The following is a 71,293-nucleotide window of genomic DNA, read 5'->3' on the forward strand; positions in this document are numbered from 1 at the left end:
CCCAAACCACGCCCATCGGAGGATAGCTTCCAGCTTTCTTCAAGCTGAAAACGAGTAAACCAACCACTAGTATGCTCAATTAGAATACATGTAGAAGCCAACACCACCATTTGTTCGGCGAGTCGTCCGTGAGTTACGAGCAGTGACACTTACATATGTAGACGAACAACCAACGAATGGAGGTACGACACTGTAAGTCACAGGAAGAGCCATTTTCATGGCCTGGACAAGAAACATTGCGGTCTCATTAGAAACTCATCCAGCCGAGTTTGGAGAACCTGGCATTTCGACGATCGTGCTCTTCCTACGCACGACTTTGACCATCACTCGGACGAACAGTGCTCATCGTGGTGATCTCATTTTCCTGACATTTAGAGACACCGATTTGAACGAGTCTGTCGTTCTATCTGACGTCACGATTTGGACGAAAATGGCATGATCTCACCACAAAAATGACATTTATGAGCTCTCCGACGCCGACGAGGGCAAAAAAATTTAGCATGGGGAAATGTCCATACTTTCTCGTGGAGTTGGTCGCGATGTCTCGCTGAAAGTTGTAATTTGCTCAAAAAAGTACCTGAAAACGCTAATTAGACTTGCACAGCTGTATCCAAATAGTACGGAAAAGGCTGATAAACCGAAGATCTTCTTGCCGATTCGGAATTCAATTGGTTCTAGCGAAGGGTTTAGTTGTCTGTATCCCTTACATGCTTGTGTGAAAGATCAGCAAGCACCAAGCGCGAATTCACTTAGTAGTCTGGCAAGGCCGACAGCTTGTTCTTCTTGCCAGCCCAATCCTAATCGGTGGTGAAGTCTTCAGCTTGTATAGCCCGTATACGCTTAAATTGGGCGTGTCGATCGGAATAGTGAGCATGATTGGGAGTGCTTCCTCCTTGTTTAGTAGTATCACTGCGAAGATGTAGTACTGAGCGTTGCTTGTGTTGACCTCTGTGGCAACCGTGGTCGTGGTACACTACCACACTACTGGTGCTCTGGTAGTGTTTCCGTTCGTGAAGATGTTGTGCACATACAGTGCGCACACTGTGGGCATATCGTCGGAGGTTTGTATTGGGTGACCAGCTGCGAGTTTGTATCCGAACGACCAGCTGCAGTATCTTGCTGGTAGCGATCTCGAGCGCCTTTCGTACGGTGACTGCTCCACTACTGGCAATGTCGGCGTTTTGCGGTGTCTAGATAGGTATACCTTGTCTCGGCCTACTGTCCCGTGGTCGCTGCACCAAAGAGCTATGCAGTCGGGCTGGCGGTGGCCAGCGATGCCCCTTGATGACAGGATCTATGTGAGTGTGTGTCCAGCTTGTTGTCGTACAGGTCGGCGTCTTTCAAGGATAGGGTGGCCTGGTTCTGTGAAAGAGCGTCCGCGCTCCTTGTAAAGTCGGGTGACGGCTTGAACAGCCTGTATGATGAACTCGGATGACTGTAGATGTCGGTTCCAGTACGAATAGACTGATACACCCTAGAATCATAATCGCCGAGTCAGGTGCGTGCACGTTCTGTACGATAACGCGGCTGTGACTCCGTGTCGTATTCCTCGGGGTGTACGTGGTGATGACAACGTACATAGTCGTCCTCATCGCGTCCACAGCGACTGTGACAGTCGTCTGGTTGCCGGGTCTCTGAAACAGAGACACTCAAGCAGATGTTGTGCCTCGATGGTGGTTGTTGTCGCTGTTGTGGGCGCTTACGCTGTCACCATCGGTGCTCTGGTTGTTGGTAGCGCTAGGTATGTGTGAACAGGGGGTTAGACCAGGCATCCATTGATGAGAGAAAGGCAGCAAACGAACCTTGAAAACTCTGACGAGTCGCCGATTCTGACTGAAAAGTTGGACAGCGCTTCGCCTCAAAACGAGGTCTGCGCAGTAGCTGCAAGAAATTCGCAAGTGAGAGGCTGGCTGGGAGGTGCAAGGCTCCGAGCGGGCGGAGGTGGGAGAGTCGCGACAAGAAGCTGCTGAGGCTGCTGTGGCGGCTGGCAAGGCACGTTGCATGTAACGGGGTACGTAGCCCTAAGTGTACCCTGGTTACATGAAGTGTGACACTTCACACTTCAGGAGTATGACACGTCATACTCCGGGATATTTGGTACAAGGTACCAAAGTCGTTCAAAGCCAAACATTGGTTAAATGACATTGCATTTCTATAGGTAACTGATAGTTTGTATAAAACCCAAACTTAACCTACCTATAAATATATACTCAGTTTGCAATCTACCTTATTTAGGTCACTTCGCTCTCTTTAATTAAAGAGGGGATCTGTGAACTGCCGTTCACTGAGAGTTTGTATACTCTCGGAAGATAACTTCCTCTAGCGCAAGGTGCTGTGTGACCCCGTCACACTTGGTAGCACTTGTAGTCAATCCACGCCACCGCGGGTAGACTACCTGAACCTCTCCGAAGTTCGTTGCCATGGATAGGAACGACTTCTCCCATATGAACGACTCTCAGTTCGAGTCGGTTCGGAAGATGGCAGGCATCTTCGGGATGGAGGCCCTGCAGAGCCTGGTGGCGTCAACACCGGCTGAGCAGCTCGAGCGCGTCAATGCATTCGACGCGTACGAGCAGGGCCTCATCACGCATGTGCCGGAGAACCTGCAGGCTCCGGCGGCGGAAGCAAATCCGCCTCACCCGAAGCCAATACGGCTGAAGGTTAAGCCGTATGAAGGGAAGGAATGCGAGAACCTTCACTTCTGGGTCCGAGAAGTAGAGCTCGCGATGGACGCGGCTCTGATCTCGACCGAGCAACTGCGTGTTGCTTTTGCACTATCCAACCTTAGCGGTCGTGCTAAGAGTTGGGTGTACACTCGGGAAGCAACATCCCCCGGATGTTTCACATCCTGGGCTCAGCTGTGCGAACAGCTCCGAGCCGCGTTCCTCCCGGCGAACTACGAGTACCGCCAGCGTTCGCGCTTCCTCGCGTGTAAACAAAGAAGGCGCGAGCTGCACGAGTATGTGCAAGAGATACGGGAGCTCATGGCGTCCCTAGTGGGAGACCCACTCAACGAACATATCAAGATGACTGTGTTCATGGACGGCCTTCGAGTGGGCCCCGCACGCACTCAGCTGTTCCGGGTGCAGTCAAGCACCCTTGAAGAGGCGATTCAAGTGGCTCTTCAAGAAGAGTACAGCCATCGCCAGGCGCGTACGCCGGCCTCAGCGTGGCCAGGGAGTTCCTTGTCGGCTCCCAGTCGAACAAGCCCCAACGGACCAGTTCCCATGGAACTCGGGTCCGCCGAACAGCGTGACATCCGCTGCTTCGGCTGTGGGAAGATAGGCCACTTCAAGCGTGACTGCCCCGCGGAAAGACTCCGCAGACGGTCCTTCCCCAAGCCCGTCCTCAAGGGTCGCTGGCAAAAGCCAGGATCCCGGGAACAGGGGAACGCAGGGAACCAGTAGGAGCGGGGCGCCCTACTGGGGAAGAACTAAGTCTTCGTGATGGGTGCGCGGGTGGCGCGTACCACGGGGATTTAGCCCCTGAGAGTCTTCGCACTCTCGAATCGGCGAAGAGCAGCGGCGGGTTGCTCGTAGTACACGGATATGTACGGGGATACGATCATCCCTTCAGAATCTTGATTGACTCTGGGGCGTCGAAGAATTTCGCACGCCGCCAGACGGTTGCTCGTAACAGCAACAAGTTGTCCGATGCTTGAGAGAAAGCAAGGGCAACGGGACGGTGTCAGTGCGACTGGCCGACGGGAAGGTCGTCACTGTCCCCAACGTCCAAGTGGATCTGGCTGTCAAGTTTGAAGTCTTTGACAGCCTCGAACAGTTCACTGTTCTCTATATGGATTCAATTTAATATGATCCTGGGCATGCCCTGACTTGAGAAGCACGAGCCCTGGATCGACTGACGAGGCAGGCTATCGGTGGCAGCCGCCCTGCGCAGTCCGACAGAGCATTGGTGAGTCATGTTCCCACCTCTGTCAGGACCCGGGGCGCCCGCGAGGGCTGCCAGGGTACTAAAGCATCCAGCAGATGCTTGGGAGGCGTCGACGTATATGATGACTCCGAGGATGTTTTGATGGTGGCCGCGCCCAGATAAGGCGCCGGCCAAGTGGGTAACTTAGGTCCACAGGCGGGTAACTTAGTTCCGCAGACAGCTGCAGCTGTCATGAACACTGAGAACAGCGTGTTCAGAGTGGGTAACAGAGTTCCACTCACGGTCGCCCAGACCATAACGGAAGAGGAAGACGTCGGATACGCCTCCTGTGTGGGTAACACAGTGCCACACGCGGTCGCCAGACCTTAACTGAAGAGGAAGGCGTTGAACACGCTTCCTGTGTGGGTAACACAGTGCCACACGCGGTCGCCCAGACCTTAACTGAAGAGGAAGGCGTTGAACACGCTTCCTGTGTGGGTACAACAGTACCACACGAGACCACGAGTGCCTCGGATGTCGTAGCGACGACATCCCTAGACGTGGGCAGCAAAGCTCCCCGTCACAGACGCCGTCGACAAAGACGCCGCCGCCGCCTCAAGTCGGATCCGAACTTCGTTCCGATCGACGTCGCTTCAAGCGACTCGGAGTCCAGGGCCCGGGCTCCTCCGACAAGGCCGGTGGAAGAGTGTTATCACATCTTCGATGGCGAGACAGGTTTACCCGTCAAGGCATCTGGTGTCCACCTGGAACCGTTTCCAGAGGTTGCAGAGATACTGCACCTCGAGGAAATGACGGAAGGATGGCGAGGTGGCTGTCCTTCTTCGCGGAACACAACTTACGCGTCGAATACAAACCGGGCAAGCTCAACGTGCTTGCGGACGCCCTCTCTCGGCGTCCCGACTATGAGTTGGCCCACATCACGCGGGTGACAACGGATCTATATGATCGGATACGCATGGCGTATCGGGACGATGAGGCTGTCGCGTCTATCGTCAAGTTCCTTAAGACCGGAACGAGCGCGAAGTTCGACTTGCTCTCGTCGCGACAGCGCTCACGGCTCCACCGATATGAGTTGAAGGAGGGCCTCCTCTATTATCGGGTGGAGCCCACTGATCCTCCACGGGTGGTCGTACCCAACGACGAGGATCTAAAGTTCGACATCCTCGCGGAGGCGCATGACGCGCCCTCCAGCGGCCACTTGGGCCGCGAGAAGACCTTTCTGTCGGTCTCGCAGTCCTTCTGGTGGACCCACATATACAAGTGGGTCGCCCGGTACGTCAAGACATGTGAAACATGTCAGCGGGTCAAACCCGCAGGGCACTCTTCGGCTCCACTACAGAGCCTGCCCGTACCGGCTGATTGTTGAGAGTCGATGAGTCTTGACTTCATCTTTGGGCTTCCCGCCGACGGACGCGGCAACACCGTAATTTTGATGTTCGTGTGTCGGCTGATCAAGATGGTACATCTTGCTCCAGTTCCCGTCACTGTAACGGGCGAACAAACCGCAAGGTTGTTCGTCGATGGCGTGTTCCGCTATCACGGTCTCCCGGAGACGATTGTCTCGGACCGAGACCCGCGGTTCACTGCCGCGTTTTGGAAAACGCTGTTCCCTTTAGTGGGAACTCGTCTGCAGATGTCTACTGCGGACCATCCGCAGACCGACGGCCAAACAGAGCGCGTCAACCGAGTGCTCGAGGACACTCTGCGCAGTGTGTGCGCGGTAGCTCCACGTACGTGATCAACGCAGCTCCCAGTTGTTGAGTTTGCGCTCAACAACGCGGTGCACGCGTCCACGGGGTTCACGCCGTTCTACTTGAACGGCTTCCGCCACCCCAGAGTGCCTCTCACTCTTCGAGGAGACACTGACTCCTCTTCTAAGTGGGGGAGAGGCTCGGAAAGCCCTTTCCTCCCAGGCCTCGGACGTGAGACCAGTTTTGCTGCGGAAACAGGTGGAATCCTTTCTGGATACCAAGCTGAACATTGGCAGCAGGGACCGCGATGCCATGGCAGCGGCCCAAGATAAACAAAAGGAGTACTCAGACAAACAAGGAAGAGGAAACTTAAGTATATTTGAGGTTGGTGACTTAGTGTCGCTAGACACGAGGAACCTACCTCTAGACACTGTTAGCTCTGTCGGCAGCAACAAACTGAAGCACCGCTTCATCGGACCTTTTGCAGTCCTGGCCAGACATGGTGCGTCGTACACCATCGACCTTCCAAAGTCAATGACGACGCACCCGACGTTCTATGTCGGACGTCTTAAGCGGTACTTTGACCCGCAGGGGGTTGCTGACTCGCAGCCCCCCCTTGACCCAGCTCCTCGAAGCAAGGGCCGGTCACAGTCGTCGACGAGGGCGTCGGAGCAGGCACCCAAGCCTCGGTCGGGACGGCAAGGCTGCGGTCAAGGCCGTACGCCGGAAAAGGGGCTCCATACGAACGGACCCCGGAACCATACGCCGAGTACGCTGAGTACGCCGGGTACGCACCATACGCGTACGTCTAAGAGTGTGCCGCAGGCGGCTCCGGACGTGGCAACAAAGCCTCGATCCGTCGGATCATTCGAAAGGCCTCGTCCAGATCGGACGAAGAGGCCCGGCGACCCACCCGCAGGTGCAGGCTCGCGACCTCTCGCTCCACCAGGTCCAGGCGACCCGCAAGACGAGCGAGCTCGCCCTGATTCCCGGCCTGGGCGGCAGCATTACCGCCAGTCCCAAGGCCAAGTGCAATCTCAAGCACGAGGACACGTTGACGGAGGCGGTCAACCTCAGGGTCCCGTGTCGGACCCGCAGTCGGAGCACTCGGACGAGAGTGGCTCTCGGGAGGCGCCGAGTACTCGTACTCGTACGAGGGCACCTCCGCCCCTGCTTGACCGGAATGGAGAAGTCCACTTCCACGTGGAGCGGATCCTCCAGGAGCAGCGGTGTCGCGGTAAGCGACAGCTCCTCGTGAAGTGAGGGGTTATGCCCACTCCGAGAACTCGTGGAGCCTCTTAAACGGCTCCTGATTGACTGCCCGAAGGCTGTCGCAATCTGGGAACAGAAGCGGCAGCTTCATAAGTAGTCCGGGGCTTCTTTCCCGAACGGGGTACGGATGATGAATACATACCGTACCCGCGCTCATCGTGAGCGCTAGAAGCCGCGCGCTTCAGGATGTCCCTTGGCAGCATACGCTTGCTGATCAAGTGGGCAAACCTCACACGAAGATCACGCTGGTCCAGGATGTGGGACAGCTGCTGATCTTCATGGAGTTCCCATAACTCCGTGGGCGAGTACTTGAGAGTCTCCACCCACGCCCAGAACATGTCCTCACAAGAACTCCACGTGGGACAGTTCTCGGGCATAACCCAGGGGTATCCCCAAACAGGATAGAGACCACCCCGGGTCTCAGGCTTCTTACGACAAGTCGTGAAGTCCTTAAGGGGAATGCGGTGTGGCGCGAGAAGCACACACCGAGCAGCCTCCAAGTTGTCGACGAACAGATGTTCTTTCTGAGCAAGGGCTCGTTCATAGATGCCCCTAGAAGTGTGGCCGCCCACAAGGCCACGAGGAGCGACGAGAACCTCCAAGAAGAGGTCAGCCCCAGAGCTCTCCTCGGGAGGCCAATACCCTCTTGAGTTGATGGCAGCTCCCTGGCTGAAGGGTGCCGCCACCGAACCCCACGCACACGCTGGGCAGCTTGGAAATCCTCCTGCTGCTGGTCGAGGTCATTCGAGACCTCCCGGGGCTCAACGATAGCACCCTCCTCTTCCTCCTCTTCCTCTTCTTCCTCCTTCTCCTCCTCTTCATCCGAGGAGCCGAAGAGACTTTGATAGGAGCGTCGAGTCTCCTTCTCCTCGCGGAGTGGAGACTTAGAGGCTGTACGCTTCTTTGAGAGCTCGGCGCCTTCGGCCTTTGAGGCCTTAGCCCGCGCAAGACCCTCGGCAAGCGAGAGACGTTTGCGAGGATTCTCTTCCTCATCGCCACCGGCTTTATGAGCGCCCTTAGCCTTAACGGCCGGACTCTCAGAGCGCACAGAGGTCCTGGGAATGTGATCACCGTGATCACTAGCGGGCGATTGCACGCTGTCATCTTTGTGCTCACTGGGCACTGGGCTGTGCCCTCCCACAGAGCCCGCAGGAGCATCATGAGTGCTCTCGGACTCGGCTTCGTCTTCACTGCCCGAGTTGAACTCACGTTCTACGAACTGAGGGTTCGGACGATTGTCTGAAGACGAGGGCGACGGACTGCGGCGCCTGCTTGCGCGCTTGTCCACAGCCGCGTCACCCGAGGATCCGATCGCCTCGGAGGCCACCTGAGTAGCCTCCTTGAGAGCAGAGCCTTTGCCGTGAGGCTTAGTGCTCTTGGCTTGCGCCTTACCGGCAGCAGCCTTGGAGCGTGTCTTAGCACCGCTCTTTGCAGTGCCACGAGGCATGATAACGGTCGAAGTGGGGACCTAGACGAAGAGCGCACAGGTTGCTGTTCGAGGATCTAACTGTGAAGACTTGGCCGCGCGAGCGCGGCCAAGTCGATGGTTTTCGACTTTGAGAATGAGAGTTTGTGACGAACACCTCTTCATTCCGATTGGTCGGTAAACCGAACCTAAGTGGGGGAGGATGTAACGGGGTACGCAACCCTAAGTGTACCCTGGTTACCTGAAGTGTGAAGTGTCACACTTCAGGAGTATGACACGTCATACTCCGGGATATTTGGTACAAGGTACCAAAGTCGTTCAAAGCCAACCATTGGTTAAATGACATTGCATTTCTATAGGTAACTTATAGTTTGTATAAAACCCAAACTTAACCTACCTATAAATATACTCAGTTAGGTCACTTCGCTCTCTTTAATTAAAGAGGGGACCTGTGAACTGCCGTTCACTGAGAGTTTGTATAATCTCGGAAGATAACTTCCTCTAGCGCAAGGTGCTGTGTGACCCCGTCACATTGCAATTCCAACGCTGCTTTCGATGGAGATCTTACTTAGAATAAAAAAAATTAATAAAGGCTGTCACCCGTCAAAATATAAAAATATAGAGGCTTACCATGGTGTGCAAGTGCAGCTATAAACATCGTTGTTGGAATAAATCGCTTGCTCTTCCAGGCACGTGCAGGAAGTACTTCGCCATCGAAAATGAGTTGTTGCGATCTACATAAATCCACTCCTCCCACTGGTGCGACATTATGTAGTATCCGTGCGAAATCGGTGTGATTCGTACTTGACCGACTTAAATCTTATCTCACTAGATATCGCCACTGATCGCGGCGTGACGCTAAGCCGCGCCCGCTTTGCTACACTAGAGCGGTCCCTTGCCATCGACCTCCGCTTCGATGCGGTGGCTTCGGTATCTTCGCTTCTGTGGGTCTCCGCTCACTGAGCAAAATGGACTGATTTAGCCAGAAACAGACGGGCCGAATTTTCGGACCGTTCATTCGCTAGTACCGGCTTGGTTAGTGTTGTTCGCCGCAATGCCATCCCTTCTTTCACTGCATGTCTTTTTATCGGATGTCTGGAGATATTATAGACCGCCTTCACACGTATTTTTATTGCTCTATCCTTGATATAAGACTCTTCAGTTTGTCACGGACTTCGCCATAATTCTTCCGCTTTCTGCCACTGATCTTCTTAATCCGGCTGACTCACCCCCACTACGACACCGGCCGCCACAGCAGATCCGTACCGCTTCTAAATTAACCTCACGATGTCCGGATGTCGGCTCATATAGACACAAGCCTTAACAAATGGTCCACGGGCTAGTTTCCCGTTGTTGCTGATCTTTAGAAGCTCGTCAATGACGGCTTTGCGCTCGTTGCCAGTAAGTGTTTGCAGTGATCAAAGTCAATTGGCCAAGGAAGGATCGTCGCCGAATCATATTCGTACAGCAATACATTGCGAAATCGCACTTAGCTCCATCTGACCTGGACGTAGTGAAGGCCGACACTGAGGGAGGATGGAACATCAAGCTACTTGTCAGCCCCCTAAACTCACCCGATCTCAACTGTTTGGACCTGAGTGTTTTCACCTCTATGCGATGTATTCAGTATCGAATACCAAGAAAGCCATTGACATTATCATAGCGGTGGTGGACGCGTTTCAACACTAGCACAGTAGATGATACTTTCATGACCTTACAGGCGTATATGTTGAAAGTTTTGCGAGTAGAAGGATGCAACTTGTACAAGCTACCGCACTCGTGGAAGGCAAAGTTCCGGAGAGCGGAACAGCTTTCAGTTAGTTCGTTATGCAGCAGAGAGCTGTATTTGTCTGCTGTCGCGCTTTTCACGTCTTCAAACCGTGGCAGTGCACTGCTATTCAATTCAACATCATCATAAGCCAGCTAATGTGATCTACAAATTTATATAAATCGTAAAATTAGTTTGTAGCGGATTACAGCACTATTGATCCATCATACTAACTTCGCGTGATCATCTCCGACCAGAGACTTCATTTTCATTTTGCAGTGAGGTACATTTAAAGTCATTTAATCCTAACTTAACAAATTACCATGTCCTTCCGGTAGACGTTTGAGCCACGTGAGATACCTGCGTCATGGCCTGGTGGGATTTATCCACCCCCAAGTGCAGTTGCACCGTACTGTAACCATTTCTTATGAGCAGAGCTTACATTGTTTTGTGAGTCGAACAGGGCTATACACCACCGCTAAACACAGTTAAAGTATCGGGATACAAAGTGATATCAACTTCTTAAGCACATTCAGTGTGGACAGCTTACTCCCGCCAATTCTAGTACGTATAAGGACAATGACTGATGCTTGAGACGGAGTAATAAGCTGTACAAGACTTACTCGCACCAATAACCTGCATTATAATTAATCCCAGGGTAAGCCCAGTTATAAAAACTAAGCAGAGCTTTTCGTTTACCAATCGTAAATTTAGATTAAACTCAGATTCTGCGATGTCGCGTAAACGATGTGCACGCTTAACCTGCATACACATTGTCATGTGTATGTAGCAAAAAGAATAGAGGACAACCTGCAAGACTCATTGAGCTCGTAAAAAGCAGAAAATGTAGTAAGATAAACAGCCAATTGGGGGCATTTTGTTTTGGAATTGTTATGTTTTTGATTTACCGTTAGCTAAAAATAACGATGACTTTGTGCACGACATGCATTGGCTCGCTGACTCCGAACACTGCAGCATCGTTGCTTGTAGTGATAAGAGGCTATTTCATTTTGAGAAAAAGTAGATTTGAAATGGAAAAAGATAATCTAACCTAACCCTTCATGGAAAATACTAAGATGTCATAGGCTTAGAAGTCATAATCCTTATTCTGACTTTCATAGTTAGGATAGCTTTAATCCTGGGAATAACTTGCACAAGCAGATACCTATCGGTCCATGATTGGGGGCGCGCGCTGGGCAGGTATCGCTCCAATTAATGAGCGAGTCAACATTTGGTGTAGATAGATATGCACGTGCTGCTTCAACAGCACACAAACGAAGCAAACACCACCTAAATTTCTTTGGTGGCGATGAACCCCAGGGTCTTGAGCTTATGCCGCCTTGTCCGCCGGCATTTTTGCAGACGGTAACTCCTCTACAAGCTCTTTATCAATATACATCCGTCGGAAAGCGACGGATGCAGTGTGGTAGGCCCAGATCCAATTACCAATTCTGCGAGTTGACGCTATACACGACTTGACCACATCAGTAGGACACTAAACTGGACAATAATTAATCAGGATTAATATAATAACACTTTTCCTTTTGCTCCCTACAAGTTCAAGCCCTCTCGCTTACCTCTTACCAACGATGAGCACCAGGTAGCGCAGCAGGTATGGCGCAGAGTTTTGGTTGAAGCGGTGTTAGTGATATATTTATTCTGCTAGGAAGCCGGCCAAGAAAGCAAAAGTGACGGTTGGCGTTATAACATGTTTCTTAAAATGAGGCACTACTAGTATAATAAAACGCGCACTAAATTGATCTTTTGTTCGTAAACTGGCTCCCCACTGTTGGTCTGGTCGTTTTTAGATCATTTCAATTTGTTTTTTACGCTCATACATAGTCCTTTTCCAATCCAGGCCGTCCTTTTTATTAATAATGGACTGGTCGGATTCGCATTCAGCGGCCAGAACAGACCATCTACGGTTCGACCCTCGGTGGCGGTTTAGAGGAGCTCGTGGAAGCCTCCGTGACTCTTTGAAGGTACGTTCACCGTCTGGGACAGGGCGCGAGCAGTTAAAGATGCTCATGCGACGGTGCAGACGACGCTTGGCGTGCAAGAAGATCCATAACGGATCATAGTTCACTTGAAATTTGTAAACATGATTAGGACTTCTTATTAGAAATAGGCCTGAAAAGGACAAACATAATTACAGAACAGAACTTAAACACACAGAGTGACGTCCGGCTTCAAAGTAAGCGTGTGGTAAAGCTTGTTTGAGTGTGTTATGCCTGTCGGTGAGCATGAAGCTCTGTAGCGAGCGTTCATCCGGCAAGGCCAAGAGACTGTGTGTGTATTGGCCGATTACTATCGGAAGGTTTTACGTGACGGCTCATTGTAGTCTATTTGCACGACTGGGAGTGCTTGTGTTGCATCCCTTTTATTCTTCCAACCGAGTGTTGAACACTTGGTGCCCTCATAAAAGGCTTACCCGTGCCTGGTACCCTTCCGCTGTTTGGACCACGAGGATTCATAACACCTATTAGCTTTGCTCGTGCTAGTAGCGTGTTCTTATTTTTACTGGCTGGTTTATATAAGTAGTTTGCAAGGTCCAGTCTGTCCCGGTGCAAGGGCAGAACCGGGGTCTTCAGGTCCGCCCGAACGATCGTTTGCTATCCTAGCAGACGTATTGTTGTGAGAGCTTCCTAGCTACATTTGTAGCTAGCGTTCACGTGCGAATTCCAACGCCACACATTGGCCCAGCACGCCGCCTCAAGCTTGCAAGTAAGCCGAGTCGTTAAGCCGCACCTCGTTGGTGCACTTCATCTTCAACGCTTCAAACCTGGGCAATGGCAAGGCCTTAGTGAGGGAGTCAGCAGGCATTCTGTCTGTTTGGAGGAGCTCTAACTTGATCTCTTACTTCAACCACGCGTCGCGAATGTCGTGATACTTGATGTCGATGGTTTTTGCGATCCTGGGATCTTTGCCGTTGATGATGCGGCGGATTGTCGGCTGGTTGCCTCTGTACGTTGTCACTTTAGGAAGTTCCTCCACAGGCAGCACCCCTCGTAGCAGCTCAATCATCCACAAGGCGTCTTCAATCGCTTGGTCAGCCGCGATATACTTCGCAGCAGTGCTTGACTTAGCGACAGCCGTCTGCTTCTTACTGGACCAAATAATTGGTGAGCCGTACAGCTTGACGAGCCTTCCAGATATCCTCTTCCTGTCGGAGTCGTCGTTTGCCCAATCATCATCTGAGTATACTTCGTATTCGCTTGAGTTTGCTGTGATCAGGATGTCAAAGCCAGGGGTGCCGCGTAGATATTGAAGTATACGACGGAGTTGTTTCCAGCCTAGGGTCTGATGTGTGCTGAGCCGCTTGATTCACTGCGAAAGCAATTTCAGGTCGCGTCGGGCGTGACAAGTAAAGTAGAGCGCGCCGACGGCTTGTCGGTAGGGGATGTTCGCCATATCTCTTGTCTCCACCGGTGATGGTGATCCTACTGCCTTTTTCGAACCTACCATCGGCGTGCGGGACGATCACCCATTCTCCATACCAAATCACACGATGATTTCGCTGACCTGTTGATCTTGAGTGAGCTTGATACCGTCGTCCGTGATCTTGAGACGTATCCCCTTTTGTCGGTCTACCGAGGTTCTTTGTCTAGTATTTTTCTTCAAGGACGGAAAGTAGTCTTTGAACGACCCTAGTGTCCTCGTACGCGAATGGAATGTCATCCACGTAAAGGGGCACTAAATAAACGTTTCGCCGACGTGAAGTATAGACATCTGTCAGCTCGCGTTGGGCGCAGGTCTAGTGACTGCAGCGTGGCGTCGATTTCTCGGTGCCACTCCGCGCCAGCTTGTCGGAGACCATAAAGCACCTTGCGCAGTAGGTACACGTGCTGTTCCTTGCTCGGACACTTGAAACCCTTCACCTGCCGAATGTAAATTTTCTCGCGCAGTCCTGCCTTCACGTACTCCGATTGCACGTCCGCTTGAAGCAGTTGTAGTCTCCATCTGACAGTAAATACTAGGAAAATTCTCACTGCTGGGAGGCTTGCGACGCGGACATGGACGTCGAAGAAGGCGTAGTGGATCGGTTGCGTGTCGCCGCGTGCGCATACACGGGCTTTGCATATCACGTCTGCGAGCTCGCTCTGCTTTACGCGGAACTGGACTGCGTTCTCTATCGCACGCTCATCAGCTGGGAGCTTTACGAGTTCTCGTGTGTGGCTTGCTTTACGTGACTCGATCTCCTTGAACATAGCTTGCTCCCATTTAGGCGAATTCTTGCTTCGTCGTGCTTCTCCGATGTAAGGTGGTCCACGAAGCACATCGCAGACGGCTAGGAAGCCGTAGTCAGCGTCCGCGCGGAGATTCGCTCTGACCGCCGCTGACGCGTCATTTCATCCTTTCTGTTTAGCGAGATAGCAACATCCGCGCTCAGACCATCACTCAGGTTGCCCTGACCAGTCGATGTACCCATACCTCCCGAGCTTGCCTCCTGTAGAGCGGGTTCGTCGTTATTTGAGTCGGTTGCCGGCTCGTCCCTGTCCGCGTTATTGGTAAGTTCGTCCAGTAGTTCAGCAGGATTGGCGAGATCATCCGCGGACTTTTTGCGCGCCATTTTCTTGAAAGGTTTAGTACTGGCGTGGCCCAGTCTGCGATGCCAACCCATTAGGGTGTTCCCGCGAGCCATGCGTAGGCAGGAGGCCCCCACGTCATTTTGCGGACCGAATATCGTGTACACCCCGCTCCTCTCTCTCTCGCAACAAAGACGATTTTGCAAGTGGTCTTGGACCTTGCGGTGCACACGCCGTTTCTGATAGTAAGTGCCACACCACCGACCTGGCGGAAATTAATGTTAGCGGAAAATCCGGCACGTATTACACATCTTGCAGAACGATTGTGCTCAGAGCACTACCATCTTCGGACTTACTCTTGAACACGGAAACTTTGAGGATACCCATCTGTGTGGCGCGTACGGCATTAGCGTCCGCCATAGTCACCTCCAACGGCTCGCACTCGAGCGTTGAGTAGCAAACCCAGCTGGCCAGTCAGGTGGTGGGAAGCTCCTGAGTCAACGAGTGAAATGAAGTATTTGCGTTGTCTCTCGTCCGTCGGGACCTCCGTACGTACGCTCGCGCGTGCCATTGCAGCATGTACAGTGCCGGAGGCTGCGCCACCGTTCTGCTTCGGGGATCTCTCGGTCACTTGTGCCCCTGTGTTGAACAGCTCGGGTGCCTCAAGTGATACATGGCATTGTGACCTTTGCCAGACAGGCCGAATTCGCTACAAATCGAACAGGAAAAGTGCGCGTACCGGCCCGGGTCATATTAGAAGGGCTTCCCTTTTTCTGCCAATCACCTTTGCAACATTTGCGTTTTTGCGTCCGGTTCGCGCACATTTGTGCTAATCAGTCGCCTTTACCGGTGCAGTTTGCTTCCGACCTTGGTTTCTGGCTGTGTCCTTATGATGCAACATGCAATCATTTTTTGCCATCTCTGTCAGGCGTCGGACAGCCCGCTTGCAGTTCTCTTATCGGATCTTCCGTCTCCATGTTCAGGCTATTTTCTAGTATTTCCTGCTTCGCAGGGTACGCTCTTTCACAGAATGTCTCGAAGACTATTCGTGCGTTTTTGAGGTCACGTGTACCTCCTCGCAGAGATTCGGCCATCCGCGTCAAGCGGTGGGAAAACTGCTGGTAGGTTTCGTGTGCTCGTTTTCTCGTTTTGCAGATTGACGTCATGACTTGCTTCATAGTGAATGCAGTGCAGAATCGCGTCACGAAGAGGACTCCCACTTTATCAAAAGACAAGTCTATGAGTTCATCGCGGGAGTTCCCGAACCACGTGCTGGCCAGTCCGGCCGAAAACCTCGCCAACAATTTCTATCTTGATCTGGTCATTCCACTCCAGCGAATCGTTGTAGATAGCCGACTTTGCGAGCTGGCGTTTCATTTTTGCCCACCACCGCGCTCCTCCCGAGCTTACGTCACCTTCGACGACGTCACCAGAAAACATCTCGATAGTGATGTGCTTCTTATTGACGACCAGCTTCTTGCCCTCTCGGCGATGCAGTCCTTGCTGAGAGTTTCCATGCTGGGGAGAGGGGGGGGGCGTCGCGTTGAGCTAACTATTGCGTCATCGTCACTTGAGCTTGATGGATCGCTGAAGTCATCGCTGCCTTCCCCGCCTCGTCCAGTGAAGGATCCATCGCCTGCAGATTAATATTCCAACCGGATTGAGGCACCGCCTCGTTCAGTGCTCATCTGACTGCGTGGTAGTTTGCTCAGTGACTAGGCGGGTCGACCCGGGTGTTATAGCAGTGACTTCCTAGGTCGATCCAGCTAGATCTCTTTGCGTAACGATTCTTAGGCTCTTGCTCTTGTTCTTCTTCCAGATCATTTGCTTCTCTAAGCGACTATGGAGCGAAAAAGGTCGGCTGCAAGGTTGCAGCCACCGTGTTTGCCATACCAAGACTCTTAATCTGCTGCGCCATCTCGTGCTCAGCGTTGGTAAGATGTAAGCGAGAAGGCTTGAGCTTGTAGGGAGCAAATGGAAAAATGTTATTATATGTATCTTGAATAATTCGTGTCCAGTTCAGTGTCCTACTGGTGTGGTCATGTCGTGTATAGCGTCAACTCGCAGGATTGGTAATTGGATTTGGGCATCAGCCCAGCAATACCCCCTCCCCTCTTTTTTCAATTTGAATCATGATATTCACGTAATTCAGTCTTGTGGAAGAAGCGGTAATATATCGTGAAACATTCGATTAGTAGAGCGTGGTGGTGACGTCGGAGTAAGGGATTACAACTTCTTAAAGTGCAATGCCTAATTCGCCAGGTGTGTTCTCTATCCTCCCCTATGCCAAAGCTCGGTACCCTCATTCTTCACGTCCTAGCCACTGCTCCAAACCCCCTTTCATACTCTCCGCTACCCCCTTAAATAGTGCATGTCCGTGTGCTGCCTACGTCTCAGTGAGGACCAAACTCTTTCGCTCATGCATTGCGTAGCTCGCCGCACAGTATGCCACATTGCTCCAGATCCTGAAGTGGTGAGTCCAGCTAGCCACTCTGCATTAACCAGCCAGCCTCCTAACAAGTATGTACCAGTGCTGGGGTCTTGGCGCCTTCGGCGGCACCTTGCGCTGCATGATGCGTAGCACCATGGCGCTGTCTCCCACAATGTCGATCCCCGTCCATCCACATGCTGCTGCCCTGTGGAAGAGACGCTGTAATCGGATGACCTCGGTCACATTGTTAGTCGTGGGATTGTTGAAGAGGGATCTTGCCGCTATTCACAGCGGCCGGCACTGATCCGCGCCACGTTCATATTCCACAACCACCGATTTGCTTCCTCTTGAGCTGGGGTTCCCTCTAGCTCCCCCATCGAAAAAGTCTATCAGAATTTTGTTATTGCCAGGTGGTTTCGAACAACAGGCCACTCATACTTTCATCCTCCAGGTAATGAATTCGATATCTTGTTCGTTTGTCTCCGTGAGCGGTAATAATCCGTTAGTATATCGGGCCATCGTGTCCTTTTAAGAGAGCTGAAGTTGTAGTGTCTTGGCTACCTGGGTTTTGTTATGCACTCGATCCGCGTTCCACCGTCAGATGCGCGTCAACGTGTCGGCACAGCATTAGATCCACGTTTCCTGCACCACCTTGTTCAGTCTGTCCCAATCGAACGCAGGTTTATCTACTGCCCATTCTGACAGTCACTCCGGTGTTATGTTCATTCTCATTGCGAAACGACTGTGCAGTCTGTCGTCTATTCCTCTAGTGTCGCTCGTGCGGAAACCCCAGAGTTGCAACAACGTACCCCAGTGGCGCTGGGCATCCGGCAATGCCACACCAGGTGAGCCACCCCTCCATACCTGATATTGCCGCAGTGTTCCCCACCACAGTTACAGCTTTAATTTGAGCCTCCATAAATTGTGTAATTGGTAGCCGGACACTCCTTCTAATATTCCCATCCTTTTCCACCTAGGTTTAGCTAGCGCTGTGTTTAGTTTGGCGTGTTGCTAGGCCCATTTGTTGTTGATGGCAGCGAGCTGCTTGCGTGTCCTACTTCGCCTTCCTGTCAAGATTGCGCTACAAAAACTCGTTGAGATGTCTTCCACCTGTGGCTGACCACTATAGAGCAGCAAAGGTCGGCATATACCTGGGTGAAGTACTATCCATATGGGTTTAAGATCTGCTAAAAGTGGCTGCTATAGATCTTTTCATAGAATTCGATGATATCTCCCATTGTACTTCCCGAGTGGTATATACCCAGGTGTGAGCGATGGTGGCCCCGCCCGCAACTCGTATAGTAAATTCGTGGCTTTTGTCCTCTAGATCGCGATGCCCTTCCAGTAGCTCTGGATAATTATCTTTAAAAGCCAAATCGGGAAATTGCGCCATCATTGACAAACTGAGATTCGTGAAGACTTTCGCAGCGCGGCAGCTTAACGGTATATGTCGTCCCTTCGGGACCAAAGTGAGGATTCCTCGTCCGTGTACCCGCCCTTCCATTAGATTGTGTAAAGGTGCTGTTCTGCCCACTACTAGCTCCGCTTGGATATTTGACCATCATACTTGTTCTCCTTGAGAGTCACGGGCGACTATCGACGCTATTGGCAAATTCCCAACGGCAGTGAGCGAAAAGTTTTCACGCTCAGCCTTGTTTTATCGTCTCATTTTGAGCCAACTTGTTGCTGATGAGGCAAATATCAATCTGTTGGTACTGTAAGTCGATGCGGTTCACTATGTTGAGCATCGTATGATTACCAAACTGGCCCTTGAAGGTCATATCGTACTTATCCGATATGGGTGCAAATTAGTCAATCTACAGACGACCATGGAAAAATATACACGATCCAAAAACACGCCATGCGACAAGTCCCTGGATCTGGTCTGATACTAAAAAATAGCAATTTGTTCAATAGAGGTGTGTTTGTGAGAGAGAAGTTTTTTTCAAATTAGGTATGTTTACTTATGCGAATGGCACCAAACTTTTCCACGATATATAAAACTGTGGAAAAGTTTTATATACACTTCTAGCCCGACAAACGCGATAATATGGTGTTACCGTGACACACAAGTTATCATACAGCCGCAACTACTTTTATGTTGCAAAGGAGGCTCTTACGAGGATTTATGAGGTGTAAATGCAGATACGATAGAGACTATCATAGACTGGTGAAGCCATCAAATCACAAAATGATACTAATATCTTAGGGCGGAATTTGACGGTGTTACAGCCGCACTTTTGTAATATTTGTTGCGTAAAGCTGCCTTAGCCCACAGCACAAAGTACTGTACATGCATATTTTAAGTAAGTATAGTTTCAAGATGATCTTTCTGATGTGTCTGGGTTTTGTACCGTTTTAGCAATCATTGTAGTCTTTTTGTGTTAAAATACGTTCCTTCTTTGAAATTTGCAAATCTCTCGTGGTCAATATATCCAATCAAAACTTTGGCGTTTTTTTCCGTACACTATGGAGGATCAGGGTTGGCAGAAGGGTTTAGACCTTTCGGCCAATAAACTCCAGTACGTGGTTTCGGCACTGGGTTTCGGCCGTTCGGCAATGGCCGGGACGGCCGGGGCCAAAACTAGTGACCCCTGCCGGCCCGGCCAGTTTTAAACTACAGAACCACGTTTCAGTTGCGTATCCGATCCCTGTCTAGAGGATGCCCGGTGGGCGTCCAGAGTGCCCAGAAGCCGTGCACTTCGTGCCATTAGACGACTTGGACAAAGCAAAAGGAGGCTACAAGTATACAGAGTGCAAGTATTGCAGAGCCGCCTACTCTAATGGCGACGCAGCCACGCTGCCTGCTCCAATAGTAGGCAGGCCGCGTAACTACCGCAGCCATCTCTCCAGATGTGTGAGCTACCAGTCTGCACAGCTTCGCTCGGTATCACCACTCTCCGTGTCCTCCGTGCCAAGTACAGCGGCGACGCCAACTGCAGCGTCTCGCGCGTCCCCTCCTTAACTCCTGCGGCTACACCCGCTGCGACACCTTCAGTGATGACAGCAGCTCGATCACCGACAGCTTCGCAAGGAATTGCTAGACGACCACGATCGCAGAGCTCGTGTAATCGGCCTCCCCAGCCAACGTCACGTCCGGCGAAGCGAGCGCGAGCTCAACGAACCCTGCGGCTCGGCAACATCTTTCCTTTAAGCAGCACAAAGCCAACCCCAGCAAAAAAGAAACAAAGGCGACAGCTCACGAGGAGCGAGGTTAAACAAATTGAGTGCGCATTGGTCGAGCTTCACGCGGACAATCATCTCTCCGATCGGTTTATTGAGCAGGAATCGGTGCTGCGATTTTTAGAGTTGATTTGCCCGGGTTTGACAGCAATTTTACCTTCTCGTCGTACACTTGGTGGTCGAGTAGTTGTTGAGCATGCACAGCGCTGCCGGGCTAAGGAGACAAAAGCACTGAGTGATATGCAAGCGTCAACTGGTGGTCGTGTCAACCTGTCATCGGATGTGCGGATGAACATTTCAAAAGAGCACAATTTGGGCGTCCAGCTGACACTTTTTGGCGTAATTTTAACATTTGCACTGACACCGGTTGGTGAGCGGCACGATGGACTAGCGGTCGCTGATGATATCGAGAAAGTTATCAGACAAGGACTTGACGAGGGGTGGAATATTGGTGCTATCATTACTGATAACGCCGGACAATGTGGGCGTGCGCGGCGTATATTGGCTCTTAGGTGGCCACAGCTCGTGTTTGTGCGCTGTTTTGCGCATGACATTAATAATCTCGTTAAATCGGTTCTACAATCGGTGTTTCGCGGAGTAGCCGGCAAGGCAGCGGCTGCCGTTAATATCATCAACCAATCATCTGCAAAGTGGCTGCAACGCGTCCGAAGGCTAATGAAGAGGTTCTACGGCAAGACACTTGGGTTACGAACACTTTGTGCAACTCACTCCATGCAGGGCTGCTTCGCGTCACTTCTTCGAGTAAAGATCGCTCTTCAGATGCTCCACCACCAGTACGGGATGGATAGCGACTTTCCATCGAGTCTGCGCTGTTTAGGTGATGCCGACTTCTGGACAAATTTGACTAGTGCTGAAAATGTTATTGCACCGTTGTCGTACGCATCGTACAGACTCCAGCGCGATGAAAACACGGTTGGTGACGTAGTGATATCCTATCGTGATATTTACCTCGGATCTCGGAATATTGCTGGTAGTTGTGATGCGCTCGTCAAGTGTGTCGAGGAAAGATGGCGGCTGTGTGAACAACCGCTCTTCATGCTGGGGTTTGCACTGCATCCAGCGTATGCAGATCACGCTCGAGCGCTGCCGACTACGAAGGTCTCAGGGTTGGGCCGCCTTCCTCCAATTGCTGTATACTATTATCGCAGGCTATTCTCTACAGAGGATGTCGGCGTCATTCGAAGTGATATGCTCGACTGGATGGAAGGCAAGTTCACAAGAACTAAAGCAAGTGAATTTAAGAGCTCTCCCTGGAAATATTGGCGATGGGTTGGCCAGCAAAGACCAGACAGTATGCTACCAAAGCTTGCGATGGCAGTATTATCCATTGCTCTCAACACTGCTACATGTGAACGACTTTTCAGTGAGCTCGGGCTTATTCATACAGCACTGCGCAATTGCATGAAATCAAGCAAAGCACTTGACATTCACATCATTGCGAAGCATGTTCGTCAACGATCATTGAAAAACTCAGTTCAACATGCAAACAAAAAGCAACTGATATCACCTGTGGAGCGTAAAATTCTTCGCGAAGGGCGCAACATAATGTTTGTCCCTTCGCCACCAGGCCCGCTGCATAGCACGGATGAAGACGGTGACGAAGAGGATCCTGGTGACGGTATCAGCGATGGAAGAACTCTCGAGGTTTGGGTTGAATATCTGGAGGAGGTTTTTCGTGATGAAGAAATTGACTCGCGGTATGCTGCTGCTCAATACAGTATGCCACGTAATTGCATTGACGACGACAGCGAATTTGAGGCTATCCCTACGGCGGTTTTGCGCAAATTTCCGGACAAGAATGACCCTGATTTCCCCCAAGAAGAGCTGCGTGGATTTCGTACTCAGAAGGCCACATTAGAGGATCTTTTCGCCCCCCCCAAACAAGCGAGTAGTGGTGGTATCAGTCAGTTAAAGCTGAAGAACACGGGCGAAGAAACTTTCAGCCTTACTACTACCTCGAACCCACGTGTTTGCCGTGCTAGTCGGAACATTCGCATATGTCATCAACATCCAATTGAGTATTGCCAACTGCACTGCCATAGTATCCGTCGACAACTCCAGTACACGATAACAGTAGCGTTGTGCTCGCTCCACATTTACATCAACTCCATCGCCGAATTCATACCTATGGCCGACATTGTACGCTCCTACCTCATCTCCTTTAGCACTTGCTCGACTGGACCATCGAATAGCAGCTTTGGAATCTTTACGCAAACCAGCAAGTCCATAGTACTGATAATCTCCAATTCTCACGAGAGTTTCTCGGTCTCCATTCTCGATATTTGCCAACATTAAGTACTTTAAGGCGCGACGCTCACTGTCTAGATCGCCTGGTTGCAGCAGACGTTGATATTGCTATTCGCTAAGGGTTAACAGTAAACATGGGTAGTGTGCGTAAGAGCGTGAAAGCGGTTACCAGACGTCCCGCACGATTAATTTGTAGGACTTTATGGTTTTGAAGCTGACGCACAACTGGGACCTTCGAATACACTCTACTCATTGTAGAAGACAAGGAGTATTCAATTGAGCCAAGCTTGTTGCCACACTGGTGCACGTTTGCAGACGCTGCACTGACACGTCCAAGTTGCAGCGTCAGCACGATATCATAAGAGAACAACACCACCTCCACCTTCTGAGCCGCATTGAGCTGGCGGGAAACCAGCTTGGTGCGACCTGGAGTTCTCAAACATTGTTATTAGTTTTGCTACGTTATTGTCCGTCGAGAGCGCTCGATCTTCGTTTCCGTCGCCACCGCGCATCGGACTCGTAAGAGTTATGCGAGGCGAGTGTTGGCTGACAGGTCTTAAACTATTTGTAGTATTTCAAGTAACACGCACCATTTTGACTCGTGGGAAAAAGGCCTTGTGCCACAATTAAAGGCCAAAGGACCCGGCCGGACTTTACGCTTTGTGCCGAAACCCTAGGCCTTTGCCAACGCTGGGAGGATACTGGTCAGGACTGGCGTATTTCTCCGTGGTCGTCTGTAATGTGTAGATCTCGTATCGAATAAATGCACCGTATTGATCCGATTTGTTGATTACGTATGTGCTCTCCAATGCGACACGATCGATTCGTAAGTCATCAATCAGATTCCAACCTCGCTTCACCACACGACTATAGCCACCCTTCCTGTCGACGCTAGACGCGTTTCGGCACCGATCCCACACGCTAAGTCTGTGAAGCGATGCCCATCGTCTACGGTGTGGCGGACGCTGGGGTATCACATGCTACGAGCCAGGCAGACTCTCTTCATACATTGCAGAGGCCACACACAAGTCAACACGAGCGAGTTTTACGAAGGACCAAGAGAGTGAGCAAAGAACAGAGTCTGCCGTTAGCCGCTCTGGGACCTTTCGCACCCTAAGCAAGAATCATACCACTAGATCTTAAGGCCACTCAAAACAAAAATTCACACTCACATGTCGCGTCGCCAGCACGCATCTCACGTACCTTCGCGGACAGTTAAACTACTTTGCTAACTTACCACATTAAGTGTAGCTGGACATGTATTAGACTCCGGCTATATTTACATTCCAACTTAGAGGGGGCAACAATATTACCTATAAACGTTTATGTCCACCCCCTCGATGTCTTACTTTGTAGATTCGCACTCCCCTTTAAAGTCCTCGCACTCCGTAACCTGCCCCGTGAAATTTCGGAGCTCATGAACATAAACAGCAGCTCAATTCGCTAAATAAAAAAGTATGTTTTTATTTGTTGCCGTTTAGTACCTAATTCGGCAGATTTACAATTCGATTACATAAGTAATCGATTTGTACACTTTAAGATCTGAACGAAGCACGCTTCTATAAAGAAGATAAACAAATTGATGGCCTTTATATTTATCGTTAGACTAGAGCTTTAGACAGAACAGTCAGTACCAATCGAACGAGCGCAAGAGATCCGTTGGCCTTGACCCGTTTTTCAACGAATATCGAAAGCGTTGAGCATTTTCTATCAGCTCATCAAACGCAACTATTAATATCTAACCTGAAGTGTCGGGCATCGCTTTATGATGAAGCACCTAGTAGATAAAATAAATGGTGACTCCGGACACTGGATTATAAGACCACTGAAGGCGCCGGCTGTTTCACCGTTGCGGTCATATCCTTTCCGAAAGCACACTTCTAATATCTGGCCATTTATCTAAATACACGCTTGTCTTGTCTTGCTCGACATTCTACTCTAGCTAATGACCGAATGTGATAAGCCACGTTCGGCATCCATGCACTGCATGGCGTGGATCACCATCCAAGCGTAGAGCCTTCACCTTTTACTTGCTGAATGAGTATATAAAGTATGCTAAGGCAGTGCAATGACTCGACCATAATGGCGGTAAGAACTTTTGAGTTCATCAGCATTTCGTGCTGCTAGCATAAATTGCGGTCGAAAATCCTCGCCACGGACAGTGAATCTGATGATAAGTGAGATGTCTCAAATCTATAGTCGCCGATGTAGAAGACGACAGAGAGGTGACATCGTGCTAAAGAAATGGAAAAAAATCGATTGCAGGTCGGTGAGCAACATGCTGCTAAGTAGCAGGATGTTGCTCAGCGCTACCTAGTTGTTTTAGTAGCGCTCTAAAATGATTTATCATATTGCTAAAATGATTTATCATTTTAGCAATGAATGTGCTAAGTAGTAGCCACAATAATGGGTGGCTTCATGGCCACGACGAAGCCTCTATTTTTAGACTAGAATCCGTTAGACTAGAGCACACCGCAATCAGCGCTTGCGTTTTTACTAAGCTCACCACCGCTGTTCTGTGCCCGTTTTCCAGGACTACGCAACCGCTAGAAATAGCGTTTAGCCAGCCAATATGGCTGAATCGTGATAAAAAAGCTTAAGTATCACTGAAACGCCACGCAGTTTCATCGCTATCTCCCAACCCTCTTCAATCATGCCCCAATGGCACACCGACTGCTCCGGCAAGTCATTTCTCTTTTCACCTCAAGCTCGTCACACCACCTCCTCAATGTCTAAAAACGGCTCGTCACTCCCGACATGCGGCCGGACTTTGCGTCGATGCGCTCGGTCCGAGCTCTCCAACACTCACCGACTGGCAGCAATTACCGAAGCGCGCGGCAACCAGTCTGAAACGAGCGAGAATTCCGTCCCTGGGCCTTTGGGGCAGCGCTCCAGGTCTGAAGGCGTCATCCATACCACACAAGGCGTGAGGTTCAAAGACAAGTGCCGAAAATACCAGTCGCGACTGGACAATCTTATGGTGGTCGCAGCAGATCCATGCAGCTCCGAGAGCAACGCGAAGCTTGCTCAGAAGGCACTTCGCTACCGCAACAAAACCCGGAGCGTCGAAACGCGACCAGCAAAGCAGCTATACCAGCGTGAAGTCGCAGCACCGATATACTAATTAGACTACCAATAACCAGAACTTATACATCCCATTTTGATGAAATCTGTTTGAGATCGGTATGACTCCGTGTTATTATCTCTATTGCTCGTTATCATTTTCACGTTGTTGAAAGTTATGGGTTCTTGTCACCATTAATCGCAGTGGAGGCGTATTCTCCCACGTGCTGTCTCACTTATTTGAGCCCTCACGCTCATCAAGTGAGTTGGTTGGCGCGTACGCCAACCTCTCAATCGACTCTGTATAAATTCTTCCGTGCTAAAGTTGTTTTCTAAAGGCTCCGTCGCATCCGCTCTTCCGTAAAGTCAAACCAACGATTTTCCTGGCCGAATATCCACTTTTACATTGCTATCATCTCTGAGTGGATCAATAGAATTCCGTAGTTGTCGGCTGCCGGCAACCAAACGTTGCCAGGATGCCCGTAATACCACCTCCAGCAAGAATAGTACCGAAAAAAAACGTAATGCTACAGCGATGTGTCGCGTCGAAACAGCATCTATGATCTGTCAAGAGCGTCCAACTTGGACTCCAAGGTGCAAGCTTCTTAAAAGCTGCTACAGTGATGAGCAACACCGCTGTAATACTGGTCGTAGCAGTGATGCTGCTCACCGCACTAACTTCTTCTCCCTTCACATTTCAACATGGGCAAGTAAGCAGATGTTTTACTTACTTACGCAATCAACGATTGTTTTCCAGCGTCTCTGTTAAAGCGTAGTCTATCTATTATCGATCTTTAAGCCCGTTGATCTTGGCCCGTTATTCAGGACTACGCAACCATTAGCGTGTTGTCCGCAATCAAAATCGAAAAGCGTTTTTCACAAGAGCCTGTATACTCGAAAATCTGTGCCGCTGGTCTTGGCTGGTTAAGAAATCACGACGTGCCGTTACAAGATCTGTCCGACCACGCTGCTAGTGACCCTGGGACGTTTCCGACAGCACAGTACTTAAATTAAAGTGGTCTTGGTGTTGGTTCAGTGAGTCATTCCTCCTTTCACCTTGCGCTCGTCACACACTTCCACAATGTCTCAAGACGGCTCATCAAGCTCACTATGCGCTCCCCGCTTGCGCCGATGCTCGCGGTCAGAGCGGTCCATTATTCACCGCCTGGCTGCAATTGCCGAGGAGCACACCAACCAGAGCGGAAATCAGCCTATGATGCATCGATCCAGGTCTGAAGGCATTATTCGCACTACACAAGGCGTGAAGTTCGAAGACAGGTACCGAAACTACCAGACACGACTGGAGAGCTTAATGGCACTTGCAGCAGATCCTTCCACCTCCGAGAGCAACGCGAAGCTTGCTCAGAAAGCCCTCCGGTATCGAAACAAGACCCTGCGTACTTCCAGCTAAGCTGCAACTCCCATCAACGCCATGGAATTAGGCATCCTAGAAAACAGATTTTAATTTGTGCTGTACATCTATTATTGTCCTTCATAAAACACCTTTATCATCATCTTTGCTGCACCTCGGATACTTTCTTTCTTTGTCTGAACAGCAAAATAAAGCGAGTTAGTTATCGGTGAAAAGTGGTCTTCTATTTGATTTTTATAAGCTGTAATTTACGAGATAGTATAAACGAGTTACTGAAAGAAAATTTTAGCTGTAATCCCTTAGAAAGCTACACGAGCGGTTGATCCTACTAGCCTACACTGTAACGGCAACAATGCGACACCGAGGGCGAGATGAGTCACGCAAACGCCGATGTCACGGGAAGTGTTGAGTAAATTCAACGGTAAATCAAGACGGCGTCGAGCTGATGTGACTGTTGTGTAGGGTGTGCTCCGTTGGGTACTAATTTTGGCGGTGCTGCTCAGCGTTGTTGCTCATCGCACACCCATGCGATTGCAGTGCTTAACTTTGTGAAAATAGACCTCTTGCATCTTCCCCAACGTGCGACCGAATTGATTACCTCTTGCGTGTCCATCTTGACATTATTAGACCGTTGGTCTGAGCCCGTTTTTCAGGCTTACGCAACCTCAGCACGCGCCCTTGGACGCTCGCAATCAAAAGTCGCGAGCATTGCATGAGGCGTTGCAGTGGTGACTCTGTGCACTGGAAAGTTGTGTTTACCTCCAGTCTTGGCAGGTTCAGCAGTCTCCCCAGACAGTTTCGGCTCTACCTATCAAGCCTCCTTCAACCACGCATCAAGAGGACTCAAGGACGCTCCGACAGCTTTAAAAATGTTGTGTCAACACCAATAATTTGTGTCTACATAGCGAGTCATTGCTCTTTTCTTCTCGAACTTGTCACACCGCAATGAGTCAAAGCCGTTCGTCACGCGCGACATGCAGACCCTTTCTACTGCGACGCTGCTCCCTTCACCTTTTGGACGGTGCGACTACCGAAGAAAGCCGATGCCTCCATCTCTCGCCGAGCGCTCTCAATCTGACAGCGTCATCATCACGGCACAAGGTGTGAAATTCGAGGGCAAGTACTGCAGATACCAGACCAGACTCAACAGTCTAATGGTGCTGGCAACAGACCCAACAAGCTCCAAGAGCAACGCCTTGCTCGCTCAGAAGGCACTACGGTACCGCTACAAGACAAACGTCCAAGTAAAAATCATACCGATATTGTATTAAACACATTTGTACAGTAGAGTGCACGATTGTATTGTAACAATACTATCCTCTTCTTCTTCGTCTTAACCACAGCCACGTTGCTTCTCCTTCTTCATCGTTCTCTTTTTGGCCTTGTCTTTGCGTGCCTTATCCTTAGCCAGCAGGTCCTTCTCGTATTTCACTTTTTTCTCGTGTTCCTTTTTCATTTTCTCGCGCATGGCGTTCTGTGCCTGTTGCACTCTTTGTCTGTTCGAGTTAGTGGGCCCTACGTCCTCCGTCACCTTCTCCTTGTCTTTAATCTTCACCACGTTGCCATCCTCGTCAAACTCAGACATGACTGTGAAACCATATTCGCTGATAAGTTGCTCCCGCGCTGCGATCTCCTCGCGTGTCATGTTCTTGAGGCGATCCGCAGCTTTCTTCTTCTCGCGCTCGGCCGCATCCTCGGCCTCCTGACGCTGTTTCTCGCGGATCTGCAGGTCTTTCATCTTCTTTTCCGCTAGCTTGAGTTCCGCTTCCTGCTGGGACTGTAGCTGCTCGGCCTGGCGCAGCTTCTCGACGTCCTGCGTCATCTTAAGCTCGTCAAGTGTCTGGTCCATCACGTCTTGAGCCACGAGACCGTCCGCTGCTCCTGAGAAAACGGCGATCACGCTGGCCACACGTTCAGACACATCCATGTCCTCATCTTGAAGTAGTCCGAGCGCGTACTCGACGTAAACCGAGGCGTCCAAGTTCAGACGCGACACCTTGTCGCGCACCCACGCCTCCATTGCCACTGAATGTGATCAATCGAATTTCGGAGACAGTGATTGGTTAAAATCCCTGAAAATGATCACTTAGAGTTTGTGGACGGGGATTAGTTAACCCCTCTGATACCGCAAATGGAGTCTCTGAACGTGCAAACATTACGTCGTAACTTACGACGTCCTAATAACAGCATTATTGTATAGGGGCGCCCCTTTTGCCGTAGGATACATCGGCGATGGTGAATAAAGGTTTGAAGTGTTTGGTCTTCACATGTCGTATACTTACGACCTCTTCTAAACGCCAACGCATAGAGAAGTCTCAACTTACGACTTCTACTAAAGCCTGATTCAAGAAATGTACTACCCACGTACATAATCAATTACATAAAACAACGACACTCGAGATACTACAATCAAACCCCCGTTTTATGGCGTTTTCAAACGTTAGCTACATACGCAGTTTCGCCCTCGTCATCAGCATCGTCCTCCTCTTCCCGCAACAACTCAGGGCGTGTTTTCTTGCGCGCTCCAAACTTGGCCGGACGTCGAAACACAACTCGTTTCCCAAGTGACTCAGGAATTGATTTTCCACACTCAAAATCTTCATGCCAAATCTGGAAGCATGTTTTCGCGATTCCATTGTACTCACGCCGAGCTTTCGGGCAGAGGAAAAATTTGGCCTCGCCGCTGGAGCAGTCTTCACAGTAGAATGTCGTCTGGAAAGATTTTTTTCTTTCACCGCGAAGAAGTGCGCATACCTTACACGCACGCTGTCTACGCTTTTGAACGCCGGACACAATGACCCAGTCATCGTACTGTTTGTAGATATGCTGTGGGAGGCGACGACGTTTTCGCCTGGGGGGAGCGGATGACTGTGGAGTTGCTATAGGATCCAAGTCGAAATCTTCGGGTTTTAGCTGCAGGAGCTGGTTGTGGAGGACAGCCATCCACGCAGCACGAGACATTGGCGCAATTCTCGCGGCCCGGCATACCTCCTTGTGTGTGATAAAAGCATTCACGATCGCCAGATCTAGGAAGCCTAAAAATAAGGACTTGTAGTACTTTCGAAACCGATAAGCCATTTGAATTGAGAACGACTGCAGGCGGAGTTGATCCTGAATATCAACTCCGCCCATCCACCGCTGATAATCGGTCACTAGCTTGGGACACTTCACAGTAATCGCCCCAATTTGTTTCACATTGCGCTGAATCGTATCCTCCTCCATCGATGCACCCGTGGCCAAATAATGGACTGGCTTTCTATCCCACCAGTGGCACGCAACCATTGTAGGTGCTGCCTCGCAGCGCGAGAACGTAAAGGTTCCTCTCTCAACTCCACGAGGCCGCGTCCGACGGCCTTCAACGACTTGACGGTCAAATCCAATGCGGTTCGTCGTGATAGCTCCGACGACGTAGATAGACATACCGAGGAGCTGTAAAGCCAGCGCTACGGACGAATAATACCGATCGACAACGACCATTCGAAATCCACTAGAGCAGTCGCCAAGTAAAATTTTCATGTTGCGAATGACGGCAGCCGCACCCGTCTTGTTGTCGATAGTGGTGGATTCTCCGTCTGTTAATTCACGGGCTCCAACGTAGACCTCAAACCTAAACCAGTAAGTTACGACGTTAGCTTTTCAGAATTGCTAGAGATGTCAGAAGCTACGACTTTGAAAAAAGGATACTAACGCACCTGGGGCAGTAAGCCGTCTTTGAGTCGCAAACCATAAAAAGTTTGGTACCGTACCGATGAGGTTTATCTGACATAAACATCCGCGTAGTGTTCCGCCGAGACGTTGCTGGTAACACACCTCCATCGAACGAAAACACTGCCGGCAATGTCCAGCCAGATTGGAAGCGCTGCTGCAGGATATCGACGACCGGACGCAGTTTCCACAGTTTGTCTCGAGTGCGGGGTGCATTGTTGTTTGTGAAGTGTAGATCACGTAGGATAGCTGTACATCGGTTGCGTGGCATATATTTGCCAAAGGTACCAGCAGGTAAAGCTCCGTCACACGCCATCGCCCAGTGCTTCGAAAACCGTTGCTTGTGGGGGCACAACATGTGCGCAACAAGCAGCCCGATCACGTGCAAGCTTTCGCAGGTATCGTACGCCTTCGCAGCCCTCAAACGCCATCGTATCTGCAAAAGTGTTTCTGGTGACGCGATACGGTTGTTACGCCTCTGGCTTGAGCGTATTTTCTTGGCTTCTGAGTCAATGTTCTGGGCTCGATAGCGGTTGGTTTCAGTCACGATGTCGACCCACAACTGCTTAGGCATGAAGTAGAACAGCAACCCTAGTGGTGTAGTTGCCATTTCCCGTAGCTCGTGCGTAGGAGTTGCTTCGTCACTTGAAAGCCCCTGGTAGCTCGGTCTACCACTTTCGAACAGAGAGGACGGTTCACTCCACTTCGTCAGGCGCAAAGCATCCTTGTCGATGTTGGCAATGGAGAGAGTCCCACCAAGAGAAGCTACAAATGCCTCGTCAACTAGTTTCAGCTCATCATCCGGAAGTTCGTCGTCGTCTTCAACATGTTCTCTGCGCTCTACCACATCGTCCTCTTCACAGTCATCACCACCATCATCGCTGGTGCTAGATTCCATACACTCGAAGTCATCGGAGTGTTCGTCTTCTTATAGTACATTCACATCGTCCGCTCTAACGTGGACAGCGGGTGGAGACGTATCCACACGTTCCACATCATCCTGCTTGCTCTCGTTGTCCGAGAACTGGACATGTCCTTCGGATTCAGCTTCCGACAGCATTCGCTGGAACGCACCAACAACGACATCTTCGTCTGATAACCCGATCTGACCAGGTAACTGTTGCGCTATGTCCGCAGCCGGTGCAGCCACTCCTGTATCAGGCCCGGCATTCTCCTCGTTAGCATCACTGCTGCCGTCAAACAGGGCATCCAGCGTAGGCGCGGACAACATCAGAGAGCAGTCAATTTGAGAAGGACGGACGTTTTCATCTGACTCCTGTCCGTTGTCGTCACTGCTTTCGTCCAGATTGATCAGCCCAGACGAAATGGCATATCTAACAACCGCGTCCTCGCCTTTGAGCATGTTAACAGTTAGTACTTAGATATATAACCCTTCCAAAGATTTGCTTACCAGTGAACATGTTTGTCCCTTCAACCAGCTCCTGCGAGTCACAATTTGGAGCGAAGTACATCCACTCCGTAGCAAGCCGCGTCGGTCTTTTCGACGTCCACCCGACCGCGCGGAGCTGCCGCCAAAGATGCCTGAAGTCTACCGAACGCGCCACCGCAGCATCTTTTGTCACCGTACTCGTTCGCAACCTCGCCATCTATCCACTTGCGTGACAGAGCTCCAATTTCCAAAAGAGCACGTCTGGAACCGTGGAGCCACTCATCACTGGGTACGGATCAGCATTTCCCGCATAACCCTTTCCACCGCCCGTTTTGTGCACATGCAAGGTTGACCTTTGTGACCTTATACCTTTTGGAGCAGAAATTACACTTGATTAAAGTAATGGAACATTTTTATCGAGCCATTTGCTATTGTTGGTGTTGCTAAAGTCGTATTTTACGACTTTGTAGTTTTGTGAAGTCGTAAGATACGACCTTGGTAACAGAGGGGTTAAAATCTGAGTAGGTTGTGTAGTACACACGTGTTCGTGAGCCGTTGAAGTGCATCAAGTAAACAGGTAAGACAGCGAACGGAGGTAATAAGATGACGCGGCAATTCCGGTTGCGGAGCCATGGTGCGAGCGCACTTGTCAGTAGATGAGCAGCACAGCTACGTCGAAGTCTATTACCAGTCTGTGAGCAGCGCTACTTCTTCTAGCGTACACATTGCAGCCTCTGAACAGAATACTGGCGTCTCCAGTCTAACTCGTGAAAGGCGATTCCCGTAATCTCGTCTGTCACTATTACATGTTATAAGAGAGCGATCGTAATCGCAAGAATGTAGCAGTGATAGAGTGAAGACTTCATTCCAAGATTTACTTGACGAAGAACCGCTCTCAACTTTTCTAACTCTTACCTGCTGAAGGACTTCCGCCAAGGGGCTGACGAAGTACTAATACACAAGGAGCTCGCGAACAGCCTACACCTTTACATTTTGGTGATAGGGGGAGGGTCGTGTCACTAATGGATCGCTGCCATTTAATCTGCACCAGACAGGGCGTCGTTTTCCTGGACACCAAGGACCAGGACCACGAAACCAAGCTAGCCAACCTTGTCGCACTAGCATCCAACTCGTCCAGCTCGCGCGGCAATGTTTTGCTTTCCAAGAAGTCGCGAGCCATGCAATTGAAGTAAATAAGCTCTTAGCTGAATATTTATGAAAAACAAATAAAATTTGCTGAGCACTAAAAGTCTCATTTCGGGTGGTATTTTAGCGGTTAAGGTTCATTACCTGACGGTTGAAAGTGAATAGATTGTCAATTACGCAGCGGATGGCACAAGCAGTTTGGTAACAGAATAGTTCGATGTTGTATCTTTATTGAGGGGTCTATCGACAAGACCGTTTCTCGTGAAACGAGTTATATTTTCAGAAGATAAGATGCCACCTCGAATCCGGCTGCTGTCCTCGTCCCTGTGAGCAACGCGTGACTTGTCCGTGTAGCTGTATTGAGCATGTAAAGCGATCTTGGAAAGGCATGCCACCGGCTGCTAATTAACGCCCGTTGGAAGTACGACAGCAGGATACTTCCCGCTTGACTCACTTCCCGCAAAGCACGCCAGCTCGCACATCGTAAACACTGAGGAGGTGTTTTCAAAGCGGTCGTGGGCATCTGAAGACAAAGGTGGAGCATTTGAAAAAGCTCAAAGTTCTTGTTCTCTGTTGCAGAACTACATCGAATCGAGTATCAACGCAAAGTGTCTAAACGCTGCATTTTTTTGGCTTTAAATATGTAGCTACAAGCAATTGACTACGTTCCACAACATAAAGATTCCTTACTTCTTGACTGGTGAGGGTTGATAAGAAAAATAACGAAAGCTGGTTCGCGTGGAGCTCATTTACGGACTGTACGAAACCCTTGAGTTCGCTTGCATTTCCTTCTTATGTCGCTACGCGTCGGCGCTCGAGCACTTTGCGATATCGCAGTGCCTTCTTGGCAAGCAGCACGTTGCTCTGCGTGCTGGTGGAGTTGGTGGCAAGAGCTACGAGTTTGTTGAGCTTGGACTGATACCTTTGGCACTTGGTGTCCTGGAACACGATGCCCTGTGCCGTACAGATGAAGCTCTCGGACTTGGAGCGGCGCTCCAGTGCCGCGAGGCTCTCGCTGGCGTGACGCACGGACAGAACAAGTGGGTAATGGTCGTCCACGGGCTCCTCGGGTGACGGCGCGAAGGCAGGAAGCTGCTCGGCCAGTGTGGCGAGGTAGTCGAGCTTGGAGCTCTCAGATAATGAGCGACGGCGTGACTTGTGCGAATTCATTTGAGTGTTAGCTGGCAAATGTCAGAATGTGGGCTTGGCACGCCCGTCGTAACTGTAGGAGGATGTGTGGTTTATGCAGCTGCCTTGAAGAAGACAGGCAGTCGACGGAATTTTCTGGCGACTCATCCCGAACGGGAATTTTGTAGGACTTTTTCATTTGATTTTTGGCTTGCCAGCGGAATTCTCTGAAAAAGTGTACAGATTCAGGTTGCGATGAAGCAGCAAACGGTGGGCAATAAGTTGGAATCTGGATGTTCGAAAGCGAAAACTGCAAGGTAGTCGCCAACGAACAAGTAGCGTCGTCTCAGCTCCAGACTCGCAAACGCACACACGATCGATGATCACAGCTTCGGCCTATCGTTCACTTCCAGAGTTGATTGTCGATTATATATGCAAACAACATGCGTAACTAATGCGATGGAAGATTTGCTGCCACTTCAACTTGGATGCCACTACATGTATTATACTCGTTCCTTGCTGTAAGCTTATTGGCTAAACAAATTCAAATTGCTTCGATTTTTTTGCACAGAAATACGCGACATTTCAGGCTTTCTTCCACAACCAACTTGGTGCCACCAATAAGCGACTGCAAGTAAGTATTGCTGTACATGTAGCAGACATATCCAACCACCAGGCTGTAGATATCGCTAGCCACGCTGCCGTGTTCACTATTCGGACATGCAATCTTATTTGTGTTTATTGTTACCGGCAGATTTATTTTTCTAATAACCGGCGCTGTTGCACGCGACACTGGAGTTGCCGGAAAAGCTCAGTGCGTATCGCGCGGAAACAACGGACCCAACGGACAGCTGAAACAAGACTGACGTTAGAAAGAAATAGGCGTCTACGATGGTGAACTTAGGTCTCTTCCAAGATCTTAAGCGCACACTCTTCGAAGCAGCTCACGCAGCATCCCGCGGACAGGTTTAGCTCGCTGTTCACGCGGCGAGAGCAACCGGGAAGCGTGTAGAGCGCGGACGTGAGCACGGACCGGGTACGACGGTTTCTTTTGAGGATTTGGAACGTGAAAAACTCCACGAGCTCCAGCCTCAAGACGACGTCTCAAACGCATAGAAACATCCCGTCGGATGAGGTTGAGACTGCGTTGAGCTGCTTGTTGCAAGGCGAAATCTGCAAACGCTCCGGCGATGGCTGGAGGCGCCTGAAACCCACTTGCACGCATGACTTGAATAGACGCTCCAAAGTCACCACGGTACTTCTCGAACGCCGATCGCACTGCATCCGCATTAGAGTGGAACTGCGTTAATCGCGTTCGAATCTTCTCCTCGGTATCATCACTTCTCTGCTCAACTCGAGCAGCCACTTCTACAGGAGGTGGGTTGAACTCAACGTGGTAGGTCTTTCCCGTAACAGGGTCAACACGTCGTCCCGCAATACGTCGAATGACTTCATGGTCCGGAACTTCTAGTTCCAAAACGCAGTCAGGAGCTGCCAAACCACCTTGGGCATTTAACAACGCTCCTGCTTGCCGAGATGTTCGTGGGAAGCCATATAGTAGCCAGCCACGAGTGACACAGTCGCTTTCGGCTAGTCGATTGAGCACCACGTCGACAATGAGATCGTCCGGAACGAGTTCCCCCTGGTCCATAAAGTGTTGAGCCTTAAGCCCTAGCAACGTCTTGTCTTGAATCGCTTGACGTAAGATGTTGCCAGTGGAGAGATGTACCACTCCCAGTATCTCAACGAGAAGTTCACATTGAGTGCCTTTGCCTCCTGCCGGTGGGCCCAAAATCACGAGGCGTGGAGGGGAGATGTTACCCGCGCGTTGCTCGGAGATGTCGAAAGACGACAGCGTTGTCGACATGGATGGGTTGAATTGGGCACACATTTCGTACTTTGAGCTTTCCTACGGGTTGAACAGGGTTCTTGCTTGGTGGTGAGTAGAGAACTGTGGGATATGATGCGATTGATAGGGAACAGGGCCCCACCGAGTAACCGTCCCAGTGGATTCGGGGGATAAGAATACAAGCACATTTGACTGACTTCGGGTGCTGATGTCGAGGCCTGTGCTGTTGCCTACTTTAGTACCTCGAAGTATCAGTCATCGACCTTCGTTAACTTGATGTAAGCCCAACGCCTGTGGTCAAAACCAGCATCTATTATTTGTCAATCAAAAATTGTTTATCTAGTTCTTGCTCCACCTAGGCCATCAACAAGCATTCCCGTGTACACAGCATCACGAGAAACTATCAGGGCTCAAATTGACTAGAAGTTGTCAGGCCACAACTTTACCGTTCTTCGAAAGGGTCACAAAGATTTATCAAGTGAGTATCACTATGTCGTTTTTATTTAACCCCCCAAGCCCGAGGCCATTTGGTGCTCACCATCTCACACATACCTACACACGTTAAGGTTTATCCGCAAGATGGGCACCCATATTATACTCCATATATATTTTAACGTGTCTGTACTAAAGCCGGTCCATACCCCCAACCCCAAACTTTGGTATCGTGTCTTCCCCGCCTAAAGTGTCTTCCTAATACTGTACATGGTATATCTATTATTGTGTCTCCTGTACGCAAAGACGATACAGTATACCAGTTTTTAAAACTCCTCATACTACTATTTACTTATTTATTTAATTTTGAATCTATAACACTTCTACTTTAAAGTACTACTTCAAAGTTGAAGTACTACTAAAGCGTAGTACTACGTAGCATTCTACTACTAGTAGAAGGTACTGGTACTACTACTAGTACAAGATCATTCGTGCCATTATTAGCAAAAGAGCAATTCAAACATGTGTTTAAGCGGTTGTAGCGAAACTGTTGCCCGGCTTACTTAAACGACTGCTGAGTAGCCATGTCGCTCTGGTGCACTGAGTCACTTTGTAGGACCGAGTCCTCCGAAGTTGAAGCCGAGTCCTCCTCAATCAAAGTCTTCGAAATCTTTGAAGTCTTACCACCCTTGACCAGAACAGTGTCCTCACTGCCGCTATCCGATTCGCTGGCAAACAACCAGTCGAGATCGTGGCTGCCAGATGCTCCCTTGGTAACCTTGCCCTTGGTAGCACCCTTGACAAGAGAGGGGTCCTCGCTTCCGCTGTCAGAGTCGTTGTCAAGCAGCCATGACAGATCGTCACTACCAGAGTCCGATTCCTCCTCTGCACCGGGAGCCTTGGTTGCCTTACCCTTGGTGGCAGGGACGTCCGTCTACAAGCCTGATTTATTTGTCGATATTTAGAAAAACAAACCAGCTGGGAATACGTGAGCTGTGCAGTATATTTAATGCAAGTCAAAAATCAGAGCCGGAGCCTGCCTAAACTACGTCATCACTTCTGCGGGATCGCTTCTGGCGTGATGATCCGTCACTTCCAGATTCACCGCCCGACTTCTCGGAGTTCTCAGCATCACCTGCAGTCTCATCGGTAGGTCTCTTCGGCTTACGGGCACGAATCTTGCGTTTGTTCCGTGTCTGAGGGATCAATGTGCCGTTCTTCAATGCTTATGCCAGATCTCGAAGCACGATGCTGGAACACCGTTCACGGAGTGCTTCACTTTGTTGCAAAGGAAGCCTCGAGCTGCTAGAGCATTTTTAGAAGACGGTTTCAGCCTGCATTTACCGCAAAAGAAGGTAGTCTCACCCCCACGCAACTCTCCATCGGCTTTGAGCACTGAGCACACCTTACAGGCGCGCTGACGGCGTTTTCGAGCTTGTGTGGCGCTTCCTTTACGCCACTCGTCGGTCTGAACAGGCACATGTCTGGCGACTTCTCGAGCTTTTGTCGGTGTCGCCTGGAGCCCTCGGCGGCGTAGCAGCTGCTGCCAGTCTTCAGGTTGAAGCTGGCACAACTCCAGGTGAAGCTGTTTGAGATATTGCACGTGTGATAGCTTTCGTTCACCATCTCTAACCCGGCGGCAATTGAAGACAATAAATGCATTGATAATTACCAGATCAATAAGGCCTAGGAACAACGATTTGTAATACGTTCTGTAGCGTCTTGCCAACTGCAACGAGTATCTACGGGGTGCATGTAACAGACACGATTAGCGGAAATGGTAAAGCTGTCTATACACGATAAGACAACTTACCTTTGAAGACGCAGCTGGTCATGCACATCCACGCCGCCCATAAAGGTCTGGTAATCTTTTACCACTCTTGGTGCCATTACTTCCGCTTCCGAAGCCGTAATAGGGTCTCGTCGGACAATTCTGTCCTGTTGCGCACTTCCACCAGTTGCTAATACGTGCACCCCTTGCTTGTCGTACCACCGGATTGCTTTCATTGCAGGAACATGAACGGATGTCGCCACTTCGTACGTCCCTCTTTCGATATGTGCTGGCCGCTTGTTCGACGCTCGTCGGCCATTCTTCTGCTTTGCTGGTAGGATGGCCTCGCACAAGCCTTGCTTGTTCTTCATAATCGTTCCAACGATGTAGAACGACATCGTAAGCAGTTGCATTGCAAGCACCACGGAGGTGTGAAACCGATCTGTTACAACCAGTCGAAAGTCGGAGGGTCCAGTGGGGCCAAATACATGCTGGAGATTTCGCACCACTGCAGCAGGGCCGGATTTCTCGTCAGGTGGAGTGCTGTCGTCTTGCATTTGGCGTTTACCACAGTAAACTTCGAAACTGTATCAGACACGGTAAAGAAATCGTTAGCATGTAGCAGACACGTTAAGACAACTTTATAGCCAAAAAAAAATGCGCTTGAAGGCGCGTCACAAACGTACCGGATGCAATAAGCCGTCTCAGAACAGCACAGCATGAAGAGCTTAGTCCCCCATTTGTGAGGCTTATCTTTCATGTACACTCTCATGCGATTGAAAGCCGATCTTAAAGGAAGCATCGCTTCATCAAACGCCATGACCGGTGGCGGTACAAAGCTGCGCTGGAAAGTATGTTGCAGTACGATGATTACTGGATCCAGCTTCCACGCGCGGTCCGTCGCTGCCTCAGGAGCATCATTGCGACTGAAATGCATGTTGCGGGAAAGATGAGCAAACCGATCTCGCTTCATATAATGGCCGAAGCACCCACGCGGAATTGCGCCTTCGTCGGTAGTGGTCAAATTTCTCCTTGTTCGGCGCAATTGTTCTGGCAATGAGTAGTCCAATAAAAATACAAAAATCTCTTCCAGATATGTCAGGTGTTGTCAATAAATTCTCCTTGATTTGTTCTTGCGATTTGACTTCAAAATTGTTGTCCTTCCGGTGGCGGGCTTGTTGCTTTGCACGCTGTGCGCCAACACGCTTATCCAAATTGTGAAGGAAATAGTCGTCACTAGCCCCGGCAATGTCTTCCCAAAGATGGGGAGGTGCAAACAAGAAGAATGACCCCAACGCGGTCGAAGCAGCGGAAAGGGCTTCTTCAGTAGGCCCGTGATCCCCGCTGTAAATATTGGGATAGTCCTCCGTAAGCCATGCATCAGTCCGAGCCTCGTACGGCTCGTCCATGTAGGGAAAAGGCAATTGGGTATCAGGTCCATTCCATCCATTGAGCTTCATGTCTTTTAGAACATCCTTGTGTACACTACCGCGCGCAAGTGCTCCAACTCCGCCAACTGATTCAAGTAGAGATGGCTCGAAAAGTAAGTCAGGAGCAGCAGCAGAATCCTCCACGACGGCGTCGGCTTCTTCGAGGCCTAAGTCCTCATCATCATCGTAAATGGACATATTCTCATTGTCACCATCGGAATCCAGTGCTGCAAAATCTGCTGGATTATCTCCAGGCTCGATAATGTTTGGGTCATCTACATCCACATACACTATAAGAATCCATAACGTGTATTCTTAACATGTATATACACCATAAGCTTACACATCATTGCTCTGATTCCATATGCAACGCTGACGCTTGGTTGCACTTTTTCAGGTGGTATGGCGGCCGGTTGCCCTTCTTCACCTGGCATCGTGCTTTCTCCGTCGCTATCAGGCTCAGAGCAGGCATACTCTGAGCCAGATGTAGCAGCAGCATCGAATTCAGCATGTAAACTACAATTGGGATACTCGTCAGTACCTATAAGGGAGTGGTGTGTTAGCGTTAGCAGTAGCTCACAGGTACAAGCAATGTGTTCGAACTGCTTACCGTTTTCATCACCAACTGAATTGCCCAAATCACTCTCTGCCAGGTGTGGAGAGGTAGCCTGAATGTTCGGACAAACAGTCTTTGTCGTGTCTGGATCTGGACTGACAGTTCGGTCAGCAACTATATACACGATAGCGTTAGAATCATAACATGTACATACACAATAAGATCAAACGCACCATCTTGTCTATCAGGCACATCGGTTTCAGGCTGTCCACTTTCCGGAGTAGGTTGAGTCGCTGCCGCTTTTGCTTGTTGCTTCGCCGCGGTAGCTTTCTTCATCTCCTCTAGCAAAGCACACGTATTAGAGTCCACACAAAGACCTTGAAAGGCGATACTACTTACCCAAGGCGATACGGTCCAAATATGCCATCAACGCAGCCTCTCCAACGAAAAAGTCCACGCCACGTACGTCCTTCTTCGTCTTCCCCGGCATAAGGTACGTGTAGTCGTTTGACAGGCCCGTAGGGGCCTTTGATTTCCATCCTTCCTTCAGAAGCTCTCGCCATCGGCCTCTGAACCCGGACATCTGAGCGGCAGCGGCGAAAATTCTCGAATGACCGAGATATGGGTGGCGCAGAATTCCACCTGCAATCCTATATGCTGATTTGTGTGACACCCATTAAACCTGTGTCTTCTAATTTTCTAGAAAAACCAAGTTCAAGGCACACGCATAGCTATGTACTGCTGTGCGGAAAGATGGGAAATATGCCTACCCCTTCTTGACTGACAATTTGTATGGTTCTATACAAACGTTAAGTATAAAAGCTTAACGTGTCTCAGACACGTTAAGCTTTTCGCGGAATCGTGTCTCATACAGGCTCTCGGGTTTGGGGGGTTAAGACTTCCAAAATGTTGCTGTTGAAATTTGATACCAGGACCACCACGAGCCCCTTGACAACTTGAGCAATTCCAGCCGACCTATGCAAAATAATTGGTATTAACCCTAACAAGATTTTTTTAAGGACAAAAATGAGGACCAAATTTCAGTGGTGTCCTGCAGATTTATAGTCAAATGCAAGGAACAAGATAAATGTTTGTCATGTCTTCTTCGTTATCCTTCACGAACTTGACTCAGTAAATATCGAATCGGCTTCACTACGCTACTTGAAATCTTGCACTCCTAAGACTGATTTCACTGAAGTTTGTCCTAAAGTTTAGAACAAATTGCTGTTTGCTCGGTTTGTCACCTTGACTACTGGCTGCAAGCGCAATGATCGTCGGCGATGCCTGTTCGTTAAGCGAACGCTTGGTGCTCGTCGATTCTGAGGATCCAATACTCTGGATGGCTTTCTGGATGGAGGCGGTGCTCTGTTTTCGTTTGACTTGGTTGACTTGAGATGGTGTGACCTCTTGCATGGGTCTGGCAGCTTCCTTTCACGATGAAAAATTTCGAAACAGGACTCGCCATCACTCCATCTTGCTGCGCGACAAAGTGAAACATGGCAGATATCACACTCAAAGCTTGTTTTGTACCCTTTACGCGTGTGATTGCCATTTTCACTGTCGTGATTCATTTGACAGCAGATAATGCAGCATCTCTGACGTGCACCCTGGATCCGGACCTGTAGTTGAACGGTTTGATTGGATACATTATTATGAGCAGATGAAGCGACAATTGTCCCGTACCTCATGGTGATCATTACTTTTAGAGAGCCGAAGATGAATCCACTCTGTGGATGACTCGAAGTGATTTCGTTTGTTGCACGCGAATGAAAGTTCCAATGTCGGTGGACCTGACCGATTCTCCTTGTCTCGAGCATCGCTAAGTGGGCGCAGAGAGCCTGCCTTCTTTGAAAGCACAACGGCAGCTTCTCGGCAAAATGCGGCAAAACTGGGGAGATTTTGCTTGTGTTTCTGATAGGCCTTGTAGCTTGTACATAGTCCTCGATTCATAAAAAAACCGTGTGACTGCAAGAATCACAGTTAGAACCCATATTCTGCGCGCGAATTGTGAGCTGCTAGCTACCTGGAATAACAGAAACGACTGGTAGGCATTGTACACTAGAGTCATGAGCAGACGAAGCCAAATTGTTGCACTAGGTGTCAGTCGGAAATGCTTGGACTTGACATTCTTCAGATATCTTGAATAGACATCGATCCCCCCCTTGACACGATTCCACAACGCAATTAAAGTTGGCATGATATGCTTGGCTGGAGGGAGTGGGTTTTGCCGCTCGTTGATAAGTCTCACTAATGCCCTCCATAACCCCAGGGTTTGTACCAGCGTGGCTTGATCAACACAGTGTCCTAATTGCTCAGTTTCAAACTCGGGAATGCTGGCGGTTTCTGTGTAAACCCACTCCATGTAGCCCAACGCAATTGCCTTCAATGCACTCTGGTAAGTGTGAGATGCACTCTCGCTCACGACAACGTGAACAACTCGAATGATGTATGTAGAGGATGCATACACAAGGTATCCATGTGTGATCCCACTGCAAGCAATGCTGTGCAGTATCTGGAGGCGGTGACTGGACTCTGGAATCACTGCGTTCAATCGGAAGCCGGATCCCATACCAGTCAACTCTACTGTCGTGAATATACCATAAGCTTTAGCAGCAGCTTGTTCCTGCTGAACTGTGCGAGCAGTAGCTCGAGTTTTGTACTCCATTACTGCATTGAATCTCCCACATCGCACAGACACGATGGCAGCAATATGATCCGGTAAGAAAGCAGCTACTGGCATATTGCTCCTAGAGAAAAAAAATAGTTTCTTGTCAGACCCGATTATTATTTTGCTTCACTTACTTGCACAGTAAACCGTATTCTCTGAGCTCCTCGATATGATAGTGTGTGTATTTCCAGAAATAGCGTGATGTGCGAGGCAATATTGACTTCGTTGGCGGTCCCAATCTTTGTAAATGGTGTTGAAAACGGCGCCATGAACCAAGTCGATAAAAGGGCTGAGTCAACTGCATATCTGGAATCTCGCCGAATATTGCGACCAGGAAGAGCCTCCCCAGCATCATTTTGAAGAAGTCGAGCAATTAACGTTGCTTTGTTTCCAGATACACGAAGTCCCAGGTCACGGCATAAGGTTTTTAGATCTCCCAGCGTTTTCACGATTAGCTCTGCCTCAAGCAGCGGTGCTCCTGCGTTTTCACTGCTTCTGGTCTGGGCGGGACCCGGCTGTTGGCGATTACTTCCCAATGACACTGCCTGAACATCAGGATCATCGACTGGATCACCTCGGTTACCATCACCGTAACTGTGAGCAATGGCGCTATATATTTTTGCAGCAACCGAGCCCGTAATGCGAAACTTCCTGAGTAAAAACCATTCTGTAGTTCTTTGCTCCATCGTCAATTTCTGAATACCGTCTTCAAAAGCTGTAAACAACTCCTCCCTACGAAGTGAGACTCGCTTCAGTGTCCGCGATACATAAGACCAGCTATCAGGTCCCGCGCTGGCAAACGTTGTGTAGCCTAATGCCACTTTTCCAAGCCCTGACCGGTATGCAAGTGCGTGTGCATTTGCAGGAAGCATTCCTGGTTGAACTGGTATACCTTTGGTGGCCCAATACGCAGCACGATCTCCTTTCTCTAATACTAATTTTTGGTACTGACTTGGTGTTTTGCCAAATGTAAAGGGAAACTTTGTGTGCGCTTATGGGTACCGATGATACTTCCACCAGTGTCAACAATTTGTTGGTTGACAGCATGAGACTGATAACCTCTGTCCAGCGCGTGAAGAATACCTGGTAGTCGAATTTGGTTCTCCGTCGATGATCCACAGAGTGATCTCTGAAGAATCCTCACAATGTCCACGGTTGATTCGCCGTTGGCAGCCACATGTCCACCCAAAAACAAGCCTGTAACCAGCGATACCACGCCATGCTGCACTGGGCCGTATCTGCCAAACATTCGCTTGGTAAGATCAATTACCTCACAGCATAACACGATCATTAAGTACAGTACCCCTTTTTCGGGCTGCGCACGTGCGTAAGGCCAATATCGTCCACTGCCTTTGAGCGCAAGCGGATCAAATCATCATCTAATGATGCTATCGTTGTTCCATCCACAAAACCAATGTCTGCGGATAGCCGCCGTGCGAGTTCGTATGCATAAGAGATGTCTCTGTCAGGTGTGAGCGGTGCCGTCCATTGGTCGGATCCTCCTTCTTTTGTAAACGGATTGCCACTTAAAGCTGCCAAAATAGCGTGATATCTGGGCAGCGGTAGTGCCTCTTCAGCAGGTGGATACAGAGCCCTATTGCTCTCGTCGTAGAAGAAGTCCGGGGTTACACCAATAACACTTAGCCACAGCTCGACCTCAAGAAACTTGTAGATGTCATCTGTAGATGCTTCTGCATAATCAGCCAGGCTCCTGTTCACAAAGATCAGGAGCCTTGCCAGCACAGTCGAATCCAGCCACACGAACAGGAAACTGGAAACGCTAACACCGTCGAGGTGATGCTGTGTAGTACCGAACATTCGCTGCAATATTCTTTTAGCGACCTGGCCAGCTTCTTTACGTGTCTTATCCAGCAAAAACGCATCGACATTGTCTACTTGATGCGCTGGTTTATCACGTTGGGATACTTCCAGGATCCAGGACCTCCTCTTCGTCTTCGCTGTCGGATCCAAAGACGTACGGAACCTCTTCAGACGACTCGCTTGAGTGATGGTCGCTCCTCGGCTACGCCGAGTGGTGACCATTGTGATGAAGGAAGTAGTCGTAACAACAGTAAGTTGCAGGGACTGAAAGTCCAGCAGGGGAGAAAACCGAGTGCTGCTGCTTGCTCTTGACGGCGCAAGTTGTCGAGTGTGTAGCAGCACACGGAAAAACCCCGGTAACATATATTGGTAGGATTAGCAGTAGGATGGGGCTGGCGGCTCGCCAGCCAATGGTCCGTCGAAGTCCGGCTTCTGGACGCGAGCATCGCGTCCTGGAGGCACCTGAGCCTCAGGTTTGAGCTGGACGCAGTCCTGGCTCTTCCTCCACACTTCACACTCCCACTTGATCTAGTCGAAGCGCAGCTTCAACATGATCACCTTGTAGAGCTCACCACGATGTTCTTGGCATCTTCTAGCTGCGCTGCAGCACGACGCTTCGTCCTTGGTAGCGCTCTTCCTCCTTCTTGTCCTTCGCATGCATGAACTGGTAGTAGTAGCTTGCATTCACGCATGGCGATGATGTTTGGCTCCCACTGAACGAGCTGAGCCTTGCTGACGGTCGATGCGCAGCACCTTCATCCCATCACGGCAATGTTCGAACTTGTCCTTCGGCAATGGCTTCGTCATCGCGTCGGCGATCATGTCGTCGGTGCCAACATGGCGAATCCGTAGCTGCTCGTTCTCCACGAGGTGGTGCACCAAGTGGAACTTGTTCATAATGTGCTTGTTCTTGCTGTGCTTGCCAGGCTTGGCAGTCAGATAGATGCACGACTTGTTATCGCCGATAATCTCCGGAGTCGCGAACTCCCAGCATAGTTCTTCACAGAGTCCACGTAGCCACTGTAGATCTCTAGTGCCTTCATTCATGGCAATATACTCTGCTTCCGTTGTGCTCTGTGCGTTAATCTCTTGCTTTCTTGATCCGTACGAAACCACGTTACCATTGACGAACGTCACGAACCCGCTAACACTCTTTCGGTCATCAAGGTCATTAGCGTAGTCAGCATCGGTGTAACACGTCAGCTTGACGTCGTTCCCAATAACAATGTCCATCACTAAGCCGTGGTCTTGAGTACCACTCAGGTAGCGTAGCACCCTCTTTCCCATAGCGTAGTGTGTGTGGTCGAAGCAGGACAGGTACTTGCTGAGATTACGCACAGCGTGCGCAATGTCCGGCCTTGAGGCTGAGACCAGATATTGTAGTGCACCAACGAGCTCTCGGTACGGGGGCGGGGAGTCATCTTTCGCATCTGTGACCACCTCAGCGCGCAGCGCTTCCGGTGTTGCAACCGCGTTGCACCCCTCCATGTGAAATCGCTTTAGCACCTCCGTAATATGTTGCCGCTGGCAAAATACCGCATGTCGACGCTCGCTGTCGATCAGTATCTCCACGCCTAGTAGATACTTGACTGGTCCGAGAGATGTGAGTTCATACTCCTCACTGAGTTGCTTAGCAACCTTAGCGCAAAGGTCACTAGGGCCGAGGAGCAGTAGGTCGTCGACGTACACCGTGAGCAACATGGTGACTTCTCCTCCCACTTTCCTGGCGTAGAGTCCGTAGTCAGAGTCGAGGCGCTCGAGTCCGATCTTCGTCAGGAACTTGTGCAATGTCTTGTTCCAAACGCGAGGCGCTTGCTTTAGCCCATACAAACTCTTCTGTAGCTTGCATACATAGCGCGTAGAGTCTTCTCCGAAGCCTGGAGGCTGCTCCATGTAGACCTCCTCGTCGAGGTCACCGTACAAGAACGCGGTCTTGACGTCGAACTGCAAGATGGCCCATCCGCGTTGCAGCGCGTATACGATCACGCATCTGATCGTCTCAAATCTGATAACAGATGCGTATGTTTCACTGTAGTCGATGCCCATGCGTTGTAGAAAGCCTCTGATCACTAGTCGAGCTTTATATCGCTTAATCCGGCCCGTAGAGTCTCTCTTGAGCGCGTACACCCACTTGCACGAAATGACACGCTTGCCCTTGGCCTCCGTGCGTCGCACGAGCACCCAAGTTTCGTGCTGCTGCTGTGAGTCCATCTCAACTTGCATCGCTGCTTTCCACTCAATCCACTTCTTTGACCTTGCCGCATGCTTGTGACTAATGGGGATCTGCACATCCTCGACGTTCTGCTTCGTCACATACGTCACTACGTAGTCCTTGAGTCGGGCGGATGGTTGTCGCTTCCGCTTCGGTCGCGACGTAGCTGCACTGTCGTCTGGCGACGACTTCTGCGTCGTGCATGGCTCCCAGTTCTCGTCTTCGTGAGCATCACGTCGACTGTCCTTGGCCTTCGAGGCTCCCACTCGATTTGCACATGCTTTCGCTTTATTCTTGCCTTTTGTGTTCTTCCGCTTGGAACCTCCCACTGAAGCTGCTGGCTTCTTAGCGTCCTCGCTTGGTAGCTGTGGGTCATCACTTCGAGTCGCAGACTCGGCTTCAACTTCAACACCTTGGTCATGGCTCTCACCAGCAGTGGCCAGCTTCGCCATCTCCGCTGCTCGCCTTTCTGCAAGCTCTGCAGGAAGCTGCAGGTACGTAGACATTGTCGTCCGGATCGGCACGATCGGGATCTCCGCAGGTAAGTCGTAGTCTCCGTAAGCGTAGGTATTTGCAAGAAGTTGCTCAATATACACAGTGTTTACCGTGTACTTCTCATGTGCCTTCATGTTTCCATCTCTGCACGTCGTCACTGATCCTGTGCGCAGGTTCAGCAGCTTATAGCCCTTGGTCTTCTCGCTGTAGCCAAGTAGTAAGCACATCTGCGTCCTTGGAGTGAGCTTCTCCTTTCTCTGCCGAGAATCATCAGGGATGTGCGCGTGCACCAAGCACCCCCACGTGCGCAGCACGCTGAGGTCTGGCCGCTCTCCGTACAGGGCCTCGTACGGGGACTGCTGGTCCTTCAACACCGGCGTCGGCGTCTTGTTGAGCGTCTCAATTGCATGTAGGAAGGCTTCTCCCCATAATGAAACAGGCATTTGCGTAGCTTGTAACATAGATCTGACCTGCCGCATGGCGATCTGGTTCGTGCGCTCCACGATAGCGTTCTCCTGCGGGCTGTAGAGATTGGATGAACGCGTGTCGATGCTGAGGTCCTTGCAGAAGGTCTCGAGCTGCATGTTGACGAACTCGCCACCACCATCGGAGAACAGCATCTTGATGGTCGCCTTCGGGAACTGGTTCTGGATCCAGCGAATCTGCTTCTGAATCAGCTCCGTGGCTTCGTCTTTGTAGGCTAATAGATATCCCCACTTGTATCTCGTAGCTTCGTCGATAATCAATAGAAACTGGTTTGATTTCGATATTGTATCCACTCCAACACTGCATAGGTCGACACAAAGCTTGTGCAAGGGTTTTGCAGAGCGAGACGGCTTGCGCTTGTAGCTCATGCGCTTCGTCTTTGACTCTAAGCATGGAATGCATTCATAGAGAGCAAAATTCTTCGACTGCATGTTGATGCCAAAGTTATAGGTTCCTGCCATAGTCTTGATAGTCTCCATGTTTACGTGGCCCATGCGGTTGTGCAGCAACGTCATGGGGTTCTCAGCTTCACTGGCCTTGACGCTCATCACGTTCTTGCTCTGACGTGGCGTCCACATGCGGTACATCCCGCGGATGTACTGGAAGCGCAGCTTCAATGTGTCCTTGACCAGCCACGTAGTCTTCTGATCATGCGAGATGCGCACCTTGAAGTTTCCTTTGAATTGCATGTAGGTCTGCGAGATCAGGTTGTAGGCAGCCGACTTGGCGTAGCTCACGTCATCAAGGAGGCGCTCCTCGATCTTGCCCGTGTGCTCGTTCAGCACTTGCATAAGCACTGTGCCTACAGTTGCGCGCTCGGTTGTGCCGTTGCCGAAGACTAGCTCTGCAACTGAGTCTTCGTGTAGCTCCGTAAACAAGGTAAGGTCGCTCGAGACGTTGGTCTGCGCGCCGCTATCCAACACCCACTCCACCATGTCCTGGTCCTTGTCCTTGTCCTTGTAGTTGAAGTTGTCACGCACCGCGAGTACATGCTCTTGTCCTTCAGCTTGAGTCGGTGCAGCCGACTTGGCTGTCTTCACAGTAACCACATCGATCATCCTGCGCGGCGGGTTGCTCGAGTTGTTGTTGTTGTTATTGTTGCCACGCTGGCGGCACTCAGGATCGCCACTCCAATGTCCTTGCTCTCCGCACGTGTTGCACTTCGTCTTCGCCTTTCGCTTGGCGATGTCATCCCTCGCACTGGATGAGCTCTTGCTCTTCTGCCGCTTGTTCCGCCCACGCGGCGATGAGCTGCGGCTGCGACGATTGTTGCGGTTGTTGTTGCCTCGTGCTTGACTGCTGCTCGAGTTTCGACGTCCTCTTCCGTCGTTGTGTCCGTCGCCACGGCCACCAACAAATGCAACATCTCGCTGGACGGCACGTCCACCTCCACCACGTCCTTGCTGTAGCTCAGTCTCTTGGCGTGAGTGGTCAGCGAGTCGAAGGCGCTCGATCGCTTGCTCCCACGTAATGGACTCATCACGTCCAATACGTACTTCATGCTCGTTTACCACCGCTGGGTACACACCCACTGTATTCGACAATAGGATAGAGACGGCTTCCTGCTCAGGCAGCTGCTTGTTCGCGCGGCGAAGTCTCTGTTGGTAGTCGTCGATGTCACGAATGTAATCGTCAAGTCGTTCGTCACGTTGCAGGCGACGATTCAGCATATCTCGCTTGAGAAACACGCTGTTTACTCCAGGATGGTTATCAAAATGATCTTCCAGTGTTCGCCACAGTAGGATAGGATCAGCACGTTGAATAACACTTGTAAATCGCATCTGTAGTTCTTGACTAAGTCCCATCGTAAGTTCACGTTGAGCAACACGCAGTCGTTGCTTGAAACAGCCGCGCTGTCCTTCGTTACGTTGGTCTGCCATCGTTTCGCGCTCCATGATGGGGTCCAAGAGGTGTGCGACGTCGAGAATGGAGCAAATCTCGACGCGCCACGTCTGGTAGTTGGTATCGGTAAGTCTTGCGTTCAACTGCACGTGTCCGCTCTGGTTCATGCACCGCGTGCATCTGTGGTCTCCAACCATGGGTTCGTCCGTAGCGGAGTCGGTCCCGGCCTCGGTCTGGACTGGCTGCGCTGCAGCCTCGGACGTTCTTGGGTTTCTTGGCGGCTCGCTCTGACGCGTGCTGGCGTCGGCGGTAAGTTCCTCTGTGCTTGGGTTTCCTCGGCGGGGCCCGTACGGCGTCGGCACTCGCTGCGGTTGTGCTCGAGCCGCTGAGAATTCTTGAATGAGCTGCCTTTGTGGGCGTCGGGTAGATGCTTCCACTGGAATGTTCTGCACTTGCTGCTGATTGGTCAGTGTAGTCATAACAGTACCGAATTGGGCCAATAAGAGCTCGAGTTGTTGCTCAACTCGGGTTGATGACGCTTGTGACGTCGCATGTGCCTCGTCTGACGTTGTCTCGTCTGCTCTTGCAGGTAACTGCAACTCGTCGGACGCGCGCGAGCTCTGCGTACTCCGGACTGGGCTTCCAGCTCTCCTTCTTGGGCTCATAACCTGAGTGATGGTCGCTCCTCGGCTACGCCGAGTGGTGACCATTGTGATGAAGGAAGTAGTCGTAACAACAGTAAGTTGCAGGGACTGAAAGTCCAGCAGGGGAGAAAACCGAGTGCTGCTGCTTGCTCTTGACGGCGCAAGTTGTCGAGTGTGTAGCAGCACACGGAAAAACCCCGGTAACATATATTGGTAGGATTAGCAGTAGGATGGGGCTGGCGGCTCGCCAGCCAATGGTCCGTCGAAGTCCGGCTTCTGGACGCGAGCATCGCGTCCTGGAGGCACCTGAGCCTCAGGTTTGAGCTGGACGCAGTCCTGGCTCTTCCTCCACACTTCACATCGCTGTCAGACATGATGCCTTTGGGTGCTTGTGTAAACGTGCAGCGCGACGAGCGCTGCGGGAATGCGGAATGCGGGCGACGCACGCTAGTGGAGTGACCATCATTATTTTTTGTCCTTAAAAAATGGGGTTAAGGACAAAAGTGACGTGACTTTGTGCGCTCCAAAAACGATTTGGCCCTCTTTTTAAGGACAAAATTTGTTGGGGTTAATACATGTAGTAGAAATTAGATTACAGGCGAAGAATTAATCGAGAGCACAGCCCGTCGACAAGATACTGCCTTAAGAGTCCCTTTGCTGTATCATTTCTCTAACGTTACTGTAGCCAAAACTGCATATGCTAGCACCACCTCCACGAGCTTCAAGGCCAAGTCGTCCGTGTCGAGAAAGACTTTTAGCGAGGTGGCTCGAAAACAAGTCAAGCAAGTGGAGACTTTCCGATTTGATTTCAAAAGTTCAAATGCCCGTCGGGCAGCCTTATTGCGAAAGTGCAGCACCTTAATTCCTCTTGGCGGCTCAATTTATTTCTATTAGTCACATATTCTTAGTTTCTGTAGGCACGTCTTCTTCCAAGCAGCAGGCTCCGTCCGGTAGCCACCCGGTGCTTTGAGTCATGACTACAGAGATGGTGTTCCACAACTGCCACCGTTGGCTGCCTGCTGTCCCTGGTGCTGTAGCTGACACTCCACTCAGCCGCCAGGACGTCTACAATGCTTTTCAGGACGAAAGGTTAGGCTGCGAGCTCATCGGTCTGACCCTGCTGCGGCCACAGTCCAGAATGTAGTCGACAAAAATTGCTATAACCCTGCAGCATGTGGCGTCAAGGAATCCTAACCTACAAGTGCCCCAGTGCAGTGTTGGCAACCGACGTAGAAACGAAATTTCGTTGAAAGCGCTGAAACGTTGGTAAGCGGTCGGTAAAAATAAACCCCCCGTCAGAACGTTTTTACGGACTTATTACGCGTTGTTTCGTAAGCATATTTGAAGATCCTATTTTGATCTGAGGGAACTTTGCAGCGTAGAGTGTGGCTTGCTATTCGCCGCAGAATCACAGTTTCTAACTTCCTGGCTGGTCATACAATAGCTTTTGAACCCGTCTTACCTTCCGTTTCTAGCCGATGTCTGCCCCAGCTTCCGAAGAGCGTAGTCATATCTTCAAGAGCCAAGTGCTCATTGTCCAGAAGGATGGAAGCGTATCCGACAAGCACCACTGGTGGGTAATAAGTGCCAAGCCGCGCATGTCAACAGCGCTGGCAACGTGGCATCACCGGAGTCAATTCGTGATCGTGCCGACGCTTATCGTAGTCATCTAAAGCGCTGTCCATACTACCGACCGGAGGTTGTTGCTACGACCCTTCTGTGCGGTCCATCTCGTCAATTGGATCTTCGAGTAGCACCACAGCAAATCGGCTAAAACGGATGAGTGATTTCTTTATGTCTATGGACGAGCAACATAGCTTTGATCGTGATCTTCTAGAGTTTCAAGCTGAGTGCGCTCTACCAGACTATTTCATCGAGCGCGATTCAACCAAGAGGTTGTTTGCACGGATGCAGCCGCGCGATGAGCTACCTACAAGAAAAGAGCTCCGAGGTCGTATCCTTAAAATTAATGCAGAAAGCGCAGAAACGGCGCCAAATGCGAGCCTGCGAGAGAAGCAAGACGATACTGGCGGGCGGATAAATCACCTTTCTGAAGTATACCAGAATGTCGCTCGACGTCACCTTCTTACATGTCAACTTTGCATGTTTGGCATTGTTGTCCAGTTTGAGCTACTACCAGTCGACTCAGCTCACCATGGCATTGCCATAGCCAAGCAGATGAAGGGATCACTTATGAGAGCGTTGGCGCTAGGGTGGATTATTGGTGCCGTCGTAGCTGACGATGCGGGTCAATGCGCAAGGGCCAGACAAATACGGTCCTTAAGATGGCCAAATATTGTGTTTTTTCGGTGCTTCGCTCATGACGTGAACAGCTTGATTAAAACCGTTTTGAAGACAGTGTTCAAGACAGTGACAAAGCAGGCAGCTTCTGCGACGGCAAGTTTGAACAGTTCATCGGCAAAGTGGCTTGTGCGCGCGAACGAGGGCGTCTATGCAATGTATTGGAAAACCTTGGCTTTATTATGCTGTGTGATACCCGCTGGAATAGCATGCAGGCATGCTTTGCAAACCTGCTTCGCGTTAGATCGGCGCTTGAAGATTTGGCCCACGAATATCGATATGATGTTGAATTCCCTACAACGCTACATGTATTTTGCGATCCGCTGTTCTGGAGAAACTTAATCGATGCTGAGCGTGTCATTCGGCCGCTGTCGGAAGCATCCTATCGACTACAAAAACATGACAACACGATGGCGGACGTCGTGCGGTGCTTTTGAAAAATACATGCTGCCTTTGTTGCCAGTCCATACGCTTCTCATCTAGTCCCGGTGGTGGAGAAGCGATGGGGACACTGTGAGCAGCCGCTGATGCTTCTCGCTTTCGCATTGCACCCGCGCTACGTGACTTATACGCGTGCCTTAATTTAAGCTCACGACAACACTGTCTTTTTAATGTCAGTAGACGGCATCTCCGCTGCTGCTGACTATTACTTTCGCCGCTATGTTGATCTCAACAGCAATGGACTCGTAGGTAATGTCGACAAGTGATTGCGTGGCAAATTTACCCCGAAAATACACACTGACTTCACTGACCAGGCCGGTGTCCTTCAACCGAATGGGGTAATTGATTATTGGGTCCACGTTGCAGATTCGTGGTACGGCAAGGGCAGTAAACTTCCTCAGCTAGCGAAAGTGATTCTGTCGTTCGCATTGTTCACTGTGACATGCGAGCGCTACTTTAGCGAACTGGAATTGATACAGACATCGCGGTGAAATAGGCTTAAGTTTGATAAAGCTCGACTCATCGGCATCATTCGAAATGAGGTCCGCGAACGCAATCGCCGGGAAAGTGATTTCGGCGAGTGTCGAAGACAGAAGAAGCCTGTTGACCCTGCAGAGAGAGCAAACCAGCAGATGCACGGAGTTTCCAATCTAGCAACCTCGCTGTCCGCTCTGGCTGACGTTACCGATGTAGACTACATGGAGACTGTTGGAGCAGTGACTTCTCGTTGGACGCCATCGTCGATCTAGAAGACGATGGAGAAAATATTCTGAATAGCGTCGGTGACGAGGAATGGTATGTTTCCGACCCAGAACTCGAGCCAGTTCCTGTAGCTAACCGAAGCCAAGAGCTTCCAGATGAAAATATTCCATCGTATCATCGGGAAAAGCTCTTGACGGGTTTGAGAGCTCAACAGGTTACGCTAGAAACGCTGTTTTCAAGCTGGGTGGAGCTGCCTGCTGTAGCATCATCGCCGTAAAAGCTGACCAGACGCTAAAGATGCCTCTCTCGTAGATATAGGTAAACCGTGCCAAGTTGTAATAGCGCTCTTATTTATTTTTTCAATACAAGCTGCCAACGCTGGCTACCAAGTATATGCAACATTTAAATCATTCGAATTCGTCGCGCATCACTCGAAAGCGTCAAGTTATTCTCTAAACACTCTGCTGACATCTTGTCCTCCTTGTCTTCTTCATTCTCACTATTCGACACCATCATCAACTTCTTGAACGATCTTTGCTAAGTGATTCTTCCGTCAGCAATCACAACGATCTGGTCGCAGTGGCTCACGAAGCTCAAGGAGTGCGCCACTAGCAGCACCAGCTTGCCCTTCAGCGACTTCTTGAAGCACGCCTTGAAGATGTTGGTGCCCACATGGCTGTCCACTGCAGACAGAACGGCTTCCAGCAGATAAATGTTGACGGCCTGATACACCGCACGAGCGATGACCACACGAGTGCGCTGGCTGCTACTAAAATTGAGGCCCTTCACGCCGATCTCCGTACGGCCTCCAACAGTCAAGGTACGTCTTAAGTCAGCTCACGCGCAAAGCGTCCTCGTACTTGTCGGCGTCGAACGGCAGTCCGAACGTGATGTTGGTGCATATCGTCTCGCTTTGGCTGAGCGGCTGCTGTGATACGTACTCGCCTTGCCATGAATTACCACTGGGCCAGAGCTACAGCGACGTCACCCAAGATTCCAGCCAGCAAAATGGGCTTGCCACTACACGTCCGGAGACGCGCCAGCTCCTAGTCGTGGGACCTCATGACACGCTAACACAAAATAAACTGCCTTCTGGTGATGAAGGAATCTATCTTGTGTTCGATATCCGTAAAAGCGTGTAAAAACGCGTAAAAACGTTACCACGGGTGGTAAAAAGTAGATCACGTTGCTTCGCCTGTTGCAACGTCGTTATTGGCACCACTGACCAGTGGGCCGTTGCCTTCCCAGGCAACATGGAGCAGCAACTGCGTCGCATAGAACAGCAACTACTTGACCGGAGACGAGAAATGCGCATTATACGGGAAGTCGCCGACCAAGCGATGCAGCGATTGGATCGTACAGGACAGTGCTCGAAAACAATAATCAATATCAATAGTACTTGTTTTTTTTTCTTTGGAATTATAAGCTTTTGAAACTAATATATCGGGGTATCATTGCTTACGAACTCAATTTACTACAACGCAGTTTGGTGACGGTTCGGTTTGCTGTCGTTGGTCCCATGACCGAAGTTGGATGGCCCAGAGCTCTGAAATTCATAGTCGCTTAGGCCGGCATTTAAAGTCAGCTCATAAGCTTTGAGCGCTCACTTTTGATTCTTCTATCTACTGCAAAACCTTCACAATGAGCTCTGCACGAAACCGCGACCCCTACCGCTTCTTTTTCGTCGCCGACGCTGATTACTACTTTACCTGCAACTACTGTGGGACGCGGCGCAAGCAGCTCCCGTCAAGTGGCTATACCAATTTGGTGAGCCATCTCAAGGACAGCCACCCCGACAATCTCGACGACTTCGAGTCCAACCAGAGCAGACAGGCTGGGTCGCTATTAATCTTAGGGTTGTCAACCCAGCTGCTTCTAACATGTACCAGTGGATTGAGTGGGTCGTCAGCAACATGCCCGTAAGCGAGGTCGACGATCCACTCACGGGAAGCATGTCCAAGCTTAAGCCTGTCTGCTCATACAGGCTCAAGAGCAGCATGTCGTTAGTAGTGGCAGCAGAAGAAGCCGAGTTTAGCGCCGAAATTTCTGGCCAATATGGTTTTATGCATGACGCATCTACGTTTTTCCTGGAGATCTACGTGGCTATCTACGGAGTGTACTTCCACAAGGGCTGGCTTATGCAAGTGCTGCTCGCCATTGCACCGATGGAGGAAGGTGACCTGGCGGACCAATCACATTGCGCATTTATCAAGAAAATCAGCGAGATTTTCCACCTATCAGAGTCGGACCTGACGTTTCTGATTAGTGATAGCTGTGCTACCAACCAAGCTACTGCCCTGATTGGCTGTGCATCCCATCGTTTTAATCTGACTGGAAACACCTATTTGAGCAACTACGAGGCGGAGGTGGATTCGGTCAGCACGCTGATGGCGGAAGTACCTATACTACTGGAACTTGGTTCTCAAGAAAGACTGCATGATATCGAAGAAGAGGTTGAAGTAATCAACGCACATTAGGACACTGTTCGAGCAGCAGCGCACAACGCTCGTGTTTTTACAGACGCTGCAGGCAACCACCGCCTTCGTCGCCTAAGGCACTTCGTTAAGGTGTGGCCTGGTCTCAATAATGGCATGCCAGGCTCCACGATCCGATCCATGAGATTATAGTGGGCGAAGAAATCCCGCATGAGTTTTTTTTCAGCGACCCCAACAGTGGTAGATCGCTTTTCTTGGCTATAGAACAATCCACTCAGTATCCTGCTGAGCGAAGATTTCAGCATCGAACAAGGCAATACAGTTGCCGTGCAACGACGCAAACTACAATTCTTCCTGATCAAATGATGATGATGTCGGCGTGACAAACAACCACCTATCATTGATTGGCTATCAGTGATAGTATCAGGACTCGATGATGCATACTATACCGTAAACGTTTTGACTTGATGTGGCATTTCTGACCTTCAGCAACGAAAGATAGTCACCAAGCATATGAAAATGTAAAGCACAATCCCTTTACACTTTTTTTACGATGGATATGTTCCGGGCGCTGGAACGATACAGCTACATGTATGACTTGTGAATGATAATAGGCCACACCAAACTAATTCCCTACGAAATCCGCGACGGCGGTAGCTCGTCACGAATCCAACGGTAGATCGTATAGGTCACATTTGGAATCCTTTGAGCTCAGTCGTTTGCACCCACATTACCAGCTAGTTTTCCGTATCCACAGCAGCCAATGAAAACCTTAAGCACTTAAACCGAAAAGACCGCACCACAAAACGTACTACGAAACGGTTATTGTGTGTTCAACTCAAACAAGATATCTGTTATGGACTTGCTTTGACTTTGAGGTGTCTTAAGTACGATCTGGGCCGTCAGGAATTTTTGCCATTCATCGAATAGAGGCTAATTTGGTCGGATCTCACAAAACCAAATATTTATCGTGCGTAACACTTGTTTCAGCTGAGCAACGATAAAAAGAACAGCCAACGCTCGTGTTGCTCGCGTTTTTGTTTTCATATTTCTCGGTTTTTACGATGTGTCATAATGACACTGTTTTTATGATATCAACGGCGAAGTCAATTGATTAATCATTTCGTGGCAAAAGGGCGCCTGTTGCAATAATTCAGCTAATTATGTTCCATCCATATAACATACGACAAACCGCATTTATTTTAATCAATCCTATCTCGCTAAGTACGAAACATCCACTACCAATTCTCCAAAACGGTGGCGGGAATCCACGTCGCCAAAATCAGCAATTCAAAAGCGTGATTCCCACCAACGAATTTCCATAGCCTTTTAACAAGATTTAAGCTACGTGCTGCCCACATAGCAGTCCGCAATACAACTAACAAGCTATAGTCATGGCTAACAAACGCCCAGATACTCAACCACGACAAAGACTATCGTCGTCTCTGAAGTGCACGGCGATCTTCCAAAACCGTCCTTAATCTTTGTGCTACGCATTTTGCGATAAAAACAAGTCAATTAGACGTGCTCAAAGCTATCAGCCATCACTGTATTAACTATTAAGCTATGTCCTATTCTATGAGTCCTAATCACTATTTCAAATGAATCTTTAGTATTCGTTTGGAATGGTAGCAGATCCAAAAAGGGCAATTTTTTAAAGGCATTCTGAGTTTTGGAGTAACCTTTTGGTTGCAGCTTCCATGCCCCCCCTGTATTATCTACCATGACGCACGAAAGTATAGTGCTTGGGTGGTGACTAATGTCTAGCAGGCATAGCGAGGAAGCAGCGTTCCTGAATAATCTCCATCGTCGTCTAAGAAAAGAGATCCTTCGCTATGAATGGAGCTGTATGGAACGGATGCGCCACTAGTAAAGTTAAATTGTCTCAAGTCTCTCGAGCAGGCATCCTGGAAGGACACATGGCAGTGCAGCTCTGACATTAGTCTCCTAGCCACTACCAGTTTAACTCGTGATGTACTACAGTACAGCGGAATATGCAGAAGGGGTGAGGGTGGCTAGTAAATGCACTAACATATTTGCTCATATATGAATGCAGAGATTCTATCTGTCGACAGTTGGAAAGGTTTAACCTCTTCATTTTGATTCCTACCTACCGGTTCTAAGGGCGAAGGCCTTGGACGCTCCAGAACAACCACCAGGTTCTGGAGCTGCTTTTTGCTTTAAATGTAGGATCGATACAGAGACCTTCCTTTTGTAAGAAGTTCAGTATTTCCCCTTCTACCCTGACTCGTGGAACAAATGCCGCCGAAGATGCACTGCCTGAAGCTCTCCGCGGCTTCATACCGGCACGGAGCGTGTGGCCAAGTATCGAGCGCCAGAAGGAATTGACGGGGCTCGTCTCCCAGAGGGAGCCGCCGCTTTAGTGGTTGCTGCTAAGTGGAGTATGCATGAGCGCACCATCGAAAAGTGGCTTAGCAAACAATACCAATTGAGGTCGCTACAATTACAATGGCTTGTATCCAAACCACATTTACCCACTGAGGCGAACAATCACCTTTTTCAGTTGGGTTGTCAGTCGTCAACTCACAGGGCAACCGGTTGACCGCTCTGCGATTATCATACAGCTACGGAAATCTCATTATCTGTCACTAGATTAAATCCAAGCAACGGATGGTACCCACCCTTTGCCAGTCGTCATCCTTAACTTATCACTAGAGTTGCGCAAGCGCTCTCACTTAAATGACATTGCGTAGTCAGAGACGATCTGGCGCAGATGTTCAACACGGTAGCTAAGCTCGTTATAGAACTGGGTTTGGACAGCTCTCGGATCTCCAATTTGGATGAAACTACTTTTCAGACGCACCAAAAGTAAATGTCTGGTGCACGGACCCCCTCCGTCGACTTTCATTTTTTTCTATTAATGCTTGTGGTGGCGCGGCGGGGTTTGTGGTTTCCCCTGTTGAACGCACTGCAGGAGGATACAGCTCTTGGTCTGGACGAAGGTGGTTGGGAGAAGTAGAGTAGAATCTGAAGTGAGCTCTGGTGAGCTCTTAGCTAGCTACGGTGGTTACTAACGGGCCCGCAGGAGCGGTCGCGCCTGTTGGCAGCAGGAGCTGTTGCAAAACCCCCAGACGGTCGTTATTCCAACACGCCTCCTCGAGTTGTGCTGGGGGTGCAAGACGTCGCTGCACCTGCGTCGGCTGTGCCCGTGTCTGGTTCCGTGGCCTGGGACGTGAGATGTAGTGTGCTTCTCAAGTGCTGGTGGATCTTCGCGCTGCCGGGTTTGATGAGGATGTCCGTATTCATGTTTTCTAGTAGGGCAGTATTCCACGATGATGTCGCCCCGCTTGATCGTATCGCGAATGAAAACGAACTTGATGTTGACATGCTTCATTCTGTCTGATGTGAGTTCGTTCTCCATCGTTTTGATAGCGCTTAGGTTGTCGACTTTGAGGCAAATGGACTTGTCAGGTGGTAAAAGTGTCAGCTTTTGGAGTAGCTGTCGGATCCACAAGCACTCTTTCACGGCGATGCATCCGGCGATGTACTCGGCTTCTGCGGTTGAAAGTGCGACGGTTGGCTGCTTTTTGGAGTACCAGGCGACAAACATCCCGTTCATCGTGAGGAGGCCTCCCGAAGTTGACTTGGCCCAGTCGGAATTATTGTAAAGTGTGGGTTTGATGCTTGCGCTTTTGTTCGCTGATCTCTGGTACAGCTAACCGAGCGTTCGCGTTCCCTTTAAGTACCGAATGATGCGCTAAACTCCCTGCCAATGCGCGCACGTCGGAGTTTTGACGAACCTGGCCAAATAATTCACTGTGGTCGTGAATTCCGGGCAAATGCAGCTGCTTACTGTGGGGGGGGGTCTCCATTGACGTGCAGGCCGGCCGGCAGTTTGAGAGTCCGGTTTTATCCAGTAATTCGTCGATGTTAGATTGTTGGTGGAGGAATATTCCGTTGTCGTCTTGATGAACATTCAATCCCAAGCATTTCGATGCAATGCCAAGGTCTTTCACGTCGAGCTTTGTCTTCAGCTGCTGCATGATTTGGTCCGAGTCTGCAGGATTCTGGCTAGCGATAAGGACGTCGTCGACGTAGAGCCCTAATACAGTGCGTCCCCTGCGAGTGTCGAAAGTACAGACATGGATCCGATCGCCTGCGAGTGAAGCCACACTCCAGCAAATACTTGTCGATCAGCTCGTTCCAAAGTTTCCCGCTCTGTTTAAGTCCATACAAACGTTTCTTGAGCAGCAGGACCATCCCCTCCTTAAGCTGCCTGCCAGGTGGGGGCCGTGTGTAGATTGGTTTGCCGAGTCCGGCCTGCAGATAGACATTGTGTACGTCTCCTTGGCGTACGAGAACGTGCCAGATCGCTGCAAGTATTAAGAGGAAGCGAAGACTGGACAGCTTGAGGACTGGATAGAAGGTTCCACCGAAATCAATATCAAAACGTTGCGTGAATCCACGGGCAACAAGGCGGGTTTTGAACTGTTCCAGTTCGCCGAGGCTGGTGAATTTTACTTTGAGCACCCACTTGCCGGTAATTAAGTTTGCGTCAGGAGGTGTGCCGACGACTCCCCAAGTCGTATTTTTCGAGATCGCCGCTAGCTCGGATTCGATGGCTTCGCGCCATTGTGGTCAATATGGGCTTGACACTACTTGTTTGAGACTGGTGGGATTTGGCACGTGGTCACTCGCGTTGATAATTGCCAGTGCTGAACCAGGCATGGCTCCGATTGTGAAGAATAGCCGTGCTGGAGTAGCAAATTGTTCAATAAATGCTTCGGGCAGTGAAAACTCCTCCTCAACGAGGGGCGGACTGCGGCGACTATCTCCGAATATTGCACGGATTCTTCGCGCTGATAGCTCCCGGCCAATATCGTCGTGGCGAGGGCTGAATGGTGGCTCACTGCTGCCGTCCGAAACTGTTTCGCCTGGAACGTTGGTTGGAATATTTAAATCGTAGCTTGTGATGCCTTGTGTCTCGAAGTATACTGCTCCGCCGTGGTTGTGGGTCCAGTATCAGAGGCTACATCGATGTCATCGATTAAGACTGCAGATTTCTTGGTGTCGAGCTGTTCAATATTCGGAATTCTTGCGCTAACAGGGATTTGTTTGGTTCGTGGCAAGTAGATATTTTTTTTCTGAAAGGGACTGACACCTAGGACGATGGCACGTTCTCCTCGTTTGTTCAGGGACTTTCCATTCTAATTTGCGACGTGGAGTGTGCACTTGAATCCTAATTTCAGTATGTGGGCTACCGACGGCTGCTTTCCCATCAGACTTTCAAGTGGTGTCCGGAGATCTGGGTTCGCTCGTGTCGGCAGTCTGTTACGGATGTAGCTCGCATACATGACGGCGTCTCCCCAAAAGCGTTCAGGGAACGTGGAGGCCCACAAAATTGCTCTCGCGGAGTCCATCAGTGTACGGTGAAATCGCTCGGCTTTTCCGTTTGACGCAGACGTAGCAGCTTCGGAATGTTGGCGGCGTATGCCCTAGCTCGCAAGTAAATGCGTTAATGGACCAGAGAAAAATTCTCCATCGCCGTCAGATCGGATACACTTCACCGGGAAGTTAAAACGTCGCTCAAATTCAGCGATGAACAGCCGAACGTGCTCTGCAGCCTCGCCCTTTAGTTTTGAGCAGGTGAACTTTGTTGAAACTTGATTCATAATCAATCATCGTGAGAATGTGTTTGTGGCCTGACCGATCCGACGTGAGGTCTGTTTTGAGATCCATCCCGATGACAGCGCCGACTTCGTCTGTCGGCGCGGATTCGGACGTGTCCTCTGCTGGCTGGACACGCTTGGTTTGCTTTGCCTCAGAGAAGCTATTTCCAAGCGTGATGCCTGACACTAATCCCTTGTCCACCATGCGCAAGATGTTTTGATAGCTCACATGACCGAGTCTTTGATGCCGTTTGTGAAGTGTACTTGTGCTGAGCTTCTTAAAGTTTGTAGAACCTGATGGAGTACTAGACAGATGCCACAAGTCGCGTCTCCCTTCTTTGCTTTGCCTACGACGTTGCTGACACGATCTCGAATAGTGCAGTCGTCACCAAAGATTACCATGAGGCTTGCCTTTCGTAATTGTTTCACGGAGACAAGGTTGCGTTGCAGTCCTTCAACGAGTTATACGTTCGTGAGCAATATCGGCTTCGTTTTTCCGGCTACGGTTGCCGTGATGATACAGCTTCCTTTCGCTGTGGCTTTAAGCACAGCTCCGTTCGCCACTCGGATTGGCAAGTATGCCGGCTCTAAGCCAGCAAGGAGATCGCGATTGCTACACAGGTGATGCGTTGCTCCCGGGTCGATTAACCACTCCAACGAATCATTAGGGCACGGAGTCGCTGCCATTGCCATCCATACATCACCTCCGTCGGCAGTATTAATTTCATCCGTGCTTTGATCACCATCGTCAGGTGCCGCTGCTGCATTCGCAGAGGTGCCTGCTTTGCTTTGATCATGAAGGAGGAGCTGGTGAGCTTACGCTTTGGGTCGTCGCACACGTTGCACTTCGCTGCCATTGCAGCGTTGCCTTCTGCAGATTCATCTTGACGAGCGTGAAATGGAGCTTGGTCGTTGAAGTCTCTGTGCTTCTGCTTTCTATCCTGTCGTCCGTTTGCAGGTTGTGCACGTTTTGCGGACCCCTACTTTCTGCCATCACCTCGCAGCTGATACAAAAGAGCTCTGGCACGGTCGGCTTCTGCAAGGCGATCAGCATTACTGAAATCAACCTTGGCGGATACGTGCTCTGCTAGTTCAGGACAGGTATTTTTTACAGTACACCCGCAGTAGCAAAAGCGTGTCCCCTTCCATGAGCCCTTCGATGAACTTCAGATATTCCAAGTATTGGCTCCACGAGTCACCAGCTCTTTTGAAGCACTTGAGGCGGTCGTTCAGCTCAAGGTGGCTGAGTTTACAGCCAAACTGTGCTTGGAGGAGAGTCTTCAACGTCATATAGGAGATGTTCTTGCCCGGGTGGCTTCGTTGCCACTCATCATTCTTTTTGTGGTAGTAGCGAGAAGCTTGCCCGTCCAAGTAGTTGACAATGACGGAAGCCTTCAACTCATTGGACCACGTGGATCCGTTGATGAGTGTCTCTGTGTGGAGTGCGTGCTCGTACTCTTTGATGAAGTATTCGAAGCCCGCACCTAAGCTAGGATATACTTCCGACCCGTCAAATAAGTGACACTTCACGTCATTCACCTTTGGTTTCTTGGGTGAAGGAGGTGCCGAGCGCAGGCTAACGTCACTTATCGACGGAGCCTGGGTCTCGAGTCCCAACGACATAGTGCGTACTTGTTGTTGGAGCTGCTCGATCATAGCCAGAAGAGCTGGATCACAAGAGGCCATTGTCAACGGCGCAGTACCAGTATTGGGGACGGTCACTAAGGATTGGGGTGCTGCAAAGGGCGTCGCTGGTACTTCGGGTGTTACTGAGAGTTCCGAGAGAAGCAACAACAGGTCGGTATGCTCCACGCCGACCTCTTCGGACGTGCGACCTCGTTGCTTGTCCAGGTTGATTGTTGATCTTGGCGCACGTGTTGGCCTCTGTGTCGTGTGTTGGTCAAGAAGAAAAGCGGAACCGCCACGCGGGTTCCTTTGACGTGTGCTTGGTTAAAAATTTGACTTTGCGTTGTTTAGTGGGCTGCGAGGGATGACCCCGTCTTCGAAAGAGCAGCACGAAGCGTTGTCGAGGAGCCTCGTTTATGCACTCCACAACGCTTGGGTATTACCCAATTAGTAACGCGGCATCTTCTTCCTCCGTCGAGCCTTTAGGACTGTTTGGGCTTGTAACCTGTTGAACGCACTGCAGGAGGTTACAGCCCTTGGTCTGGACGAAGGTGGTTCGGAGAAGTAGAGTAGATTATAAAATTAGCTCTAGTGAGCTCTTAGCTATCTACAATGGTTACTAGCGGGCCCCTCTGGAGCGGTCGCGCCTGTTGGCAGCAGGAGCTGTTGCGAAACCCCCAGACGGTCGTTATATCAACATCCCCTTCTTGAGTAGTGGTACGTATAGCCCTATAGGGACTAATTCGAGATAATGAACACACACCAATAATAGGTATCGATTCACTACAACTTTCAAAATGAGCAGGGAGTATTTACCTATCAATTTGTATAAAATTCACAGGTTTCACTGCGGGTAAAGGTTTAGCATGGATATAAACTTATACAAACTTGGTGTAGAGAGCTCACATTAAGAGGAACTGGCTGGTGCTTCGTTCGCCTTCTTTGCATTGACCACACCGAACGTAAGTTGTGGTGTGAGTGCACAGATCTGATGAGACACTGGACAAAAACACTATTATAAACATTGTGTCGCCTTGATATTGAATTTTGTTGTGGCCGTATCACAAGGCAATCGTCGCAAATACGGACAAGAACCACCACAAACCATTTCCGTGCATGTACGACATTTGGATCTGCAGCGGTCGCTGTTTATTAAATGCTACTGTTTCGTTACTATGTGTGCACTACAGGCGGAGAAAAGGATGAGATGGTGGCCGTGGCTGAGGCGAAGAGGGCCGATTATCTATTTTTCTTGTTGAATTTGTCTTGTTTAGTTGACGAACCGCAATATTTTCGAAAATGCCGGTGCATTTATGTTTTGTTGTGATACTGTGTAGGTGTGTGATTGTAGCGTTCTGGTCACCACACAAGCGAGAAGGTTCTTTTTTACGCATCTGGTGGGCCACTAGTGGTGGCTAACAGTTATTTTTTTCAGTTCTTATATGTAGCATACATTGATTTTGTAGCTGAGTAAGAATCACCCGCACCAGCTCACTCTTAGCCAGTATAAGTATACTCTGAAGTAAAAACTTGAGATATGTGCATGCACTGTTCATATACATGTATGGTGCTCCCACACTGCATTATGCTACATAAGAGCAATTTTGACTTGAAAATTGTATTGAGCGTATTTTCCCTTGCCAGGTCCAATACAAACTTTAGATAAACGGAGTGGCGTGAGTGGCTCTTTTTCTGTTTCAATACCTACACCTGAGCATAGTACCTGCAAGAGATAGTCCTCTAATTTTTTTCTAATTTTAAGAAATTGATTTGACATTGTTTTATCGGATTAGACAGGGAACGGTTGTCAGCCACACGCCGACAAACGAACTTCTCCCTCATTCGAGAATTTGTGCGCCGAGAGCACAAGCGAGAGCAGAATCAAGATGGCGAAGCCCCGAGAAAAAGTGGTCCTTGACTGCGACGTAAGGTCGCGTGACCTTTCCTTCCGTTCGGTGTGGCGTGAATCGAAGTCGCAAGGATGGACGAACAAACGCCCGCCAAGCCGTAGTCTGGACGGCCGTTACCGCTACATCCGACCTGCCAGTAGCGCCGATGGAGCAGAAGGCGTTGACTACTTTCTGGGAGAGAACGCGGTGCTCGAGTATTATGCCAACAGTACGAATTACTACAGAATGTGGATGGCGACTGCGTACTAATATGCTGTGTATCTGTGTAGTGCTCCGAACCCGCTCGCGAACTCCACGCCCAACGAACCCTGGCGATGCTGAGATAGCACGAGCTGCCCAAGCTGTCTGAGAAACGTATGGCGCCCTGATTGAAGGCACGGTGGAAAACCATATCGCTACAGCACGCACTGACCCATCTCCCGCCAGCCCTCCAGTGATCGTCGCCGCGCCTGAAACCACTGCTGATGCACCAGCTACACCAAGTCGTTGTCGGCCTCCATCGCGCTCAGCACGACGTGCGCTAGCCACTACGGAGAGCCCCATGGCAGTGACACCTCCACCGCGAACTGCGTGTGGATGAACGGTACAAGCGATACCGCAGCAAGCAGCGGCTCAATCCGGACCTCCCAAAGAAGACCAAACGTGATATCCGGACTGAACTGGAAGGATCAAAGCCAATACAACCCCACGAGCTATGCCGCTTTATTGGACTACTGATTGCACGGACAATCTCTCCGAACCGCGAGAAGCTTGCCCATCACTGGAAAACAACTGAAGAAGGGGCTATTCCACGTGGTGCCTTTGGATCCGTGTTACGAAGGGATCGCTTTGTGGAGATTTCGCGCAACTTGCACTTCAATCCTAACAGCGATGCACGAGCAAAAACCGACAGAGCTTGGAAGATTCGTAAAGTGGTGGAAGTGCTCCAGAGGACGTTCCAGAGGGGGTATGTGGCGCCGTCGCACTTGGCGTTCGACGAGGCAATGCTACCGAGTCGTTCATCTTTCAATAAGATGCGTGTCTATATGAAAGACAAGCCCCACAAGTGGGGCACCAAGCTTTTCATGCTGTGCAGTGCTGTTACAGCATACTGCATTCGGTACGTTTTTTTTTGGCCTCCAGTTTTTCTAATGGTGCATAATGCAGACTTATGCTGATTGGGTTATGAAATTTATGCTGCATTTATATAGGTTTGAGGTATACTGCGGTAAGAAGCAGCATATCAGCGAAGCTCACACTGCCGATATGAAATCAGGACCGGCTGCGGTAGTACGGAATCTTCTTGCTGTGTTTGGTTCGTGTGCTCGGAAACAAGGAATGCGACTCGTAGTTGTCGATCGCTTTTACACGTCGGTGGCGTTGGCTATTCAACTTCTACTCATGGGGTTTTACTGTGTCGGGACGATCGTGACAAACCAGCTGGGCTATTGCAAGAACGTGATTAAGAAGAGGAAGACTCGGCCTGATACCATCGATCGGGGATCATTCAAATTTGCTAAGTCCAAGCTGGTGCCAAACATGACGGCCATCAGCTGGTGCGATTCGCGGCCGGTTCACTGCTTGTGCACGGGGGGTAGCCTTGAATGGATAGAATTGTCCGTCAAGATCGGGCGGATCCGGTCGAAGTCCCATGCCCGCGAGTGGTGAAAGATTATCACGCCTTCATGGGGGGCGTGGACGTGCATGATCAGTTGCGTTTGCAGCGGTACTCTATCCAGCGAGCAGTACGATTCCGAAAATATTATAAGTCTCTGGTGCTTGGGCTTATCGACCTCGTGATCGTGAATGGGTTCATTGTGCGTAAGGTCTATCACAAGCAGAAGACCTCGCGTCCTTTGAACCACGTGAAGTATATGAAGAAGCTGAACTTGCAGCTCTGCCAGCTCCGGCCATCAGACATGTACGAAGGGAACACCTTTGGAAGCCAGCGTGTTCCAAGTGGAGAGACCTCCGTTACAACGTCCGTTGACGCAGGCGAAGAGCCACACACCCCAAAACAGCTCGATGAGTGGCGAAACAAGGACACACAGCCGAAACGTCGACAGCGAGCTTGCAAGGTCTGCTCGATACTACGTGCCAGTGTTAAACGCGCTACGACAACGTTCTTCTTTTGCAGTGAATGCAGCGAGTCGGGGCCTATATTCCTGTGCATGAAGCCGCGTCGTCAGATCCGTGGGGTGGCGATGACTTGCTGGGATATCTGGCATCGCGAATGGAGGAATGGCAAACTGGTTCCTGCTGACACCGGAAGAAGTATCAGAGTGCGACGTGCTGTGAATGTGGGTACTGGTCCCCCTTCTACACCAGGAGCACCTGTCGAGCCGCTTACACCTCTTGCTCCGGCTAGCATAAATAAACGACGAAGGATGAATATATCACCGGTAAGCTGAATATAAAACTGAATATATGCAATCTAAGTGCCTCCAAATTGTACTTTGCAAACGTCTAACACACGATATCACAACCAATGTATCCAGGGACGCCGGCTGGTTTTCCAGCTGATGACTTACTTGTTTTTGGTTATGCCTGCTGAACACGCATCAACTGATTGCCCAGAGGTCAATGTACACGTCAATTGATTGCACATGCTCATGGGGACGACACCCCATCTTTGAATATGAACGTTTGTATGGGAAGTTTTCAAGTTTAGATTTGCGAAAATTGGAACTCTATGAAATGTATAAATCGGCGTGCGTGGCTCGTGTCTGTACAGTGTCCTTCTATGATACGGCAAATTATGCTGCATTATGCGGATTGTTTTGAGAACTTTGGAGCCCAATATTTAGCTTAGCGGCAGTTTAAGCTTGTCCATGCTCAGTCATTCCCGACTCTGACATATTACCCTACCCTACCCGAAACCTTTGAATACAAATACGAAGTCAAATTATGGTGCATATGCAATTTAAAACTACTAAAATTTCTCCGGGCTGGAGGGGTTAATATCCATCTATCTAAATATTGCTATATTAATTTGCAAAGTGTTGTAGTCTAACTTTTGCCGACAGCACTACCAGCCCAACTCTCTCGTTATTGCCCCGATAGAATAAATAGTAAACGCTTGCCATATTCTGTTTGCTGTACTGCACTGATGTGATATCCGCTGGAATATTGTGCTTCTCCAGCCCGCGGTCTCGTACTACGTGGTAGAAACGATAAATTGGTCGTTAAATTTTGCGGTTGCTTTTTAGCGCTACGTAGGTGCGGAGTCGATTACTCGTCCACTCGATCGGGTGACCAAAAATACATAATGCCATCGTAGAGCTTAACTTCGGTGATTTGGTCAGTAAAGCAACCAAGAAATGCTGCTCGCCTCTGCGTTAGAATTGTCCAGAAGAATTGTCAATTTTTTTGTATTATTAATTGCTGCTAAAAGGAATTAAAAGCTGCACTTTCGGGTAGAATATTCAACTGTTATCCACGATGGCAAAAAAGTGGTGCTCATGGTATACTTTTTCGCGAACCTTGAGTCGCGGGGCTTCATTCCCTATTAGGAGCGAAAATTTGAACAGGTTTCGTTTCGTTTCTCAGTGAGGTACAATGATGTCACTTAGTTCTAGTCACTAACGACTTCCTATGTCCGTCTTCTAGGCTGCCTCTCAATCATCCTACAGCTGTGCACCGGCAGTGGCCTAAAATCCATTCCCCGATGCTGCCGCCATGCCCTAAAGTGTGGCAGTTGTGGCTCCCGGGGAATCCACCTCGATGTTGTTTAAGATCCAGTGGCTTATGTCTCCACCCGCAAGATTCACTAGCGCTCGCCATTTCGGCGTGTCCAGCAGAGCCATGTCCAGCCTTAGTTGAGTACTCCGCAGTGAATCGATCGCTCGATTCGCCAGCAGGTGAGCCATCTTGTTATGCGCCCTCAAGTGGTGCTGCCATGTCTGCACCTGGAGGCCGGCAAGCTGTCGTCGGCAGCGACAATACAGCGGCCGTAAATGTCGTGCGCGCGGCGGTTTCCGGTGGGCGTGCTGCGTAATGATCATCGCGCTGTCGCCCACCACGTGCAGTGGCTTGAAGCCGTACAGCTTGCAGGCCTTGATCCCAACGAGCAAGTTCATGTTTTCGGCCACGTTGTTGGTCGTTGTGCTAGCAGCATAGGACATACTTCCAGCCCAGACGATCTGGTACGGACCTCCATCCGTCGTTAACCGTACAACAACAGCTCCTGAGCCGCCTGGACCCGGGTTGCCTCTCGAGCCCCCATCAAAGAAGAGAAGGTATCTGCACGCCGGATCGTCAGGCTGCACCACTTGATGCGAACCACGCCACGAACTCCATAGAGCCCTGGTAACAATCCCTGCAGCTGCCGCCAGCTCTCGCATACGTCCGGACGGCTGCACATACAAGTGCATGTTCCTGTAGCCGTGGCGTAAGCGGTTGGCAAGCAAAAGTCGATGGCGGGCAACTGTCACGTCGTTGGTTTCATCAAAGCACTGCTCCCTCCATCGCCAAACGGCATGAAAGTATAGCGCTGCCCCGAGTCTCCAACACCCCAAGGCAGTGACGGCCTCCTCCAAGTCCGCAGTCTTGTCTCCCTTGACAGACTTGTGGTGCGCAACCGCTTCCCACAAGGCGTCCGGCACGACTGGTAGTTCCCTTTTCCACATCGCTCTCGTTGAGACCGAGCCGCGTCCAGGGGGTTAAAAATGTCCCTCGCAGGGAGCGCGCAGCCGGGCAAGTCCAGAAAATGTGGACTAGGTCGACATCCGCTTCATGGCAGCAGTGAGGATGTGGGCACCCCAAACGCCCATTCCGGACGTCGTACAGGGAGAAGGCCCGAGCTTTGAGCCGATAGATGATCTACTCTCCCCAGGGGCCAAGCCCAAGGATGCGACGGATGCGCTTCCACTCCAACGCGGCTAAGCCCGTCGCAGCATGCGTACTGTTTTCCGCCCATTGCTTCGCCCTCAGCTTTTCCACCGAGGCCCCTGCTGCTGGCAGCTCGCTGCACATAGGCCTTGTAGTGTCCCCTGGGAAGCCGCCGCCTGCGGATCGCTGCCCAGAGGCTGACCCTGCGCGAGAGATGGATGTGTGGATGAACGTTGAGTATGCGCACGTCCGGTTGCGCAACCCGCTGTAACTGCGAGACCAAGGCGGGCTGACTGCCCACTTGAATTCCGCAGGCTGGGCCTGCGGCTCTGGTACTGATGACTAGCTGGCCGTGAGTGCTAACTGCCGCCGTGATCGGGAGATCCCGTGGGCGAGCAGCCATCCGGACCTCGTGACTCTCCTCTCGCCGTGCCAATATCGTCGGGAAGTTGGTGATAAGCACCACTAGGAAGTTACGGAGCCCGATACGCCCCTCGACCCCCCCCCATCGTGGCTTGGTAGGGTGCACCCAAAGTACACCATACTTCTCGAGCGTCCATGACATGACGTCAGCTATCTGTCCGCGCGCAGGCGCTCTGGGTATCGCATGGGCAGCTGGTAGTAGCTCTCCGCCTTCGTGATGGAGGTGTAGGTCGGCAAGACCCGCTTTTGGCAGCCATTCCAAGCGTTGAGCGCCTTCGGACTGTTCCAGCGTGGCTGAGGCGGTCCGGTAGACTGAGCCAAAAAGCATGAGGCCATCCACCCGGTAAGCATCGAGCTCCCACGTGATAGTGAGTAGTCCAAAGTCAAGCGACAGGGTGCGTAGCGCGGTCACGATACAGGCTCTCTCGGGGTGGATCTGCGAGTCGCCGCAGCGGGTCACCAGTTGCCGCCCTGTGCTCCACATTGACGATAGCACCCTGGACCCGCCTGGGGCCGGGCTTAGAGCGTTGGGGGTAATCCAAACCTTGGG

At 50.3% G+C, this 71,293-nt stretch overlaps 6 protein-coding genes across 6 annotated transcripts in view; 1 reads left to right on the forward strand and 5 right to left on the reverse strand.

Annotated features, from left to right (window-relative positions):
• The window catches only part of PITG_05711 (uncharacterized protein), a gene marked incomplete at both ends in the record, with an annotated part of 2,237 nt that extends 645 nt beyond the window's left edge, over positions 1 to 1,592 (reverse strand). Inside the window, 3 exons of the mRNA XM_002997930.1 lie at positions 578 to 694; positions 1,328 to 1,474; positions 1,579 to 1,592. Of these exons, the coding sequence (XP_002997976.1) occupies positions 578 to 694; positions 1,328 to 1,474; positions 1,579 to 1,592 (278 nt within the window). The remainder of the gene's footprint in view (positions 1 to 577; positions 695 to 1,327; positions 1,475 to 1,578) is intronic.
• A 23,579-nt stretch (positions 1,593 to 25,171) lies between these two features.
• Positions 25,172 to 25,642, forward strand: PITG_05712 (uncharacterized protein; the record flags this gene model as incomplete). The annotated part of the gene is made up of 1 exon (XM_002997931.1): positions 25,172 to 25,642. The coding sequence occupies one exon, from the start codon at positions 25,185 to 25,187 to the stop codon at positions 25,578 to 25,580; it is 396 nt and encodes a 131-aa protein (XP_002997977.1).
• An 8,087-nt stretch (positions 25,643 to 33,729) lies between these two features.
• Positions 33,730 to 34,317, reverse strand: PITG_05713 (uncharacterized protein; the record flags this gene model as incomplete). The annotated part of the gene is made up of 1 exon (XM_002997932.1): positions 33,730 to 34,317. The coding sequence occupies one exon, from the start codon at positions 34,300 to 34,302 to the stop codon at positions 33,925 to 33,927; it is 378 nt and encodes a 125-aa protein (XP_002997978.1).
• A 655-nt stretch (positions 34,318 to 34,972) lies between these two features.
• PITG_05714 (adenylate kinase, putative) lies at positions 34,973 to 36,188 on the reverse strand (the record flags this gene model as incomplete). The annotated part of the gene is made up of 1 exon (XM_002997933.1): positions 34,973 to 36,188. The coding sequence occupies one exon, from the start codon at positions 36,149 to 36,151 to the stop codon at positions 35,180 to 35,182; it is 972 nt and encodes a 323-aa protein (XP_002997979.1).
• Positions 36,189 to 43,900: 7,712 nt separating this feature from the next.
• On the reverse strand, positions 43,901 to 44,215 carry PITG_05716 (uncharacterized protein; the record flags this gene model as incomplete). Its single annotated transcript, XM_002997934.1, has 1 exon — positions 43,901 to 44,215. The coding sequence occupies one exon, from the start codon at positions 44,213 to 44,215 to the stop codon at positions 43,901 to 43,903; it is 315 nt and encodes a 104-aa protein (XP_002997980.1).
• Positions 44,216 to 54,447: 10,232 nt separating this feature from the next.
• PITG_05717 (ATP-binding Cassette (ABC) Superfamily) lies at positions 54,448 to 55,165 on the reverse strand (the record flags this gene model as incomplete). The annotated part of the gene is made up of 3 exons (XM_002997935.1): positions 54,448 to 54,705; positions 54,752 to 54,838; positions 55,130 to 55,165. The coding sequence occupies 3 exons, from the start codon at positions 55,163 to 55,165 to the stop codon at positions 54,448 to 54,450; spliced, it is 381 nt and encodes a 126-aa protein (XP_002997981.1).
• Positions 55,166 to 71,293: the final 16,128 nt, after the last annotated feature.

This window comes from Phytophthora infestans, genomic scaffold (assembly GCF_000142945.1).
Source record: "Phytophthora infestans T30-4 supercont1.9 genomic scaffold, whole genome shotgun sequence".
NCBI lineage: Eukaryota > Oomycota > Peronosporomycetes > Peronosporales > Peronosporaceae > Phytophthora > Phytophthora infestans.